Source organism: Triticum aestivum, chromosome 7A (genome assembly GCF_018294505.1).
Source record: "Triticum aestivum cultivar Chinese Spring chromosome 7A, IWGSC CS RefSeq v2.1, whole genome shotgun sequence".
Taxonomy (NCBI): Eukaryota; Viridiplantae; Streptophyta; class Magnoliopsida; order Poales; family Poaceae; genus Triticum; species Triticum aestivum.
The window spans coordinates 119,740,621-119,812,172 of record NC_057812.1 but is presented as its reverse complement, the minus strand read 5'-3'; the positions used below and the strand labels follow the sequence as shown (position 1 = coordinate 119,812,172).

Genomic DNA, 71,552 nt, shown 5'->3' with positions numbered 1-71,552 from the left:
GTTGGGCACCAAGCCACCCACCTAACCGGCCTCCTTTGCCCTACCAATGAGAATTGCTAACATGTCAACCACAATGTTGAACAAAATCGGGGACATTGGATCACCTTGCCTCAGGCCTTTGTGTGTCTGGAAATAATGCCCTATATCATCATTTACTTTAATTCCAACACTTCCTTTTTGTGTAAAGGATTCTACTGGCGTTGCCAAGCCTCATCAAAACCCTTCATACGTAAGGCCTGTTGAAGGAATGGCCATTTGACTTTGTCATACGCTTTTTCGAAATCCACTTTGAAAACAACCCCATCCAGCTTTTTCATGTGGATTTCATGGAGCATTTCATGAAGGACTACTACCCCCTCAAGGATATTCCTGTCCGGCATGAAAGCAGTTTGGGTAGGCTGCACAACAGCATGCGTGATCTGTGTGAGCCTATTGGTCCCGACATTGGTGAAATTTTTGAAACTAACATTAAGAAGGCAGATTGGCCTGAATTGCTCAATTCTCACAGCCTCTGTTTTCTTAGGAAGAAGGGTGATCGTTCCAAAATTTAGCTGAAAAAGATGAAGCTGTCCAGCAAACAAATCATTGAACAAAGGCAACAAATCCCCTTTAATGATATGCCAACATTTCTTATAAAACTCCGCTGGAAATCCATCGGGGCCCGGCGCCTTGTTATTTTTCATTTGCGAAATGGCCTCAAGTACCTCTTTCTCGGAGAAAGGAGCCGTAAGAATATCATTCTCCACTGCTGTGAGCTGAGGAACATCCTCAACCCTGGACTCATCCAGAGACACACAGTTCGTTTCTGGAGGACCAAACAGTTGCTTATAGTACTCAGTAATGTATAATTTTAGGTTTTCCTGTCCTACAATTGTACCCTCATCTTGCTCAAGCTGAAAGATCCTCTTTTTTCGATGCTTACCATTAGCGATCATGTGAAAGAATTGAGTGTTCGCTCCCCCCTGGACTACTCGCCGGACCTTGGCCCGCAACGCCCACTTCAACTCTTCTTCCCTAAGAAGTTCTTTCAGCCTCAATTCCGCGTCAAGCTTGGCATGAAGCTCCATGGCCGGCAGTATCGTGGTTTCTGCTTTTACATCCAGGGACTGAATAAGGGATAGGAGCCTTTCCTTTTCGACCTTATAAATCCCGCTAAGATGCTTAGCCCATCCACGCAAGAAATCCTCAAATGCCTAATCTTGTTCTGCCAGCGTTGAAGCGCAGTCTTTCCTCCTGAATCCTTAGCCCACTCTCTAGCCACGAGATCAAGGAAGCCTTCACGTTCAAACCAAGCCATCTCAAAGGAGAACACATTCTTGTTCCTCGGGTGGGAGGGATCACCAGAGTCCACAAATAAGGGCGTGTGGTCAGAAATACCACGGGACAGGGCCTGGACTGTTACCAGAGGGAACTTTTGTTCCCAATCGACACTTGCCAACACTCGATCCAACTTCTCATACGTCGGATTTGGCAGCGCGTTAGCCCAAGTAAATTTTCTACCCGAGAGCTCAATTTCTCTCAGGTTCAAACTTTCAATGATAGTATTGAACATGAACGACCATCTGCCGTCAAAGTTATCATTGTTCTTATCCTCACGCCTTCTAATTATATTGAAATCACCCCCCACCAAGATAGGCAACTGCTCGGAACCACAAATCCGGACGAGATCAGCCAAGAACTCGGGCTTGAGCTCGGGCTGCGCAGCCCCATATACCGCAACTAGCGCCCAATTAAACCCATCTTCCTTCGACCGCACCCGGAACTTGACTGCAAAGTCCCCCATAACAACACTGCGAACCTCAAGCATTTCGCACCTAACGCCGAGTAAGATTCCACCCGATCTCCCTCTCGGCGGCAAGCAATGCCAATCAAAATCAATACCCCCGACAAAGTATTTAGAAATTGAGGCGCAAAATTATCTCTACCCGTCTCCGATAGAGCGATAAAGTCTAAACGATGCTCGACAGACGCCTCAGCAAAAAACCTTCTTTTAGCCAAGTCCTTTAGACCTCTGCTATTCCAAAAGATTCCTTTCATAGTTCATCATGGAATTTTTTTTGCCGTACGAATCCTAGTACTCCTACGCGCTGCGGACACCGGGTACACCTTCCGTTTCCACTTGCGCTTGGGGACAGTTTGACGCTGCAACTGGTCCTCACAACCAGTCCTAGAGGGGATAGCCAAAAGTATCTGAGTAGAATCATCCTCTAGATCCCCCTCAGTAATAGGTTGCATAAGATCCGCACAAAAATTGTCGAGCACCCTGACCCTGAGCGCATCAGCCTCAGAATCACTCATGGGTTTAATAGCCGCAATATTACGAATCATCTCTAAGGCTTGCTCAGCCTCTAGATCAAGCAAATCATTAACCGAATTAGAGATTTCAGTGTCATTACTACCCAGCGAAACTCCTAGTTGATTTGCATTTTCAACAATCTCATCATTTGAAAAATGTAGAATGCAATTAGAAATATTGACCGGCATACCAGTAGTGAACTCGACGTCACGAAGCTTGGCCGCCCTCATGGCGCACCGCTGCTGAATGTCGTACACGTCTGGCTGTGTCTAGAGACGGCCACTCACCCGGTGCCCCTCAGACATCGGATCCTGAATCCCTCCAAACGCAATGACCTCCTCCCGAGAGATCGCGGTCGAGGTCAGGCCTCCTGCCTCACCCCAACCAGAAGGCCGATCCATCTGCACGGGATCACCCACAGCCTCGCCAGAGAGTGGACCGGCACTCACCAAGATCTCAGACTCCTGCCCTGCCCCGCAGGACGGGGCCGGCATGAAAGGTGGTGGAGGCAGTACAAGGGCCGCCTGCCCTCGCACCCCCCAGCACCGGAGAAGCCTCCCCCACAGGCGTCGAAGGAGAAGGCTCCGAGGCCACCTGCCCCGAGCCCTCTCCCGTAGGCGCCACGAGCCGAATGGTAGACGCGGAGGGAGAGGAGGTGTCCGAGGCCTCCTGCCCCAGACCCCCTCCCAACGAAGAAAAGGACACGAGAGCCACCTGCCCCGAGTCCCCTTCCTCAACAGTAGGGGAGCAACCCGAGGCCGCCTGCCCCAGGGCTCCCCCTGACGAGCCGGGCATGACAAGTTGCGTCACTTCCTGAGGAGGTGCCGAGTGCTGAGCGCGAGGGGGAGTGGCCACCTGCCGACTCACCTCCTCATTCCCACAGATCGAGATCGAAGAACCCCCAAGATCCCCAGGAATGGTATCCACAGTACCCTCAACCCCCAAAACAGGCAACTCGAGCTCAAAAGCCTCCTCAGACTCGAACCAACCACTCCACAGTCTCGGAGGTGCCCAAGAGGGCTCGAAAGACCCAAATCTCAGAGTCGTCGAAGGCACCGAAGAGGGTGGGGCTGCTCCATCCCCGGTCGTCGCGGTTTCGGACCCCGGCCCCTTGGACAACAGTCGTCCAGAGTCCTCGACCGGCGGCTCTTGCGCTCCCGCGCTGCCATCACCCTCGTGCATATCCACGTCAGACTCATGAGTCGGCGCAACCAGAAGGCTCTCATCCTCAAACTCAATAACCAGATTATAAATCCTGTCTCGATAAGCCCACTTAACCACTTCCAGCACATACTCAATGTTCAGAATACTAACCAGAACCCGAGCAATCCCGTGAGCTCTGGTGAACTCCATGTCCACACGCTCAGGCTTCCCTACTAAAATGCCCATGCTGGCCACAACCCGAGCATCCTGCAGTGGCTTAGATGGAGCCCTGGAAAATCGCAACCACGCCTGAGTAAGTGGCACGCCCTGAGGCTCAGTATGCTTCCACTCCTGAAACTCAAGGATGTCATTCGTTCCCGGCACCTTACACATCCCAAAACTCAACAACCTCTGCAAATCCTCCATGGAAGGACACTCAACTCTGAACATCTTATCAGCAAGACTGACAAGGTCCCACTAGAAATCCCCAGGGGCCAACTCTCTGAGCCTCTGCACGATCTGTGACTCAGACACCTCCCCTCCGGTGACCTTGACAATCCCCGTGGTCATACTCGTGGACTCATCAGACACCTCTCGCTCATTCGGAGACTCGAAAAAAGTTAGCTCAGCACAGTAAACTCCATACATCATGAGTGACGGTGCCAGATCTCGCAGTAATGGACACTCCCCAGAGTCATGTGCCAGTTTACCACAGGTATCACATAAGAGAGCCACACACTCCGCAATGAAGTGGCCCTTGTCGCTGCAACAATAACAAAGCATCTTTTCCTTCCTGCGCGCCCACTTGGACGCCCTATCAGCCTCAGCCATATCTGTCAACTCCGCAGACACATCGGTCATAACCTCGTTCTCAGGAACCTGAACCGTAGCAAGAGCCGTCACTACCTCTATTGCGCGACCGGTGAGTACAGGCTCCTCGGCAGTCCCATCAACTGACATCTAGTCGACAGCAACCGGTGGTGGCGGAGGACGTGGACGGTACCGGGCCCCCCGACCGCCCCGACCACCACGATGGCCTCGGAAACCTCCTCGCTGCCGAAGACCCGGATCAGCAGTCCCCTCAACGAAGCCGCCTGAAGGACCCAAGAAAGGCCTCTCTGCCGAACCATCACTTTGCCACGCATAGCCCCGACCACCACCCGTGGATGAAGAGCCACGGTTTTGGCCAACCCCATAGGCATCGTAACCGTCATCCCCCCATTGACCTCGGGGCACAGCCACAACACCGATGGTCTGCGACGGCATGGTCGGTCGAGTAACTACGTGGGGAGGAGGGACCGGCGCCCTTGGTGGCGCAGCTCCCCGGCCCGCAGATGCAACCTGCGCACCGCCCGGAACGACCGGCCGAGGACCGGAGGCATGTCCTCCTCGCACAACCGGAGCCGGCGGCCGCCCCACAGCTGCCCCGACAGGCAAGTTAGCCGCAGCCTGACCCCCAGACCCGCGCCCCGCCGCAGCCCTAGGAAGCTGCCCACCAGCTCGGTCGACGGCCGAAGCCGGCGCCGGCAGGACGCCCCTGCCACTCCCTTGGGCCAGCGGCAGCGATCCCCGGCCAACGCCCTGGCCAGGCGGCGGCGTGCCCCGGCCATTGCCCTGGCCAGGCGATGGCGCCCTGGAGGTTCGGCCAGCCCCGCTGGGCGTAAGCGGCCTCTTCCCAGGAGGAGGAGCTCCATCCGACCCCGCCATCGCGCCAAGGGGAGGGATGCGGCACGCTCGGCCAGGTCCGGCGGAGCGAAGGTGCGGCAGACGACGTCGCGCAACCCTAGGACGCGGCGGTGGAAAAGACGATGACGAACGTATCGTGCATGCGTCTCGGAATTCTGTATCGATTGGATCCACTACTGGCTGGGCCTCATACCCATCAGTTTTAGGCCCAAAAGAACCAGCCGGCCCAACAACGCTCGGCTCAGCTCGGCCCAGGAGTCGTTTCAAACGCTCCTGGCGAGCGGCACGGATCTGGGTCGCCGTGGCCGCCGGCGACGAAGCCGCGGCCACCTCCGGCGCCGATCGTGCACAATTCCGGCGATCATTCTTACGTCTCTTTACCAACGTCCAAGAATCCGGTCGAATCATGTCAAAAAGCGTTAACAATATAGGAAGAACACGTGGAGCTACATGCAATGTAGCTTCAATAACAAGTGTGTAGTCCAAAAGCGACATCTTGCTCGATATGATCAAGCATTTATACAAACTTCTCTGGATGGTTACTAATTAAATCGTGTGGAGTTGCATTTTGGGGTGTTGGTCCCTGCTCCCCAGTAGATGAAGCAAACTAACGACGCGTTTGGTTGATGATTTTTCCGCCGTCTTCCGATTACACCGGCTTAAGAATACGTTACCTGTGTTTGTTTGAGTCAGACCGGTTTCGAATCCCCTGTAATCGGAAAAGGTTCTTCGTAAAAGCAAAAACAGTAGATACCCTGTGGTATGGAATAACGCCGTTCGTCCGATATCGATCCCCTCTCTCTATTCTCTGCTTGCGCGATCTTTTCTTCACCACGAACACCGATCGAGTAGCAGCCTGCAGGACCGGAGATTTTCCTCCCCTTCAAAAACAACACCGGATCTCCATTCGCCGCCGTGAGTCGTCGCCGTAAGCAGCGCGCCAGCGATCTCCCTCTGCCGTGAGCAGCGCCGCTGATATCCGCCACGGGCAGCAGCGTGGCCGATTTCCTTTCTCTACCGTGAGCAGTGGCGCCACCATGAACAGCTAGCGCTCTCTGATTTGGCCGCAAGTCATCCCCAGCAGCCGAGCATCTTCTACAAGACCGCCGGGGGCAGACCACGGTTTCCTTTTCCGTTGCTTGAACCAAACACATCGTATAATCGCTCAGTTTGTGATCTAATACAGCGTATTCTCATTACAGTATTGAATACGTTACCTGCGTCCAACCAAACGCGTCGTAAAGTTCACTCCAGCGCAAAAAAAAAAGTTCACTCAAACAGCAAAGGGCAGCAGGTTACGCCACGTGGTCACAAAACCCCCCGTTCCGACCTCATCCTGATATCCCCTCGCCACGAACTAACCATCCATCACACGAGGCTCCCGCTTCCTCGAGAGAAACCAGGAAGCAGAGGAGCGGCTGAGGCGAGCCCTTCACCTCGATCCAGCCAAGATGGCATTCGCCGCCTCCACGGCCTGCTGCAAGCCGTCCGCCCTGCTGGCCCCTCGCGCCTCGTCGTCGTCGCCGCCGTCCCAGGCGCGCCTCTGCAGGCCCTCCACCTCGGCCGCGTTCCACGGCCTCAGGGCGCCGGCGTCGGCGTTCGCACTCGCGCCTGCGCCGCGCCGCCGCGCGGCGTCCACGGGCATCGTCTGCGGCAAGGTGCGTATGCAAACCTCGCTAACCATCTCGCGCTCGTGGGGAACTCATGCGTGGTGAATGAACTGGTGACTGAAGTGGGTTGGATTTTGGTGGTGGCTGCAGGTGAGCAAGGGCAGCGTGCCGCCCAACTTCACGCTCAAGGACCAGGACGGCAAGACGGTGTCGCTCTCCAAGTTCAAGGGCAAGCCCGTCGTCCTCTACTTCTACCCCGCCGATGAGACGCCGGGCTGCACCAAACAGGTCAGTCATCTTTCTGCGACAGTTTCGTGCATCGATTGATTGGTCCACCGGAAAACTAATAGGGACAATTTACCACTTTGTCCGTCAGCATGCCAATCTATGCCGTCACTGACTATAAGCATATCCCTTCTTTTTAGAATGTATTGTTTTTCTCTTCTAAAAGTCAAATTTCGACTTTTAGAAAATGACACTTTTTCACACAGAAAAATACACCTTATAATACATCAGCATGTACTAGGCGGTTTAATATAGACTTGGGACCTCACGTGAGGTGGGCCGTGGGGGGCACTGAAGTTTCCTGTCATATGGAGTGCATTTCAGAAGTTGGCACCAAGACGTCAAATATCGAGCCACCAAGGTCAGATATGGAGGGTGCTACATAAATTATGACGATTCTAACATATATGGCGACTCTGTTAGGGTGCCTTTTTTGTGCTAGAATCGTCATATTGATAATTATTATGGCGACTTTGCTAGAGTTGTTCTAAGCCTCGGGAGGAGTATATACTGTCCATCTACTCGCTTATAGGGTGTTCATCATTGCGTTCTCCTCGCTCTTCCTTCTCCTTCACAATCCTCTCCTTCTCTAGGTAGATACGTCACACAAAAAGGCATCAACGTGGATGTTCATGCGAAAAATTATGAGATCAACTATATATCAGTCGTCTTGGATTGTAATACAACAGTTGGCGTCCGTCTTCTTCCTCCTACCACTCATCCTCTTTCTCCTCCTCCGCTCAAACAACAGCCGGCCAACCTGCCACCGCCACGCATTGTCGATGGCATCGGCTCGCCGCCATACGCCCATACCCTTCCCAAGCCGCCACCTTCTCTAGTATGCTGTTGCTCCCGGTCATCGCTCTAACCGTGCCATCTTCTTGAGCTCGGGTGAGCCCCCTAACCAGAACTGCACCCGAACCACTCGAACTCGGACACCCCTTCCCACCTCCACCGACGACACCATGCCGTTTCAACCCTAGATCCGGTTGCTTCCCGCTTGGCCTCTTCGACGACCTTGTGTCTCGCTACTGCACACTGCAGGGCCCACATCTCCGCCTCCTTCTCTTCCTAAATCAACCGACCCTAATTGTATTTCCAGGCAACTTACATACATATCCCCTGGAAAAAAAAAGCAACTTACATACGACAAACGTGAAAATTGGTCATTCATTTTTTGCCTCGTGCAGAGGATTATATATTAGTTGGATCGAGCCAGAGATTAATTCTATTATGATTTAAATACAGTAGTAGCTCTATTTATTTGCCACTTGTTAATATATCAAATTTCGTCCAAATCAGATCATTCGCCAGAAGACATTCAATCCTCTTGGTTCTGCCGGAGCTAGCTCACCACTTGGGTCTCCCTTCCTTTCCAAACGCCATGGCTCCACCACCGTCCGAGCTGGCCTCTCCTCCCCTAACCCCACTCCACAACACCACCGGGTCGCCATGACCATACCGTCTGAAGAAATCATGGAAGCAGCGACGCCGAGGAGGCAGCAGCCCATCGAAGAGGAGGCCGTCGCCAACGGAGGAGGGCGGACGTGCGAGCTGCCGACGTGGGCGCTGATCGGCGGCATCACGGTGGGCGTGGCGCTGGCGCTGGCGCTGTCGGTGGACGCGGGCCCGGCGATGGCGCTGGGGCCGGAGGGGCCGCTGCTGGAGGAGTTCTGGGACAACATGCGGCGGTACGGGCTGTACGCGCTGACGGTGAGCACGGGGTTCGCGTGGGCGCTGGTGCAGCCCATCTACGAGCTGCTGCGCAACCCCATCACCGCCGTGCTCATCATCGTGGTCATGGCCGGCGGCGCCGTGCTGACGGTCCAGGTCATCAACGCCATGGCCGGCAACTCCGACTTCGTCTACATGTACGAGCAGTAGCTCTAAATAGCTAGTTAATTAGGGTATTTGTACGTAGTATGTCTGGCTGATCTTGGACGAAACATGCATGATTTTGAAGCAATAATAAAAAGGTGACACATATTAGATCATTGTTCTTTGGATGATGAACTGTGTGTATCTGCATGTGATAGTGATTATTGTCCGTTGGATTGGATCCAATGATCTGAACGTGTAGGCGTGCGCGTTCCGGGACTCGTACGAGAAGTACAAGAAGGCGGGGGCGGAGGTGATCGGGATCAGCGGGGACGACGCGGCGTCGCACAAGGCGTTCGCCAAGAAGTACCGGCTGCCCTTCACGCTGCTGAGCGACGAGGGGAACAAGGTGCGCAAGGAGTGGGGGGTGCCGTCGGACCTCTTCGGGACGCTCCCCGGGCGGCAGACCTACGTGCTGGACAAGAAGGGCGTGGTGCAGTACATCTACAACAACCAGTTCCAGCCCGAGAAGCACATCGGCGAGACCCTCAAGATCATCCAGAACCTCTGAATCTGAACAACTTTCTCTCAAAGATTCTTTTCCCGTCGATCGATCGGTCTCTGCCGATGTAATCGTATGATATGATATACTCCTGGACATGATCCATGCGTAGAGCTGTTTTGATGTGTAATCCAGTGTACATGTATTGAATATGTTCAGTTCGCCAGCAGTGCGCACCTTCTTACAGTTAAATACAGAACGGAACGGGGGAGTACGTAGGTAGGTAACTACTTTTAATCCTCGTTTCTCACCGTGAGCGACACCGAGCCATGCATTGACTTGTGCGACAGCCTTCGACGCGGCGCCTGTAAATTTACCAGAACCTACTGCAATGCAGCTTGTGTACAACTCTCTACTGGATAGGCCCGGGTAAAAATGCAACGCTGGCGTCGCCAGCAGGAACGCGCGCAGCCGGTATCGTGCACGGCACGGGGATCTTACGGAGCCACGCCCGCCACGAATCAACCTGAACCTTCTTTTTTAACCCAAACTGCACTGCACAAATGGATGATAAGCTAATGACAAACCCTCGTGAACCAGGTGGCCGGCCATGCGCCCGGCGCTCACTGGTCAGCGGGCGGCAACCGGATGTGCGGCTCATCCTATCACCAGGCCGAAAGCCCCACCACCGTCCCGACCGGACCGGCTCGATCGCATGGGCGGCGATACCGCTAAAGCGCACCACGGGCCCACGCACACGATTCGTTTCACTCTGCCTTCGACTCTGGCTACAACTTGTGAGGGTCAGTTTTAGAGGTAATCCATAGCTGATCATGGGCACAGATGCTTCGAATGAACAGCAACGTAGACATAAGAGCAACAAAAAAAAAACGAATCTGGAAATTTTGCACATCAAAGACGAACAAGTTCTCTAAAGGCGTGCAAATTTCATGGCGATTTGACATCGGAGAAGCTTGGGACAGGAAAAAACAAAATCACTGCCCAAAATAGAAAACCGTGAACCTTTCTCAAAATGCCGATTTTCATTTTGACCAAAGATATTGAAAAAAAAGGATTCAGTGGTGAATAGTGGTGTTATTGTTTGGCAATATGCAATGCTGTTATTTTTTCATGGCTCACATCCCATGATGTGTTTGAACTTGGAGTTTCGCATGGCAATAGAACATCACCCTATTAATATCTCGTATTTTTATTAAAAGAATGCTTGATTATCTGGATATGAATACATTGTGCCGCTTTAAAATTTCAGTTTACCTGATAAACACGAGTGCAGGTGCATCGTCGATCAAAGAAATCATAACAGATAATTGTCCGACTCATTTGGGAAAACAAATTTGCCCGCTAACGTATATGCATCTCCTCGGTTGTGGGCTCTTGGGCCCTCCGTCTGCCACTTTGGTGTGTGTGTGTGGGGGGGGGGGGGGGAGGATCTTGACAATTTTGCTCTGATGAGTAGATAGGATAGGCTTAGTCCATAGAGGTGTTTAATCGACAATGGGATTGACACTGCGTCATAATAAGATGGCTCTACTTCTCTCTGCTCATGATGCCAATCAAATCAGCAGTGTCAAGGAATAGATACCCACCGTGTCTCGTTGGGCTATGTTCGAGTGATGTTAGGATGTGGTGGACGATGTTCGACATCCTCCTGGCCTCCTGGGCGACAACATAGCTTGTGAAGAGTGTGTGGTTGTTTTGGAGTGTGGCGTGCAAATGGTGTCTGGTTGCAGTGATTGTCTTTTCTGACCATGTTGGATGAAGATGGCGGCACCAGGATCTGGCGGACTTGGGGACGATCCCTGACTGGCGTGTCACAAAGACTCGGCTATGTCGCGTGCAACAAGTCGTTTAACCAGCTCAATAGGTAGCATACCTTGCAACAGAGCTCTTTCGGTGTGGCGGTTGCTCGCGCACCTTCTCCGATGGTGCACATCGGCGGCGGAGCCCAATGATGGGCGACTAGTAGGTTTGGGCACAGGGACCTCCGAGGTCTCTTGGAGTGACCCGTGTACACAATGTAATTTGTTTGTTTTAACACATAGAGACGCTCATACATACGCCCATTAACCCTTCTGAGCGCACATGTACACACCCTACCCCTATGAGAACCTACGAGAGACTAAGCCAACACATCATCTTAAGATTTACGAAGTCATTATAGGCGCCTCCGTAGCCAACCGAAACGTCTCCTCACAATGAACGGGCATCACCGGAAAGCCTGAAATAAATTCAGAAAATTGCGGGCATCAATGCCAAGCCTAGGACTTAAACTTTGGGGGACTGGTTTCCACCATAAAAACCTAACCATCTAAGCTAGGATTAGTTCGCCACATTGTAATTTGTTTGCTAAACAAACATGTGGTAGTTCTTTAAGAAAACCGAAAGAAAAACATGAAAGACATATGAATCAACGAGACCCTTGGTGCACGTAGCATACACCTCCAGGGGCCCACCCCACCTTGCAACTGCAGTAGGAGGAACGGTAATAACACAACCAAATTATTAAGAAAGAAAATAATAAGATGGAAAATCCGGCATCCGGCGCGGCATCTCCCCTAATCCCTCCCCGCCGATCCCCAGCATCTTCCGCCGATCCGCACCTTGGCCTCACCATCCAGCGGCCCAGATTTAATCACCCGCACTCCGCCTCCCCACCCGCCATTAAATACCTCCCTCTGCTCTCCACCTTCCTGCCCACCCCGCTCACTCGCTCCTCCCCTCCCCGAGACGCAAACAGAGGCACAGCCAAGTGACGAAACCAAGAAACGCCGGCGATCGAGGATTCGAGATGGACATCCTGGAGCAGCCGCTGGAGGCCGTCGCCTTCCGCATCCACTCCCTCCCCGAGCCCGCCGCGGCGTGGACCTGCCTCGCCGCCGTCCTCGCCGCGGCCGCCGCTGCCGGCGTCTGGCGCCTGCGCTCCTCCACGCCGTCGTCCACCGTTATAACCGAAGGATCTTCGAAGCCTTTGGTGGACCTGGATACGTCCCCGTTGTTGGTGCCAGCGGAGACGGAGAGGTCGCTCGGGAGCTGGAGATCGTGTGAGGCGACGTCGTCGTCGTCGCTGCCGGCGCTGTCGCCGAGGGAGAGGTACACGGCGTACTACCACGACAGCGGCTGCGTCGGATGCTGCGACGTGGAAAGCGACGACGAGGAGGCGGAGGAGGATCGGGATCCGGAAGATGACTACGGCGTGTACGGGCCGGCGGAGATGGATCCTTTCGAATGGGAGGTCGTGAGGCCTCTGGTGCCTCTCATGCCGGCGACGGCTGCAGAGACCGGCCGGTACCTGAGCCCGAGGGCGCTCAGCGGCAGCGTGGTGCGGCTGTGGGATCAAGGCGCCGACAGGAGCTTCATGACGGCGGCGGCCAGCCGGAGACGGATGGGCAGAGCTGGCACCGTCTCGAGCTTCTGATCTGCCTCATTTTTAGATGAAAAAATTGGCAATAAATTGTAATCTTTTTAGGTGGAAGCAAAATGTTTCCGTAGCTTAATCAGGTAGCCCATGTAACCTGCACTGCACATACAATGTTTTCGTCCATGCAATCGGTTACTGCCTGCCTGCAACTCGAGCTCCTCCGCTGAACGTTGACGACGCCTTGCGATGCGATTTCCAACACCTGTTGCCTTGCAAATGCTAGTTACCATTGGCAGTAACAGAATGGCTACGTACCAGTGTAGCCAAAAGCTTATTATTTTTCTCCATAGCTGCAGCTGATTTCATGTTGACAAAATGGTTTGGACGTGACGTTTCTTGCCAATCACACGGGACGACACGCAAGTTTACTATACATCATGTGATGATGTGCCTCACCTACCTCTGCGCCCTTCCAGAAGGAAGGCCCTATCTTTCTCGGCACTCTCCCTCCACTAGCACTAGCAAAGCAGCAGCAGCAGCCAGACAGAGTGATCAATCAAGCAACCAGCCAGAGCCAGTCACCAACAAATTCACCACACGACACCGTGCCAGGACAGGACTCCGTGAACGAACCCCACATGCCTCGCTCTCCGATCGTCAAGCTGATGGTGGTAATGGCAGCAGTAGCTGAGCCGCCACCGGACATTCAGACGCACGGTCCGTATGCCCGTTGCACCTACCGCGGCGCCCTGCAGTTAACGTTGCCACGGTTGGTGCAGGGGGCACCCGGTTGGGTGCGACATTACTGCACACGCACGCACGTACTCCCTTCTTTCCGGTTTATAAGGCTTAACTTAAAAATCTCACCAACCAAGATAGATGGTGAGTGGTGGAATACTTTTTGTAGTTTGCAAAAACATTCAATTAATGCTCTTATTTTCCTCAAAAAAGTATGTTTACCAATGCATTAATTGCAATCCATGCATGCATAAATTACATGCATTGGTCAATTTTCTCTTAATACTTGCATGCAATGATTTAATGCATCTTGAAATCTGAACATGTGATGGAAAATAACCACATTAAATCTTATAAAATGGAAAAACTAAAATTTTGAGATAAGCCTTATAAACCGGAAAGGAAGGAGTATGCCTCAAGCTTGAAGCGAGCCTTCCGTCACGGGCTGGAATGACTGATAGTAACTTGTGTGGCCCGCCGGACACCGGCGGCGGCATTCGTTGGCCCGTTCGGGCGGCGGCTTGTCCTGGCTCGGCTCGGGGACGGTCGGGCGCCTTTCTTTTAAACCCTGCGTGAATGGCCCAGGACGGACGGTTGGTGGTCGGATCTCGTCTCGCGGCCTGTGTAGTGTAGCGTAGGTCGGTCTTGTGGCTCTGCTGCAGTGGCGTAGTGGTTGTGGTCGGTGCTTGGCAGCACATAATCATGGCTCTTCTTTGTCTGAACAGTACTCCTCAACAGGTAGACTCGACAGTCGTAATTTATCCAACAGGATTCTCTCCACAAAAAACCTACACCTTCCCAATTATAAGTTGTTTTATGTATTTCAATATGAACTGCATACAGACTGAAATAAATGAACGAACACACAAAAACACGTCTATACACATCCGATTCAGAAGAAAGCTACTCCCTCCGATCCATATCAATTGTCGCTGATTTAGTACAGCTTTGTTGCGAACAGAGGGGGTAACTAACACTAAACACAACAACGCAGTAGAAACAAGACAAGATCCACTCACCAATAATAGAACCTCTATGGAGCAAGCTTTTATTTCCTCTCCTCCAAATAATATCGCCCACGGGGTGTCACAAACATTACTTGTTTATTCAGTATTCACCCACTGCCAGTTGTACTACACACTGATGATCTTGCACTGACCAAGGAGCTCATAAAATGAGGACAGATCCAAGTCCGAGGGCACGGGGGCTCTCAGAGACGATACAGTAGCGAAGTTACATGATGATGCTAAGGTACAAAACTGATGGCTGTCTTCAGTGTGGCTTTGGCACGAACCCATCTACCGCGAAGTTTCGTGTAGCGGCAGGTAACGCTAGCCGGACGCCGTCGAGTTCGGGCTTCGCTATTACTTGGCAGCCAAGACGAGACCTGAAAAAGGTTAATTTAACAAATTATTCTTGGTCGAAACATTTAAAATAAAACAATTAACAATTTTCTTTTAGGAAGTAATACTGTAGTACAAAGCTACAATGGCGTTTATACATCTACAGCCTACCTGTATGGCCATGTGGGATAACATAATTTGCTATTCTATCAGTTAGTTCTATCTGATGCCCGTTCATGGCTAATAGCCTAATACAAGGCCTCATTCGGTTTGAAGGATTCTCATAGGCAAAACATAGGAACAGGGATTCCAGAGGAAAACTTTCATTAAATGCATTGGGTTTGAAGGAAAGGGGTACAATATTCCTTAGGAATAATATTAATTTCCTGTGTTTTTGGAGGAAACTACACATCCCCTCAAAGCTATTTTTTGCGTAGGAATGAGGCAATGCAATTCCCGAGGATGGCAAGTGCTATCCTATCACACTCCTGTACTACTTTTGAGTCCTACACTTTGGTTTCCTCCAAACCCTGAACCTCCTGGTTGACACTGTAGCACGACTTATGGTTCCTAAAGGTTGCATATATAGATGCTGGAAGGATTTTTTTCACAATGGCACAATGTATAAGTATTCCCTCCGTCCCATAATATAAGATATTTCTATATGCTTATTTGCATGACACATAGATATTTCTATATGCTTGTTTGCATGAAACATAGATATTTCTATATGCTTGTTTGCATGACACATAGATACTACTAAACTTGAGGGATTCATAAAAGATGGATAAACAAAAAAGAATCCTTTAGCAGCTAGATATCCACTTACGTTTCTGTCAGCCCAAATGCAAGGTCAAGCATATCATTTTCTTCATCTGTTGGATCCTCTAGCTTGTTATAGTCCTTTACATCCTGGATAAGTTTCAATTTGCTAGTCAGAAGAACTTTCAGCTTCTATAACTGAAGAGAAAAAAAACAGCATGGGTTATATCTACAACATACCATAACTATGACATGACAAGTGGAACATGCGAGCGACCCTTCACATGCTCCTGCAGTAACCAAAATAGTAGGCGAGGTTATTATCTAAAACTGAAATCAGCTGACAAGATCGTAAAAGGGCACATTAATATGCCCATTTAAAAAGTGAAAGACGACAACGTGATGTAACAGACAGTGCATGTGATGGGGTGTGAGGTGAATAAACACAGGTAGTTTAAAAACCTTCAAGTTCTATGTCATTTTCATGAGCAGCTTCTAACATGGACATTCCGACAGGAACACTTATCGTCTTCTCAGTGCCATCCTTGTTCACAAATGTTACAGAGATTCTGTACAGGGCAGGGAAAATTCAGAAGACCAGTTCTTTAACCCAAATTAAACAATTGCTTAAAGCTGAATACTAACACTCAGTAAAACCGATCAAGCTATTGTTCAAGGCCGCTATTTCCTCAAGATGTGGAAGGAGAAGCCCATCAAAAGGTGATAAAATGTTTAACAAAGAAAATAGCATTAGGAAATGGTCTGGACTAATATACTGCTTACTCCAAAGCTACAAAGATGGCTAGGTGTTTAAATTTCATGCTGCATAAAAAATGGAAGAAGACAAACACACTCACTTCTCCTTGTCCTCACCGCCTTCATCATGATGACTACTTGTTGCGGTGGAGAAGAGGATGCTCTTCTGAAAAATAAAGACCAGTGCAAATGATAAATCATCACTTCCGTACATACAAACAGATTTCAACAGAAGGCAATGCTTTTCTTTTATTGAACACACAGAAGGCAATGTTTACTTGCACATATAAGTAGAGTAGGTGGCAAAATGATACAGGTAGAGAAAATATAATCTCTACTTTTTTGAACAAACTTCAAAATGAATCTGAAACACGAAGAAGAAATGTGTGCATCATGTATAGAAAAAAACAATTCTATTGCTGCTTTGGTTATATTCTCGATCACAGCAGGAACACAAGGCAATAAGGCATAACCATGTTCTATACTAGCAACGATTATAACAGTACAAAAGGACTAACCGCTGGGGCTGAATGCCGGCTGACTTGACCTTGGTAGTTATTGCCACTATTGGTTGTCAAGTTTCCTGCTGCAAAAAGTCAACAAGTTGAGAATGCAGAACAAAATAAATACCTTCACTAAACTAGGCATGCGTAAACCCGGAAGGTTTCTCAAAATAAGTAATCAAGAAACATGACGAGACAGTTTTAGTAGGCTGAAAACCAGGATCAAACATCAAAGGAGGGTTCATTGAACTGCTTGGGAAAACCTCACTAAGCCAAAAGTTCAAGGAGGTGTTGGATTCAGAGACTCAATGATTTTCAACCAGGTTTTGCTCACTAGACAAGCCTGGCGTCTTCTCATTTTCCCAAACAGTATATGTGCAAGACTCCTCGAGGCCATATACTACCCAAGAGGGAACCTTGTTGATACAGTTTTCAGAAATGATGCCTCGCCTGGCCGGAGGGGTGTTGACTGTTGAGCGCCTCGACCTTCTTAAAAAGGGGATTATCTGCACTTCTGGAGGATTAGGGATCGAAGTAAAGTTTGTATTTGGAGAGACAATTGTCTGCCAAGGAATTATAACCTAAAGATCAGTTCAGAAAGGGGAAGTTTAAGATTATCTCGAGTCAGACAACTATTGATCCCAGGAAGAAAAGAGTGGAACACTCAACTGATTGCAAGAAGTTTCCTCCTGCACGATGCTGATCAAATCCTGAATATTCGCCTCCCGAGTATAATTTTAAAGATCTCATAGCCTGGAACTATGAGACAAATGGTATGTTCTCGTTCAGAAGTGCTTATAAACTGGCTTATAACCTCACGGTTGAGAGTCCTGTGCAAGAGGCTGCGAGTAGAGCAGGTGACTGTTCTAGACCTATCTGGCGTAATATTTGGTCTGCCCCTGTGCCTAATAAAAGTTCGTGTTTTCCCCTGGCGCCTAGCTGCTGATAACTTGGCTACTAAAGAGAAACAAATGGAAACCCATGCTCTATACGGGGTGTTGCAGAAGAAGATAATTTTCATGCAGTGGTTAACTGGTACAAAGGCAAGAGCTCTTCGTATGGAAGTTAGGAAGGGGTGGGATATTCCTGAAGAATCGCAGTTTGCTTATACAGGGAAAGATTGGCTGCTGATCTTGATTGCAAATCTAAGCAAGGAGACAAGGGGGCTGGTCCTTCTTTTGTGTAGAGTGTGGTACCTAAGAAACAATGTAATCCACAATAAAGGAGAAGCTCGCAAAAAAGATTCAGTTATTTTCCTCCAAAACTGTGCAGCTAGTCTCAATATGTGCAACTTAAAGCTGGGTGACTATAAACGCAAACACCCAATGTTTGAGCCTGGAATTAGTACACTGGCACCAGCAGAGGACGTGTACAGCTGAAATGAACCTGGTGAGACGCTGTGTTGGTTGGCGCCATTGTCTGGCTGGACGAAAACTAATCTAGACAGACCATTCTCTCCAGCGACAGGCGAAGCTAGTATTGGTGTTGTGGCTAGAAGGTCTGACTGTTATGTTCTCTTTTGTGCAGCTCGTTCTGTTACTTGCTCGGATACAGAAGAAGCTGAGCTGTTAGCTACCAAAGAAGGAATTGTACTTGCTAATTCTTCGTGCCAGGTCTCCTTTTCCATTGAAACTGATTGTGCCTATGTGATACAAGTTAGGAATGCTAAAGGGAGTGACAGTCAGGTCCAGCGAATGTGGGCTTATCAACGAAATCAAAAGTCTTCAGAGTCATGTTGCAGATATCAAGTTTGCGAAAGTGAAGAGGGAGAGAGAGTTCAATAGAGTTGCCCGGCTAGAATCAGTGGTTTGGTAGGGTTCTGAAGAGCTTAATTCTACTCCTGACCAATGCCGGGCTTTGGTTTCTGAAGATTGTAAGAACCTTATATAGCTTTAATGAAACAAAGCCCTCTCTTCAGTGTCAAAAATAAAATAAAAAACATGACTCCCAACTCAGGAATTGGCTAACATCAACGATGACTATCTCATTACAATGGTAGCCACAAAATGTGAAGCATTTGGTCCAAGCACAGCATACTTCACATATGCATCACATTTATACAAATTGACGTTCTTGAGCCATTCCTAATTAGGTCCAAGCACAACCATTTTCTCCTAATTCCTAATGTAACAGACAGTGTAGCAGGAAGAAGGGTGGAGAGGAGATACCAACCAGCTCTGGTCTCGCGCAGGAGCCGCGCCCCGAGCTGAGAGATCCTGGAGAGCATGGCAGCAGCGGAGCCTACTGCCTCCGAACCCTAGAAGAACAATTCAAGAAACCACGAATCAGCACCACGAACGCCGGGCTGCAGGCCCAAAGAATCACCACGCAGAAGCAAGAGAGACAGTCTAGCAGCGGGAGCGATGGATCAAGAAAAAGCTAGAGAGGCGAGGAGACGAGCCTACCGGAAGCGGTGGGGGCCAGCCGCCGGTCTCCTTCCACGGCGGCGGGAAGGGGGGAGGTAGGCGGCGAGTGTGGTGGAGGAGGCTGGCTGAGCCGTGGTGGGGCCGTGTGGTCTCGAACCACCGCCGCCGCCTCCAGTACCGTGGGCCGGGGGTAAGTGGGCTGGAGAATGACCGTTAGATGGGCCGCGAGGAAAGCCCGTTAGCTAGGACATAAGATCCCGGAGGAAACCCTTCCCTAAACCCTCCTCTTTCCTCCTCCCCACTCCGTCCGCCGCCGGACGCCTGCCGCCTCCACCGAGGCGAAGCTCCGTCCCGCCACCGCCGCCGCCTCACGCCGTAAGTAGCCCCCAACTTCCCCCTCCGCTCTCCGCTCGCGTCCCTGCGTGCCGACCGTCTCGCATAGCCGTGTGCCCGTGATGATCCTCGCGGATGTCTGCGGCTGTGGACTCGTGCTTGTGTAGATTTGTGGCTTGGTTCAACCTGCCCATGCTCATCCCTGGTTGAATCTCTCAAGAGTTTGCGGACAGAGCAACTGCTTCATCTGTTTCGCGCTATGTCTCTCGTATCTGACTGTAGGATTTGTGACAAGCGGCTCAATAAGGGTTCGCTGATTTGATGCGGAAGATAGGCGATGGTCGGCTAATAGTTTTCTAATTTGATGTTTTTCTGATTGATTCAAGGCTGCCCGGCTAGTTTAGTTGCAGCCGATTTAGACACCTGGCGTGGTATTTTGTCAGAAGTTGGAACTACTTCTGCTGTCTTCCTACTTTTATTTATGCTAGTTTTGTAGTACAATCCATCGAGTATTTGACGCGATGAGAATGAAAAGCATGCATGTGTTGCTGTTGCACTTCCTCCTATGAGAGGATGTTGCTACCATGTAAGAATGGTGCGAGTGTTTCAGATCCTGAGTTAGTGTTCTGGTCTGATGCAACTGGGCACACTTGTGGTTCAATTCAACTATTTTTAGCTGCCAACAAAGAAACTGGGGCTTGACTTGCTGGTATCTAGGTGTGTAGATGTTTCTTTTTTCCTTTCGTATAAGAACGGTGTGCATGTTTAAGGCCCTGACTTGGTCTCCTGGTTGTGACCCCAACTGTTTATTCTTGTGCTTGAAGCCTTGCACTATGTTGAACCATCAACGAAGAAACTGGGGCTTGACTTGCTGGTATCTAGGTGTATAGATGTTTTTTTTTTCATATAAGAACGATGTGCATGTTTAAGGTCCTGACTTAGCCTCCTGGTTGTGACCCCTACTGTTTATACTTGTGCTTGAAGCCTTGAACTATGTTGAACCATCAACAAAGAAACTGCGGTTAGCCGGCCCTTTTGTCTTATGTATTTATTATAAATCAAAGGTTTCCTTGTGTGTAACTACTAACTAGGATGCACTGATAATGATGGGCATGAATCTAGAGTCTTCACATGATTACAGATAGGTATTTTTTATGCAGTGCTTGCTAGATTTCTCCCTGGCTATGATTTTTGGAAATTGTGATTTCTTGCATTTGCGTGTAGACTTTTTTCTGCATTAGTTTTTTCACCTGTTTATCTGCATTGGATTGACATGACATTTTGTTTGTATCACAAGAGTAAGTAGCCAAGCTTACATCGGCAAGATGGTGCAGTATAATTTCAAGAAGATCACTGTTGTCCCTCCTGGGAAGGACTTCATCGACATAATCTTGTCCCGCACTCAGAGGCAAACACCAACTGTTGTCCACAAGGGCTATGCTATCAACCGCATTCGCCAGTTCTATATGCGCAAGGTTCGCTATACCCAGCAGAACTTCTATGAAAAGCTGTCCACCATCATCGATGAGTTCCCCAGACTGGATGACATCCACCCTTTCTATGGCGATCTCCTTCATGTGCTCTACAACAAGGATCATTACAAACTCGCCTTGGGTCAGATCAATACAGCTAGAAATATCATTGCAAAGATCTCCAAGGACTATCTGAGGCTGCTCAAGTATGGAGACACCCTGTACCGGTGCAAGTGCCTGAAGGTAGCTGCTCTCGGTCGCATGTGTACTGTTCTAAAGCGTATCAGTCCTAGTTTGGCATACCTGGAGCAGATCAGGCAGCACATGGCCAGGCTTCCATCAATTGACCCAAACACCCGTACTATCTTGATTTGTGGGTATCCAAATGTTGGGAAGAGCTCTTTCATGAACAAGGTTACAAGGGCTGATGTGGACGTACAGCCTTATGCTTTCACAACAAAATCCCTTTTTGTTGGCCATGCAGATTACAAGTATCTGCGGTACCAAGTGATTGACACTCCTGGGATCCTTGATCGGCCTTTTGAGGACAGGAACATCATAGAAATGTGCAGTATCACCGCTCTCGCCCACTTGAGGGCTGCTGTGCTGTTCTTCTTGGACATCTCTGGTTCTTGTGGGTACACTATTGCTCAGCAAGCTGCACTCTTCCACAGTATAAAATCCTTGTTCATGAATAAGCCTCTGGTCATTGTGTGCAACAAGACTGATTTGCAGCCGCTTGATGGGCTTTCTGAAGATGACATGAAGCTAGTAATGGAGATGAAGTCAGAGGCTATGAAGACTATACCTCAAGGTGGAGATCCTAGTGAAGAGGGTGTTTTGTTGACTATGAGTGCTTTAACAGATGAGGGTGTGATGGCTGTTAAAAATGCTGCATGTGAGAGGCTTCTTGAGCAGAGGGTGGAGATCAAGATGAAATCAAAGAAGATCAATGACTGCTTAAACAGGTTTCATGTTGCTATGCCCAAGCCTCGTGACAACAGAGATAGGCCTACTTGCATTCCTCAGGCTGTTCTTGAAGCTCAAGCGATTGCTGCTGCAAAGGAAAAGAAGAAACTTGAGAGGGACCTTGAGAATGAGAATGGAGGTGCTGGTGTCTATTCCGCCAGTCTCAAAAAGCATTACTTGTTGGCTGATGATGAATGGAAGGAAGATATTCTCCCTGAGATATTGGATGGGCATAATGTTGCTGATTTCCTGGATCCGGATATCTTGGAAAGGTGTGAGGAGCTGGAAAGGGAGGAGGGTCTTCGTCTTGAAGAAGAAGCTGCTCAGGATGCTTTCATGATTGATGGCCATGATGAGTTAACTGAAGAACAGCGTGAGATATTGGGTAAGATTAGGAAGAAGAAGGCAATGCTCATCCAAGAGCATAGGATGAAAAAGAGTACTGCAGAGAGCCGTCCTATTGTTCCAAGGAAGCATGACAAGGATAGGAAATTCACAACCAAGAGACTGGGCAGGCAACTCACATCCATGGGTGTTGATCCTACTGCCGCTGTGAACCGACTTCGCAGCCAGTCAAGAGGCCGTAAGCGTGAGAGGTCACTGAGCAGAGCTGATGGTGACGACGCTATGGACGTTGATGGCCAGCACTCCGACAAGAAGCTGCGTACGAGGTCGAGGTCTAGGTCCAAATCACGACCAATTGAAGAGGTTGTACCAGGTGACGGGATCCGGGACGTTGCTCAAAAGAAGAAGGCCATCAAGAAATCGAGGGACTCTGTCAAGAACAGGAACAAGGAGGCTCGCCGTGGAGAGGCGGATCGCGTCATCCCCACCTTGAAACCGAAGCATCTCTTCTCTGGAAAACGAGGAGTTGGAAAGACCCAGAGGCGATAAACCAGTCAATGTGGACATTGCTGCTTGCGATCACTCATTCAGGTGTGTAAACTGTGCTTTCACTTGGTTATTCTTCCACCTAGTTAACGAATCTTTCTCCCGTATGATCATAAAACTACTCTGTTTTCCCCATAAGGATAGGGTTATTAATCCTTAAATTATGCTGATTTTGTAAATCGAATGCAAATGTTAGAACCAGCACTGATCTTGTAGTCAATTGGTTGCAGTGTAGTTAGCTGCGAGTTCTGTTTACGGATTATACTGTCAAATTGGATTAGTAATTTTCTCAATAGATATAGATATGTAAAAGCATCGTCATCATAAACTTGTGATTGGTGATGCAAGCACCCAGGATCTTATAGAAAAGTTTGTAAAGTATTGCTCGAGCTACATCCACATGTTTATTGTAAGGTTGAAGCTCAGCCCTTTGATTTTCTCCTTGTGCAGGAACTACAGGATCACTGCCATTTTCCGTGCTGGGCATTGCGGGAGGCTTCAGCACCAACCTGGCAGGAGGAGATACTATCTACTGCATTTTTACTTGTGTCTGGCCTTTGCTTTCTGTTACGACGCTTGGTCCTCCTTTGTTAGACTATATCGTTGCTGAACTACATGGTTGTACCTTCGGTTTACTCTGCACTTGTGTGGAGCGGAGTCAAATTTTGTTTGATGGTGTTATTAATGTATTTGAACGGGCCGCTTGTTTTCCTTTTCGTGAAATGTTTTGATACTGTGATATTGCACCTCGGTCTGGAACCTGTGAGTTTCAGTAATTTCAACGGGCACCCCCTTAGTTGCGCGTAGCATTGTCAGGCCCCAGTGCTTGCGGTTGGTAAATGGCAAGTGCTTGCAGACTTGTGATTTTTCCAGGCAGAGTAGCTGTTTCTCAAGAGGAACTTAATCATACTTGGTGAGTTATCTAGTCTGGTGAAATAACTTGTAGGATTTTGACCCCTCTTGTTTCCTTTTGCAACTGAAGATTTTCTTGTTGTTTTAAAACTTAACAACTCTGCATGTTCTACTGCGAGTTATAACTTTATTGTTTCTATACTCACATGGATACAAGGCATACAACGGTGCATGTAAGGTTTGGCATTAAAAATCATGGCAACAGCTGCGATGGAGATGAGTTTTAGGACAAAGTTCCCAGTCTAGACAAAGTTCTTAGTTTGGACAAAAACATCAGTCTAGCATGGGAGTCATGCGTGGCTGATTGTACAAACTTCCAGACTCCAGAACATCTAGCATCCCTCGCGCACTATAAAAAGAGGAGGGCTGAGCGCTGTGAGAAGACACAGACGAGACGGAGTTCAGAGCTTCGAGCTAGAAGAGCCTCCAGCGCACTCTGACCTTACTAGTAGTATCACCACCACTTATAGAATAGCCACCATATCAAAGGTGCTGTAATCTCCAAGAATAATAAGGTATTTTTTTTATCTTGTGTAATCCCTTCGTGACCTCCCGGAAAGGAAAATGGAAATGAAGTTTCGTACTTCACTTGTATTTTTTTATGAATTTATGTCCGTTTGAATGAGAACCTTATGATTGTAGAGTTCTTTTCGGATGAAACTATCTGGGAAGATGTAAGTTTGTATTTAAAAACATCAAGTGAATGAACCCTAGCTACATCTGATACAACATAATAATAAAAAATATAATAAGTACTGAGTAGGATATCATACCACTGTGTGCACACCATCGATTATTCTGTTGGCCTCACCAGCCCCTAATAGATCGTATAATAGATATAACTAGCTTAATAAAGAATAGACTGTGCAAACAGTAATAAAGAATTAAATATTGGAGAGTGAGTAGAATATTAGTCTAATCGCCTAGAGTTTGAACGAGAGAAAGAATACTATCTAGCAGGGTTAGAAACTCATAAAATAGAATAAATAAACTAGAAGCAAGAGCGAGAAAAACTAAAAGATGAGTTAGAGAATAGTAAAGAGCGAGAAGATAATGTTGCTAAAAGCATGTAGATGAAAGAACAAATGGTAACGGTAAGAGGTAAAAATGGGGACAGATTAATACAATTAAAAGATGCAATAACTAGTTTTGGAAACAAATATATCGTTCGATTACCATTCAATGAAGTGCTAGGGATAAGGATCCCAGTTAGAATAGTTCTAAGGCAAAATATTTCCTATAAAATATTGGCATTATTAGATACGGGTTACACAAAGAACATAATCCATGATAAATATTTTGTGAGATGTCCCAAACTAGTCGAAACCATAGATGATAATAAAGCCAAAGTATCTACTGATATGTCTGGAATAAAGAAAATCCATAACCAATTGGCATATGATATTGAAGCTTACAGAAATGGCATGAAATATACAATAGATGAAGTTATAATAATAGATTTGTTAGTAATAAATGATGATATGATAATAGGGTTAAGATTTTTACAACAATCTTTATAAACCATGATTTTACATGAAGAAGGGGTTACATTTATTCCATATCAAGATAATGTTCCATAAATATCCGAAGTATAGAAACAAAAAAGGATTTACAAAATGTAGAAATATCTAATTTAGATGATGAATATAACACAAGTTCAGATCCCCTTGATTTCTGTAAAGAAGAAGAACTTAGTGAGACCATAGAAGAATATCATATAGAAAATACATATACAAAATGTATAGGGTTACAATCATTCTCTTCAAGTTGGTATAGAGATATAAAATCCAAAAAAGATATAGACAAGATTGTGCGAAGACTGGAAAATATACAAATTATTGAGAAAATACCAATGTAACATTGTGATAAGAACTCTATAGTTTGCAATATTAATATCATAAACCCGGATTATATAATTAAGTTAGGACCAATAGAATCCACTCCTAAAGATTTTGAAGAGTTCAAACTGCATATTGATGATTTACTAAAATTAAAAGCGATTAGAGAAAGCAGAAGCACTCATCGGTCTACTGCTTTTACAGTTAGTAATCATGCTAAAGTTGTAAGAGGTAAATCGATAATGGTAATTAATTTGAAAAGGCTTAATGATAGTACGATAGAAGACACATTCAATATACCTAATAAGAGGGACTAGATTAACAAAATACAAGGAAGCAAATATTTCTCTAAATTTTATTTAAAAGCGGGATTTTGGCAAGTAAAATGGCTAAAGAATTTATCCCTTGGACTGTTGGGGAACGTAGTATTTCAAAAAATTTCCTACGATCATGCAAGATCTATGTAGGAGATGCATAGCAACGAGAGGGGAGAGTGTGTCCACGTACCCTCGTAGACCGAAAGCGGAAGCGTTAAGTAACACGGTTGATGTAGTCGAACATCTTCGCGATCCAACCGATCAAGTACCGAACGCATGGCACCTCCGCGATCTGCACACGTTCAGCTCGGTGACGTCCCTCCTACTCTTGATCTAGTTAAGGACGAGGGAGAGTTTCTTCAGCACGACGGCGTGATGACGGTGTTGATGAAGTTACCGACGCAGGGCTTCGCCTAAGCACTACATCGATATGACCGAAGTGGAAATCTGTGGAGGGGGCACACACACACAGCTAAGACAACTGTCAACTTGTGTGTCTATGGGGTGCCCCTCTCCCTCGTATATAAAGGAGTGGAGGAGGGGAGGGCCGACCCTCATAGGGCGCGCCCAAGGGGGGGGGGTCCTACTCCCAGTAGGAGTAGGTTTCCCCCCTTCCCTAGTTGGAGTAGGAGAAGAAGGAAGAGGGAGAAGGAAGGGGGGCAGCCCCCACCCCAATTCGGATTGGGCTTGGGGGGGGGGGAGCGCCCTCCACCTGGCCTCCTCCTCCTCTCTTCCACTAAGGCCCAATAAGGCCCATTGACTCCCCGGAGGGTTCCAGTAACCTCCCGGTACTCCGGAAAATGCCCGAACTCTTCCGGAACCATTCCGGTGTCCAAACATAGCCTTCCAATATATCGATCTTTATGTCTTGACCATTTCGAGATTCCTCGTCATGTCCGTGATCACATCCAGGACTCCAAAAAACCTTAGGTACATCAAAACACATAAACTCATTGTCGGTGTCAAAACCGGCGGATCTCGGGTAGGGGGTCCCGAACTGTGCATCTAGGCGGATGGTAACAGGAGGCAGGGGACACGAAGTTTTACCCAGGTTCGGGCCCTCTTGATGGAGGTAAAACCCTATGTACTGCTTGATTAATATTGATGATATGGGTAGTACAAGAGTAGATCTACCACGAGATCAGAGTAGATCTACCACGAGATCAGAGAGGCTAAACCGTAGAAGCTAGCCTATGGTATGATTGTATGTTATTGTTGTGTCCTACGGACTAAAACCCTCCGGTTTATATAGACACCGAAGGGGGCTAGGGTTACACAAGGTTGGTTACAAAGGAGGAGATATGCATATCCGTATTGCCTAGCTTGCCTTCCACACCAAGTAGAGTCCCATCCGGACACGAGACGAAGTCTTCAATTTAGTATCTTCATAGTCCAGCAGTCCGGCCAAATATTATAGTTCGGCTGTCCGGAGACCCCCTAATCCAGGACTCCCTCAGTAGCCCCTGAACCAGGCTTCAATGGCGATGAGTCCGGCGCGCAGTATTGTCTTCGGCATTGCAAGGCGGGTTCCTCCTCCGAATACATCACGGAAGAATTTGAATACAAGGATAGTGTCCAACCCTGCAAAATAAGTTCCACATACCACCGTAGAGAGAATAATACTTCCACAAATCTAATCTGCTGACACGTCTTGGCAACACGACATTATGTCATGGCCCAGTGATTATTCGAACCGTTTCCTTTAACTAGCTCCACACATAACGCGAGGCAGTTTTTTGACACGTCTTGTCAAAGCAGAGATCGTGTTCCCCTAATTACGGGATTCTCATCAATACGGTCGTGGGTAACCCAACCGTATCTAGGACTCCTAGATCATAGGCAAGTCCCAAACGGCTATGGAGAGGACGCTTGATATTCACCCTCTTTATAAAGGGACAAGGCTTTTACTCTTTCCCTCCCGTGCTCAATCGAATCCTTCCCCCGCCTCGAGTTCTAACACCCAAAGCCCAGGTCAGGTGCTCCGGACCTTCAATCATGTCCGGATCTAGCCTTCAAGGCCGGTGGATGCCCTCCTCCGTTACAGAAGAAGATATCAAGAAGTTGAGGGAGGCCAGATACCTGACCGCCGAGGTTTCGCATCGGCTGCCTGCCCGAGGGCAGGTCGTCCCTACTCCTGAACCCAACGAAGACGTCGTGTTCATCTCCCACTTCCTCCGAGGTCTAGGCCTCACTCTGGATCCCTTCGTTAGGGGGCTGATGTTTTATTACGGGCTAGATTTCCACGATCTAGCCCCGGACTCCTTTCTCCACATCTCATCATTTATTGTTGTATGTGAGGCTTTCCTCCGCATTACCCCTCACTTCGGCCTATGGCTCAAGACCTTTGACGTGAAGCCGAAGATGGTCGAGGGGCAGCATGTAGCGTGCGGAGGCGCATTAATAAGCAGGATCGCCGGAGCTCCATGGCCAAAGGGTTCTATTCCAGAGGTGTCCGGATTATGGCAACGGGAGTGGTTTTACATCACAGCTCCCAGAAGTGCCAAGTGGGCGGCTGCCCCTGCTTTCCGCTCAGGCCCTCCACCACAACTGATGTCATGGATTAGCAGAGGGCTGAGCTGGGGTCCCGCCAAGGACGTGCCTGTACTGCAAAGCCGCATTCAAAATCTCTTCGAAGGAGATTTCAGTTTGATTATGGTAATGCAAGTCATGCTGGTTCGACGAATCCAGCCATGCAAACGCCGGCCTCTTCGCATGTGGGAGTTCAACCCAGAAGGACCGCGCGCTATTCAGAATTTCCTCGGCCTGACGCACGAGGAGATGTATAGATCATTCTTCGGACCCCAGATAGAGTGTCCGGATACTACCGAGGACGTGGGCCTGAGCAGCAACCGCACCGCCGACCAAGTAAGTTATCCTCTAGCCGAACACACCGTCTTTCATTTATCATGACGTTATTCTGAGAAATCGCTCTTTGACCAGGACTGGATAACAAAGGCGAAGATGATTCGGTGTTCGGCCCCCCTTCCTGAGGGTTTGGAAAATCCGGTACTGGAAAAGATGCTCGAGCTAGCACCTTGCCCGGAGCCCTCAAAGGAAGACAAAGGGGGGAATAATGAGGGCGAAAGCGGGCCTCCACCGCTACCTATTCCGACCGAGGGAACGAGCGCCTCCGTGAGGGAGGATAACCGAGGGGAGGAATCTGACATTCTCTCACCCCGGGGAAGGAAGAGGACTACCTCTGAAGATCCGGAAACCAAGGTTTCCAAGCGGGAGAAGAAATCTCCACCAGAGGGTCCTGCCTTGGAGGGTGCTCTTGCCGCACAAAGTCCGCGCGGGGATCAGCCCTCTAACGAGCTGTAAGTAATTAAAAAGTACTTTAATAGTGAAGATATATTACCTTACCTCTGAGGAAAATAACCGAAGTATTTATCTTGCAGTTCGGATCTTAGCCCTTCTCAGCAGAGCTCGTCTTCGGGGGATCTTCTTCCGGAGATGATGGAGAGCGAAACGCCTCCCCCGGACTCCTCCGCTCAAGAAGCGGGCGACCTTGAAGTGTCGTCACGGAGGGCCTCTCCGGATCCGGTGAGGCCAGAAGATAATCCTATAGTCACCCGAAGTCCCCAGCGTCCGGCTCTCGAAGAGAGCAAACAGAAGAGTCCGGCACCGTCTGGTTTGCGGTCGGACGTACTGAGAGAGCTATTGGAACGGGCGGCCATCTCAGAAGAACACCGTCCATTGATGGGTACGGTGACGGAAAGGATTTCATCCGCCGAAAGCGGGTTGCATGATGCCTTTATGAGTCTACTGACGGGCTTTGAGGTACGTAAAATGATGTACATTTGTGATGGTACCGCACATTTTTAGGTGTGCCCTGTGTAGATAGTAGCCCCTGAGACTCTGGTTGTCGCCGAGAATGGCGGCAAACAGAGGATCGTAGTCCCAGGCAATAACCATACCGCTTTAATGTGCAGGTAGTGGGAGCTCTGGTGGCTAGCCGGACTCATGAGTTTGCCGAACTGAAGCGGCAACTGGATGCGGCGGATGCCGACATCGAGCTTGTTAACAAGAGGCTTGACGAGGCACAGGGTAAGTGGTATTTTCTGGTGAATGCCACATAGTAAGAGTAGCATGATGCCAGTATCTTTAATATGTTGTGACTGCAGATGGAGCTGCCACCGTGGAAACCCTGCGGGCGGAACTTGCCCGAGCCAAAGAACAAGCAAGGATTAGTAATGCGGCCGCTTTGAAGGCGGCCGAAGAGTTGAAAGCCGAGAAGGCCGCGCATTGCGAGAGCAAAGAGAAGACGGCCAAGATGGCCGTAAAGTTAAAAGACACTACCGACCGTTGCCAGTTCCTTGAAAAAGAAAACCGAGCGAAGGCTACGGACCTTGAAAAGGCCACAATGGCGAACAAAGACACCCGCTCTGCTATGAGAGCGAAGAAGAAGGAGCTGCGTGAAGCCGGGGATATTGCGGCTGGGAAGCCCTTTATGCTGCGGAGGAAGTTCGGAGATCCGCGGTATGCCCCTCTGGATCGGCTGTGGAGTTCGGCAGACGCATATATGGACTTGGCGGCGAGCGCTGTCGATCCGGCCAAATACTTCCGCGATCAAACAGATCGTGAAGTGGACAAGCTGTTCTGGTCGCAATTTAATGTTCCAGAGCATCCGCTTCCGTTGACTGATCAGCTAGCCGAATGGGCTGAACTCAATAGGTTGTCCGGACTCGCCATGAGGTCTGTCGTGGATCAGCTGTGGCCGGAAAAGCTGAAGCCGAACATCTATTTCAGCTTAGTGCAGCAGTTCCTTGGTGCGGTGCCGCGCATCAATGCGATGAAGAGGTCGACGTGCATAGAGGGCTCGCGGATGGCCCTTGCCCGTGTTAAAGCATACTGGGCAGAGATGGATGCTACCACTGTTGCGGCCCAGGGTTCGGCCATAGGCCGAGTGGCTGCCAAGCACTATTTCGAAGAGGTTCTCGAGGGTGCTCGTTTGATAGAGGCCTAGTGCTCGAAGAATATTATGTTTGAGTGACATGTATTCCCATTGTAAACACAATGTTTTTATGAAATTTATTAAGGCTGTGTTTATACTTTTGCCTGAAAGTAATATGATGCCTCCTGTGCGGCCGTTTATGTATACATGTGTATAACCGGAAAGATTGCAGTCGTCGACTTCAGCCCCCACGCATATAATGCCGAGGTGTTCGCAGAAGACGCGTGTTCACACTTAACCCAACGTCTTGGTCCTATTAAGGAGGTGATAGCACAGCGAACAAGGCAACTGGACTATAATGCTTTAACACTTTCACTTAGCCATAGGAGTTTGACGGTGGGGCTACTATATAGCCCCTGGTGGCTCTGCACTCTCCCGAATTCGGGGTGCGTACATGCCTGGCCGGGAAACGGCCCTTCGTTAAGGCGGAGGAATTCTAACATTCCGATAGGTCATCGAGTGGTTGACCAGTCTCACGATATACCATGACAGTCAGTTTTCGGCTTTCTCTACTGAGGTGCTCGTCCAGATGACCCAGGGCACAATCGCAGTAGTTCTCCTAGTGCTACCTTAGCCGATAGAGCGGAATTTAAGGTACCAAAACATAGGAGCCGGGCAAACCCAACATTTGACCAAAGACATGATTCGGAGCTGATGCATATAGGGCCAAACTCGCGACGCCGAACACTCCCTAAGGTATTCGGTCTTTATGGTATGAACCGGGCCTAATCAGTGCCCTTTGTAAGAAGCCCATGGTGTTCAGGTACGTGCATTATTCTGACGTGGCCACATGCCAAGACGCCAGCATCCTTCTCAATTGTACTGAGAATCCGAGGGATGTGTATCAACAAGAGACAGTAAAAAAGGTTGACGCATGGTCTTAATCTAAAAAGAATCCTTGGAAAGGGTCCCTGCTGCACGTCTGCGCCTGTGTCTCCATTGTGTCGTATCCTGTACGGGTGTAGCACGGTGGTCATCTGTAAAAGAGAGGAACTTAAGTGAAAATTTGTCGTGCAAAAAGGTAGGTTTTTTGAAAAAACCATGTACAATTCAAGATGAGTAAAAATTGCCACTTGTCTGCGCGCGTTGAGCCCCTTGTATTTGTGATAGGGGTGTGGCCATCAAACCTGTATGAATTACATACAGCTGCGCTAGACTTGTCTAACCATGTCCGTGGTCTTGACGACCTATCAAATGCTTTGGTTGGTGAGGCCGTTTTAGTGTGCGGCTGCCCAGGCAGCCGCATTCTCTTCAGCGCGCAGGGATCGCTCCATATTTCCATTTACTGTAATGATGCCACGTGGACCGGGCATCTTAAGCGTGAGGGAAGCGTAGTGCGGTATTGCGTTAAAGCGAGCGAAAGCTTCGCGTCCAAGTAGTGCTTGATAGCCACTTTGGAACGGAGCAATGTGGAGGGTTAAATTTTCGCTACGGAAGTTATCGGGGAAGCCGAATATAACTTCTAGTAGTAGGGAGCCCGTGCAGTGAGCCCTTGGGCCTGGCATTACTCCTTTAAAGGTAGTATTGTTGTGGCAAATTTTCGTTGGGTCTATCCCCATTTTGCGGATTGTGTCCTGATATATCAGGTTTAGACTGTTGCCACCGTCCATCAGGACTCATGTGAAATGGTATCCGTCAATTATTGGGTCTAATACCAAGGCAACCCATCCTGCATGCCGGATATTTGCTAAGTAATCTCGATGGTAGAAAGTGATCGGTTGAGCCGACCAGTGGCAGGACTCCGCGGTGATAGGCCCTTGGGCATATTTCTCTGAGAGTGCCGCTTTATTTCTCCCCTTGATCACGTGTAACACGTTTACTATTTTGACTTCTGGTGGAAATTTCTTTTGTTCCCCAGTGTCTTGCTTGAGAGGCTCATCCTCGTCTTCGCTTGGTGTATCCTCCCCCTTGTGTACGGCGTTCAGCTTGCCGGACTACTTGAAGACCCAACATTCTCTGTGGGTATGATTAGCGGGTTTACCACGGGTGCTATGGATCTGACATATTTGGTCCAGAGTTTTGTTCAGGCTGTACAGTTCATCTCTGGCGCCTTTAGGGGGAGGGCTTTGGCTGACCTGGCCGAGAGCTTCTGAATCTAGCATTTACTGCCGTGCTCTTCGGGCTGTCTTCTTTATTTCGGCGCTTATTATTTTTGCTGCGTCGTGATTTCCCGTTTTCATCTCTAACTTCGGATGTACTTGGGTCGCTGGTGCTGCATCTGGCTAGCCAGCTGTCCTCACCCGCGCAAAAGCGGGTCATGAGGCTTGTTAATGCTGCCATTGTTCTCAGCTTTTCTTGGCCGAGGTGTCTGGCAAGCCATTCGCCGCGGACACTATGCTTAAAAGCTGCCAAGGCTTCGGCGTCCGGACAGTCGACTACTTGGTTCTTTTTAGTAAGAAACCTATTCCAAAGCTTTCGGGCTGACTCTCCGGGCTGTTGAGTTATATGACTCAAATCATCTGCATCCGGAGGTCGGACATAAGTCCCTTGAAAATTTGCCCGAAAAGCATCTTCGAGCTCTTCCCAGCTTCCAATGGAGTTTTCGGGGAGGCTTTTAAGCCAGTGCCGAGCTGGCCCTTTGAGCTTGAGGGGTAAGTACTTGATGGCGTGGAGATCATCTCCTCGAGCCATATGGATATGGAGGATGTAGTCCTCGGTCTGTTGTTCCGTCGTATGCCTCTATGTTTACGGGTTTGAATCCCTCTGGAAATTCATGGTCCAGCACCTCATCGGTGAAACATAGGGGGCGTCTAGCACCCCTGTATCTGGGTTTACCGTGTTGTTTAGATGTTTGTTGTGTTGCATCGTATGCTGGAGCGTGCTTGCGTGGTCCATAGATGGATCTGGTTGCGCCGCCCTTTTGATGCGAGCCCTCGTGTGGATCGCGTATTGGCTTATGTGCGGCGTTGTTTGCCGCTCTATGTTGGCCGTGAGGTCGTCTATCCGGCCAGGTGGCCGTTTTAATTTTTGGTTGCGGGGGATCTAAGGCCTCCTCATCGAATTCAGGTAGCAACTTCCGCTTCGGGTAGCTCTTGGTGGGGCAATTACCACCGTACTTCGCTGCCGTATTGAGTACATTACTCCATCTGATTTTAAGTGTGTCTTGCGCAGCCTTGAGCCTTTGCTTCTGCTTTTTTAGACTCCTTGCGGTGGCAACGAGCCTTTGACGGGCATTCTGTTTCTCCGGGTGTCTGTCCGGTGTGATGTCATCCGGACTGTTATCTTTGACAGAATCGTGTTGTTCAGTTTGATTCTCCGTGTTGCCGTGGTCCGGCGATGGTTCACCCTGCTCTAACGCTGGGTCTGTATGATCGTTGTTTCTGCCGAGGCAGGATTTGGAGTGGTGCTTACGCCGCCGCTTTGACTGCTTCTTGAGGGGAAAACACTTCATTGCGTCCTTCTGTTCCTCGTGGTCGTTTTCTTTTGGTTTGTCCACCATGTATATGTCATGTGATGAAGTGGGCGTCCAGTGCCCTGTGGGCAGTGGTTCCTGTTCGTCTCCTGCATCATTGTCCATACCATCGATGTCTTCGGAGTTGAAGTCGAGCATGTCGGTTAGGTCATAGACAATGGCTACTAAGTGGGTGGTGGGTGGGCGGTGAATTTTGACGCCATCCGCATCCCAATCCTGCCGGACATAGTTCGGCCAGGATTCTCCTGACAAGGAGAGAGACCTTAATGAGTTCAGTATGTCGCCAAGGGGCGAGTGCTGAAAAATATCCGCGGAGGTAAACTCCATGATCGGCACCCAATTGGATTCGCTAGGAACGGGCGCAAGCGGTTCGGAGTCCGTGGCCGGAGAGAGATCCGGCAGTTTGTCAACATGGCTCTCGTGCAGAGTAAGGTCGATGTTCGGCTCGATCGCCGATGGGGGTAAGGCCTCCGTGGCGGGGTCCATCCACCCGTCCATGGATGGCGCAACTGGCTCCAAATTGAGGGTCGGAGCGGCTGCCGGTGCGATCTCCTGAACACTGTCGGATGGTAGAGCTAAATCATAATCATCATGACCGCATGACACACAAGGCAGAGGCTCGAATCCGTCGAAGATCAAGTCTCCGCGGATATCGGCCGTGTAGCTTAAGCTTCCAAATCTGACCTGATGGCCAGGGGCGTAGCTTTCAATCTGCTCCAGATGGCCAAGCGGATTGGCCCGCAGTGCAAAGCCGTCGAATACAAAAATCTGTCTGGGGAGAAAAGTCTCACCCTGTTTGGCATGGCTATCGATGATAGAAGCAGCCATCAAGCATAACGGCGACGACACAGAGGAACTCTCAATGAAAGCACCAATGTCGGTGTCAAAACCGGCGGATCTCGGGGAGGGGGTCCCGAACTGTGCGTTTAGGCGGATGGTAATAGGAGGCAGGGGACACGAAGTTTTACCCAGGTTCGGGCCCTCTTGATGGAGGTAAAACCCTACGTCCTGCTTGATTAATATTGATGATATGGGTAGTACAAGAGTAGATCTACCACGAGATTAGAGAGGCTAAACCCTAGAAGCTAGCCTATGGTATGATTGTATGTTATTGTTGTGTCCTATGGACTAAAACCCTCCGCTTAATATAGACACCGAAGGGGGCTAGGGTTACACAAGGTCGGTTACAAAGGAGGAGATATGCATATCCGCATTGCCTAGCTTGCCTTCCACGCCAAGTAGAGTCCCATCCGGACACGAGACGAAGTTTTCAATTTAGTATCTTCATAACCCAACAGTCCGGCCAAAGGTTATAGTCCGGCTGTCCGGAGACCCCCTAATCCAGGACTCCCTCACTCATAATACAGATCGTCATCGAACGCTAAGCGTGCGGACCCTACGGGTTAGAGAACTATGTAGACATGACCGAGACTCACTTCCGATCAGTAACCAATAGCGGAACCTGGATGCTCATATTGGTTCCTACATATTCTACGAAGATCTTTATCGGTCAAACCGCATAACAACATACGTTGTTCCCTTTGTCATCGGTATGTTACTTGCCCGAGATTCGATCGTCGGTATCATCATACCTAGTTCAATCTCGTTACCAGCAAGTCTCTTTACTCGTTCCGTAATGCAACATCCCGCAACTAACTCAGTAGTCACAGTGCTTGCAACGCTTATAATCATGTGCATTACCAAGAGGGCCCAGAGATACCTCTCCGACAATCGGAGTGACAAATCCTAATCTCGATCTATGCCAACTCACCAAACACTATTGGAGACACCCGTAGAGCATATTTATAGTCACCCAGTTACGTTGTGACGTTTGATAGCACACTAAGTGTTCCTCCGGTATTCAGGAGTTGCATAATCTCATAGTCATGGGAACATGTATAAGTTATGAAGAAAGCAATAACAACAAACTAAACAATCATAGTGCTAAGCTAACGGATGGGTCAAGTCAATCACATCATTCTCTAATGATGTTATCCCATTCATCAAATGGCAACTCATGTCTATGGTTAGGAAACTTAACCATCTTTGATTAACGAGCTAGTCAAGTAGAGGCATACTAGTGACACTCTGTTTGTCTATGTATTCACACATGTAGTAAGTTTCAGTTAATACAATTCTAACATGAATAATAAACATTTATCATGATGTAAGGAAATATAAATAACAACATTATTATCGCCTCTAGGGCATATTTCCTTCAGTCTCCCACTTGCACTAGAGTCAATAATCTAGATTACATTGTAATGATTCTAACACCCATGGAGTCTTGGTGCTAATCATGTTTTGCTCGTGAGAGAGGCTTAGTCAACGGGTCTGCAACATTCAGATCCGTATGTATCTTGCAAATCTCCATGTCTCCCTCCTTCACTTGATCGTGGATGGAATTGAAGCGTCTCTTGATGTGCTTCGTTCTTTTGTGAAATCTGGATTCCTTTGCCAAGGCAATTGCACTGGTATTGTCACAAAAGATTTTCATTGGACCCGATGCACTAGGTATGACACCTAGATCTGATATGAACTCCTTCATCCAGACTCCTTCATTTGCTGCTTCTGAAGCAGCTATGTATTCCGCTTCACACGTAGATCCCGCCACCACGCTCTGCTTGGAATTGCACCAACTGACAGCTCCGCCATTCAATAAAAATATGTATCCGGTTTGTGACTTAGAGTCATCTGGATCAGTGTCAAAGCTTGCATCGACGTAACCGTTTACGACGAGCTCTTTGTCACCTCCATAAAAGAGGAACATATCCTTAGTCCTTTTCAAGTATTTCAGGATGTTCTTGACCGCTGTCCAGTGATCCACTCCTGGATTACTTTGGTACCTCCCCGCTAAACTAATAGCAAGGCACACATCAGGCCTGGTACACATAATTGCATACATGATAGAACCTATGGCTGAAGCATAGGGAATGACTTTCATTTTCCCTCTATCTTCTGCAGTGGTCGGGCATTGAGTCTGACTCAACTTCACACCTTGTAACACAGGCAAGAGCCCTTTCTTTGCTTGATCCATTTTGAACTTCTTCAAAACTTTATCAAGGTATGTGCTTTGTGAAAGTCCAATTAAGCGTCTTGATCTATCTCTATAGATCTTAATGCCCAATATATAAGCAGCTTCACCAAGGTCTTTCATTGAAAAATTCTTATTCAAGCATCCTTTTATGCTATTCAGAAATTTTGTATCATTTCCGATCAATAATATGTCATCTACATATAATATCAGAAATGCTACAGAGCTCCCACTCACTTTCTTGTAAATACATGCTTCTCCAAAAGTCTGTATAAAACCATATGCTTTGATCACATTATCAAAGCGTATATTCCAACTCCGAGAGGCTTGCACCAATCCATAAATGGATCGCTGGAGCTTGCACACTTTGTTAGCACCTTTTGGACCGACAAAACTTTCTGGTTGCATCATATGCAACTCTTCTTTAAGATATCCATTAAGGAATGCAGTTTTGACATCCATTTGCCAAATTTCACAATCATAAAATGCGGCAATTGCTAACATGATTCAGACAGACTTAAGCATCGCTACGGGTGAGAAGGTCTCATCATAGTCAACTCCTTGAACTTGTTGAAAACCTTTCGCAACAAGTCGAGCTTTGTAGACAGTAATATTACCGTCAGCGTCAGTATTCTTCTTGAAGATCCATTTATTATCTATGGCTTGCCGATCATCGGGCAAGTCAACCAAAGTCCATATTTTGTTCTCATACATGGATCCGATCTCAGATTTCATGGCCTCAAGCCATTTCGTGGAATCTGGGATCATCATCGCTTCCTCATAGTTCGTAGGTTTGTCATGGTCAAGTAACATGACCTCCAGAACAGGATTACCGTACCACTCTAGTGTGGATCTTACTCTGGTTGACCTACGAGGCTCGGTAGTAACTTGATTAGAAGTTTCATGATCATCATCATTAGCTTCCTCACTTACTGATATAGGAATCACTGGAACTGATTTCTATGATGAACTACTTTCCAATAAGGGAGCAGGTACAATTACCTCATCAAGTTCTACTTTCCTCCCACTCACTTCTTTTGAGAGAAACCCCTTCTCTAGAAAGGATCCATTCTTAGCAACGAATATCTTGCCTTTGGATCTGTGATAGAAGGTGTACCCAACAGTCTCCTTTGGGTATCCTATGAAGACACATTTCTCCGATTTAGGTTCGAGCTTATCAGGTTGAAGATTTTTCACATAAGCATCACAGCCCCAAACTTTAAGAAACGACAACTTGGGTTTCTTGCCAAACCACAGTTCATATGGTGTCATCCCAACGGATTTAGATGGTGCCCTATTTAACGTGAATGCAGTCGTCTCTAAAGCATAACCCCAAAACGATATAGGTAAATCGGTAAGAGACATCATAGATCGTACCATATCTAATAAAGTACGATTACGACATTCGGACACACCATTATGCTGTGGTGTTCTGGGTGGCGTGAGTTGCGAAACTATTCCGCATTGTTTCAAATGAAGACCAAACTCGTAACTCAAATATTGTCCTCCACGATCAGATCATAGAAACTTTATTTTCCTGTTACGATGATTTTCCACTTCACTCTAAAATTATTTGAACTTTTCAAATGTTTCGGACTTATGTTTCATCAAGTAGATATACCCATATCTGCTCAAATCATCTGTGAAGGTCAGAAAATAACGATACCTGCCGCGAGCATCAACACTCGTCGGACCACATACATCAGTATGTATTATTTCCAATAAGTCTGTTGCTCGCTCCATTGTTTCGGAGAACGGAGTCTTAGTCATCTTGCCCATGAGACATGGTACGCAAGCATCAAGTGATTCACAATCAAGTGATTCCAAAAGCCCATCAACATGGAGTTTCTTCATGCGCTTTACACCAATATGACCTAAACGGCAGTGCCACAAATAAGTTGCACTATCATTATTAAACTTATATCTTTTGGCATCAATACTATGAATATGTGTATCACTACTATCAAGATTTAGTAAAAATAGACCACTCATCAATGGTGCATGACCATAAAAGATATTACTCATATAAATAGAACAACCATTATTCTCATATTTAAATGAATAACCGTCTTGCATCAAACAATATCCAGATATAATGTTCATGCTTAACGCTGGCACCAAATAACAATTATTCAGGTCTAAAACTAATCCTGAAGGTAGATGTAGAGGTAGCGTTCCGATGGTGATCACATTGACTTTGAAACCATTTCGCACACACATCGTCACCTCATCATTAGCCAATCTTTGCTTAATCCGTAGCCCTTGTTTCGAGTAGCAAATATTAGCAACAGAATCAGCATCAAATACCCAGGCGCTACTGCGAGCATTAGTAAGGTACATATCAATAACATGTATATCAAATATACCTTTCACTTTGCCATCCTTCTTCTCCGGCAAATACTTGGGGCAGTTCCGCTTCCAGTGACCAGTCCCTTTGCAGTAGAAGCACTCAGTCTTAGGCTTAGGTCCAGACTTGGGCTTCTTCACTTGAGCTGGAACTTGCTTGCCGTTCTTCTTGAAGTTCCCCTTCTTCCCTTTGCCCTTTTTCTTGAAACTGGTGGTCTTGTTGACCATCAACACTTGATGCTCCTTCTTGATTTCTACCTCCGCAGCCTTTAGCATTACGAAGAGCTCGGGAATTGTCTTATCCATCCCTCGCATATTATAGTTCATCACGAAGTTTTTCTAGCTTGATGGCAGTGATTGAAGAACTCTGTCAATGACACTATCAACTGGAAGATTAATTCTCAGCTGAGTGAAGTGATTGTGGTACCCAGACATTCTGAGTATATGCTCACTAACAGAACTATTCTCCTCCATCTTGCAGCTGTGGAACTTATTGGAGACTTCATATCTCTCAATCCGGGCATTTGCTTGAAATATTAACTTCAACTCTTGGAACATCTAATATATATATGCTCCATGACGTTCAAAACATCGTTGAAGTCCCGGTTCTAAGCCGTAAACCATGGCACACTGAACTATTGAGTAGTCATCAACTTTGCTTTGCCAGGTGTTCATAACATCTGGTGTTGCTCCTACAACAGTTTTGGCACCTAGCAGTGCTTCCAGGACGTAATTCTTCTGTGCAGCAATGAGGATAATCCTCAAGTTACGGACCCAGTCCGTGTAGTTGCTACCACCATCTTTCAACTTAGCTTTCTCTAGGAACGCATTAAAATTCAACGGAACAACAGCACGAGCTATTTATCTACAACAACATAGACATGCAAAATACTATCAGGTACTAAGTTCATGATAAATTAAAGTTCAATTAATCATATTACTTAAGAACTCCCACTTAGATAGACATCCCTCTAATCATCTAAGTGATCACGTGATCCATATCAACTAAACCATTGTCCGATCATCACGTGAGATGGAGTAGTTTTCAATGGTGAACATCACTATGTTGATCATATATACTATATGATTCACGCTCGACCTTTCGGTCTCAGTGTTCCGAGGCCATATCTACATATGCTAGGCTCGTCAAGTTTAACCCGAGTATTCTGCGTGTGCAAAACTGGCTTGCACCCGTTGTATGTGAACGTAGAGCTTATCACACCCGATCATCACGTGGTGTCTCGGCACGACGAACTGTAGCAACGGTGCATACCCAGGGAGAACACTTGTACCTTCAAATTTAGTGAGAGATCATCTTATAATGCTACCACCGTACTAAGCAAAATAAGATGCATAAAGGATAAACATCACATGCAATCAATATAAGTGATATGATATGGTCATCATCATCTTGTGCCTTTGATCTCCATCTTCAAAGCACCGTCATGATCACCATCGTCACCGGCTTGACACCTTGATCTCCATCGAAGCATCGTTGTCGTCTCGCCAACTATTTCTACTATGACTATTGCTACCGCTTATCATAAAGTAAAGCAATTACATGGCGATTGCATTTCATACAATAAAGCGACAACCATATGGCTCCTGCTAGTTGCCGATAACTGTGTTACAAAACATGATCATCTCATACAACAATTTATATATATCATCACGTCTTGACCATATTACATCACAACATGCCCTGCAAAAACAAGTTAGACGTCCTCTACTTTGTTGTTGCAAGTTTTACGTGGATGCTACAGGCTTAGCAAGAACCGTTCTTACCTACGCATCAAAAACCACAATGATTCTTCGTCAAGTTTGCTATTTTAACCTTCAACAAGGACCGGGCGTAGTCACACTCGATTCAACTAAAGTTGGAGAAATAGACAACCACTAGCAACCTGTGTGTGAAGCACGTCGGTAGAACCAGTCTCGCGTAAGCGTACATGTAATGTCGGTCTGAGCCGTTTCATCCAACAATACCACCGAATCAAAGTATGACATGCTGGTAAGCAGTATGACTATAATCGCCCACAATTCTTTGTGTTCTACTCATGCATATAACATCTACGCATAGACCTGGCTCGGATACCACTATTGGGGAACACAGTATTTCAAAAAAATTCCTACGATCACGCAAGATCTATCTAGGAGATGCATAGCAACGAGAGGGGAGAGTGTTTCCATGTACCCTCGTAGACTCAAAGCGGAAGCGTTAAGTAACGCGGTTGATGTAGTCGAACGTCTTCGTGATCCAACCGATCAAGTACCGAACGCACGGCACCTCCGCGATCTGCACACGTTTAGCTCAGTGACGTCCTTCGTACTCTTGATCCAGTTGAGGCAGAGGGAGAGTTTCGTCAACACGACCGCGTGATGATGGAAGTTACCGACGCAGGGCTTCGCCTAAGCACTACAACGATATGTCCGAGGTGGAAATATGTGGAGGGGGGCACCAAACACGACTAACATAACTGTCAACTTGTGTGTCTATGGGGTGCCCCCCCGTATATAAAGGAGTGGAGGAGGGAAGGGCCGGCCCTCATAGGGCGCACCCAAGGGGGGGGGGAGTCCTACTCCCAGTAGGAGTAGGTTTCCCCCCTTCCCTAGTTGGAGTAGGAGAAGAAGGGGGAGAAGGAGAAAGGAAAGGGGGGCCCGCCCCCACCCCAATTCGGATTGGGCTTGGGGGGGGGGGGGGGCGCCCTCCACCTGGCCACCTCCTCCTCGCTTCCACTAAGGCCCAATAAGGCCCATTGACTCCCCGGGGGGTTTCGGTAACCTCCCGGTACTCCGGAAAATGCCCGAACACATCCGGAACCATTCTGGTTCCAAACATAGCCTTCCAATATGTCGATATTTATGTCTCGACCATTTCGAGACTCCTCGTCATGTCCGGGATCACATCCGGGACTCCAAACAACCTTCGGTACATCAAAACACATAAACTTATAATACCAACCGTCATCGAATGTTAAGCGTGCAGACCCTACGTGTTCGAGAACTATGTAGACATGACCGAGACTCACTTCCGGTCAATAACCAATAGCGGAACCTGGATGCTCATATTGGTTCCAACATATTCTACGAAGATCTTTATCGGTCAAATCGCATAACAACATACGTTATTTCCTTTGTCATCGGTATGTTACTTTCCCGAGATTCAATCGTCGGTATCATCATACCTAGTTCAATCTCGTTACCGGCGAGTCTCTTTACTCGTTCTGTAATGCAACATCCCGCAACTAACTCATTAGTCACATTGCTTGCAAGGCTTATAGTGATGTGCATTACTGAGAGGGCCAAGAGATACCTCTTCGACAATCGGAGTGACAAATCCTAATCTCGACCTATGCCAACTCAACAAACACCATCGGAGACACCTGTAGAACATCTTTATAGTCACCCAGTTACATTGTGACGTTTGATAGCACACTAAGTGTTCCTCCGGTATTTGGGAGTTGCATAATCTCATAGTCATAGGAACATGTATAAGTTACGAAGAAAGCAATAGCAACAAACTAAACGATCATAGTGCTAAGCTAACGGATGGGTCAAGTCAATCACATCATTCTCTAATGATGTGATTCTGTTCATCAAATGACAACTCGTGTCTATGGTTAGGAAACTTAACCATCTTTGATTAACGAGCTAGCCAAGTAGAGGCATACTAGTGACACTCTGTTTGTCTATGTATTCACACATGTAGTAAGTTTCCGGTTAATACATGTGACGCCCGGGTAATTAAGCTACAGTAATCCCCGCTAATGATGCCACGTCACCTCGGTTACTGTGGATAAACTCGCATTAGTTCGGAACCTAGTTCGAATTTCAAATTCAAAATTGAGCAAACAATAAAAGTTTTCAAATATTAAAATTTAAATGTTCGGAGTGAACCAAATAATACATAGGTAATTATGGTGGAGAAACCAAACTTTGATAAAATGTTTAAAGGCCCTAAGACAATTAAAACAATAGTGAAAACAATTAAACAAATGCCTATTGAATTTATAAAATGCTAACACTATTTTATTATGGGTTAAGAATTAATCTCGTAGTAGTTTATTGGTAAATACAAATTAGGCACTAGTGGTAATTTTATAAAACTGAAAATAAAAAGAAACTACAAAATAAATAAAAGAAAGAAAATACAAAAGAGAAACAAAAAAAAACAAAAGGAGGAGAAGCCCCCCCCTGCTGGACCGCGGCCCAGCTGGCCATCGGGCCAACCAGGCCGGCCCAGGTCGGCCCCCACTCCTCTCCCTTATCCACTCCTCCTCCCCACTCGTCCCACTGACACCCCCCACTCCACCCACTCGCCCCCCTCCTCTCTCCCGATCTAGATCGGGATCCAGAGGAGACCATCGCCGCCAGGCCTCGTCGCCGCCGAACGCCGTCCCCGTCCTCCTCCTCGCCGGTCCTCCCCGACCGCCATCAAGCCCACTGCCCCGTCCCCTACTCCCCCCGTGAGCTCCCCCTTCGCCCCCCTCTCCCCCTAGGTCGCCTCGGTCGTCGCCCTCCCCGCCCGCGGTCGACGCGCTCCGGCGCCACCGTCGCCCGCGCCCTGCCGTGCCGGACCGTCCTGCCCCGCCTCTCCTTTCCCCGACCAGCTCTACCACCGGGCCCCGACGAGCTTCACCGCGCCCGGGCACGCGCTCGCTGCGCCCGCGACCTCCCGTGACCGCACCCCGGCCTCCTCTCCCTCCGGCGACGCTGGCCCCGTGCTCCCCCGCCTCGGCCACGCGCCCCGGCCACCGGCCTCCCTCGCTGCGCCTCCGTCCCCCTGCTTCCCCGCCGGCGCTCGCCCCTGCGCCCCCGCATCCTCCGCACACGGCCGCGGCCATGGCCGATGGCGCCGGCCCCCAGCGCTCCTCCGCGCGGCCGCCTTTCCACAGGCCACGGCCGGCGCGCCCCGCTTCGGCCCTGGCCTCGCCGTGGCCACCGCCCCCTGCTCCGGCGCCTTGCCGGGTCCGCCTGCACCTGGGCGTGCGCCCGCTCAGGCCGCGTCCTGCGCCCGCGCCTGCTAGGCGGTGCCCGATAGGCCCCTGAGCCTATGGCACGCGGGGCCCGCCCTGGAACGTTTAAAAAAAAGAGAAAATAATAGAAATAAAAATATATATTAAATAATAATAATAATAATAATAATGTATAATAGATAAATAATTAATATTAAAATTAATTAATTAATTAATTAATTAACTTAATTAATCTTGTTTAGTTGAACTAATTAAACTTGATTAACCTAATCACTTAGGTTATTTAATTAATCTGTTAGGTTAATTAGCACCCAATAACAGCTGGGACCCACATGTCAGGTTGACCAAGTCAACTCTGTTGACTGCTGATGTCAGCATGACATCATGCTAATGTCATTAATCTGTTTTCCGAATTAATTAAATAATTAACTAAATTCTAGAAATTAATAAAATCTTTAGAAAATCATATCTTTTAGTCCGTAACTCGGATTAAAATATTTTCAACATGAAAGTTGCTCAGAACGACGAGACGATTCCGGATGCGCAACCCGTTCGTCCGCCACACCCCCCTAACCTATCGAACTCGCAACTTTCCCCCTTCGGCTCCTCTGCCCGAAAACACGGAACCTCGGGAATACTTCCCGGATGCTTCCCCCTTCACCGGTATCACCTCATACCACGTTAGGGCACGCCTAGCATCGTTACTTGTCTTGTCATGCATTGATATGCATCTGTTTACATGGTATTCATTGTTTCTTCCCCCTCTTCTCTCCGGTAGACTACGAGACCGACACTGCTGCTGCCCAGTTCGACTACGGAGTTGACGACCTCTCTCTCTTGCCAGAGCAACCAGAAAAGCCCCTCCCCTTGATCACCAGATATCGCCTATTCTACTCTATACTGCTTGCATTAGAGTAGTGTAGCATGTTACTGCTTTCTGTTATACCTATCCTGATGCATAGCCTGTCCTTGATACTACTGTTGTTACCTTTACCTGCAATCCTATATGCTTAGTATAGGATGCTAGTATATTCATCTGTGGCCCTACATTCTTGTCCGTCAGCCGTGCTATACTATCGGGCCGTGATCACTCGGGAGGTGATCACGGGTATATACTATATACTTTATACATGATACATGTGGAGACTAAAGTCGGGTCGGCTGGTGGAGCACCCGCGAGTGGATCTTTGTGGCGGAGCGACAGGGCAGGTTGAGACCGCCTAGGAGAGAGGTGGGCCTGGCCCTGTTCGACGTTCGCGGATACTTAACACGCTTAACGAGATCTTGGTATTTGATCTGAGTTGGCTACGAGCCTATACACACTAACCAACTACGTGGGAAAGATATGGGCACTCGGCGTCGTGGTATCAGCCGAAGCACTTCGTGACGCCAGCGACTGAGCGGCGCGCGCCGGATTGGACTGGAACGCCACTAGGCTAGGTCTGCTTCCAGCCGCGTACACAACGTGCAGGTGTGCTCAGGGCGATGGGCCCAGACCCCTGCGCGCTTAGGTTTAGACCGGCGTGCTGGCCTCTCTGTTGAGCCTAGGTGGGGCTGCGACGTGTTGATCTTCCGAGGCCGGGCATGACCCAGGAAAGTGTGTCCGACCAAATGGGATCGAGCATGTTGGGTAAGTTGGTGCACCCCTGTAGGGAAGTTAATCTATTCGAATAGCCGTGATCTTCAGTAACAGGACGACTTGGAGTTGTACCTTGACCTTATGACAACTAGAATCAGATACTTAATAAAACACACCCTTCCAAGTTCCACAGACAACCCGGTGATCGCTTTTCTACAGGGCGACGAGGAGAGGATCGCCGGGTAGGATTATGCTATGCGATGCTACTTGGAGATCCTACTTGGAGATGCTACTTGGAGGACTTCAATCTACTCTCTTCTACGTGCTGCGAGACGGAGGCTGCCAGAAGCGTAGTCTTCGATAGGACTAGCTATCCCCCTCTTATTCTGGCATTCTGCAGTTCAGTCCACCGATATGGCCTCTTTACACATATACCCATGCATATGTAGTGTAGTTCCTTGCTTGCGAGTACTTTGGATGAGTACTCATAGTTGCTTTCTCCCTCCTTTTTTCCCCTTTCCTTTCTTTCTGGTTGTCGCAACCCGATTCTGGAGCCCTGGAGCCAGACGCCACCGTCGACGATGACTCCTACTACACCGGAGGTGCCTATTACTACGTGCAGCCCGCTGACGACGACCAGGAGTAGTTTAGGAGGATCCCAGGCAGGAGGCCTGCGCCTCTTTCGATCTGTATCCCAGTTTGTGCTAGCCTTCTTAAGGCAAACTTGTTTAACTTATGTCTATACTCAGATATTGTTGCTTCTGCTGACTCGTCTATGATCGAGCACTTGTATTCGAGCCCTCGAGGCCCCTGGCTTGTATTATGATGCTTGTATGACTTATTTTATTTTAGAGTTGTGTTGTGATATCTTCCCGTGAGTCCCTGATCTTGATCGTACACGTTTGCATGCATGATTAGTGTACGATTGAATCGGGGGCGTCACAAGTTGGTATCAGAGCCGACTGCCTGTAGGAATCCCCCTTCCAACTCCTTGGACGAAGTCGAGTCTAGACATTGCAAAACTTTTACTAACATGGCCGTGTGTCTTATGGGCACACGTCGCCATTGGGTGGTAGTAGGATCTTTTACTCCTCGACCTTTACTCTGGGACTCTGATCTCTCCTCTATTCGGGTTAAATGAAGTTTACTAAATCTAACAATAGGATCTCGTTATCACTTTCACCCGGAGAGCCCCTTGTTACTGATGATCATCTGCTGCACCAGAAGACCCTAAAGATACTCTCCGCTGTTAACCCGAGAACTTGTGTTCATCGCGTTTGCAATTCCCCTTCCACCGCAAACCCTTATGGATAACTACTTGTAGTTGTTATTCTTACATTCATCCCCAGTTGGTCTTGTTATTACAAGATAACCTGAAAAACCCGTCGTTGTTTCGATAATCCTTTGAGCTTACTGCCTTGCTGTTCTTTGTCACCTGAATACCCCTACGGTTAATTATTGCACTTATCGAGTATCCGCTCATCCCCAGTTGTTCATGAGTATCACAAAAGTCTTCAAAATACTATTCGATCTTCCGAAAATCCTCTGGAGCCTTTGGCTCTTGAAATTCTTGCTTGCTCGCATTATGGTTAATCCCATAAGTCTCGTAGTCTTATTGACATTCCTTGTCATTATAATTTTGGGTCTATTGACTCAATATGTTTGCGAATACGCGCAATCATCACTGATCTAAATTACCTTTCCGGCTGAGCTGCCATTCTTTTAACTGGAATTGGTTCTCGACCAGTCCAATTGTCGTTGATTGTATCCCTAATTCTATTCAGCTTATCCATTCTTGATCATAGCATTTTCTCCTGATCCCTTGATTTGAAAATCATAATTACTTTGCTAATTAAGCGTTGAACTATTCAGCTGTTCTATGAACCGATGCATTTGCAATCTTTCTTCCTCTAATTGGGTGTCGATACTCATATCAGCCCCATTGTGGATCACCATATCCACTGTTGGATTATTATCCGACAGTGTCCTTCACATTTGATCACTTTGTGAGTTCTTCCCCTGATACCTAATGCCTTTGTTAAGTTGTATCCTCCGCTTGGCCAACCATACTCTGCTTTCAGGCTTGTGTTATTTACTCTTGAAACTTGTGGTATATGTTTCTAAGAAGCCACTAAGGGTTGAACATATGCTTTCTCTAGACCGTGTGAACCCGAAAGTTTTCACGAGTCATACTCTTCTGGTGCTTCGCCAGATAAAATTTCAACACTGCAACTTAATCGAACGTGAGAAGTGGATGAAAGGTTATGCATGGGAGAAGTGGGAGTCGACCTTGAACTTTGTGTTCATGCCCATGGACCCGATGTACATCTTCTCATCGAAGCTTCTTTTAAAATTAATTATTCCCTTGATATAAGTTCATCTTATATCTGGGGTATGGCCTTTTACAATCGTGGTTCCGACCATGTTCTCCTTTAAATACCATTTTCGATGCAAGTCTAAGCACTTGTCTTCTGTGGATCAATACCCCAGTACAACCTCTACTTTGATCTGTCGTCGAGTATTACCCCATGGTATCTCGAGATTATCTTGGAACTGCATAACTTCCTATGAGTTCTTCATCAAGTACTACATACTCACTGATTACAATTTTTCATGGGCTCTGAGTTATTAAACACTCAAAGACACCGATAACTGAACCGAGTCCGCATTACGGTTCAACAACTCTTACTAATATTCTTTACTTACGAGTTTGTACCCGATCATGTCATTCCTAGCCTGATCGGCCATATCATTACCATGCTAAATTTTAACTGTGCTACCTGGTCCTTAATCCCGGAGCACAACTTTTGACAATGAGCTAAGCTTACGTCGATCTTCCTCGTCATATCAGTTCGCCTTGAACAACAATCTTGATTTCAAGTTTGTGTCGTACCTATGGTTCCAATAACCTCTTGCTTCATCATTCTTTTGACTTGATGTGATCGCGGATCGATTACATCTTCGTGGAATCTCTCGACAAATGTGTCATGATCACCATCTACATTCTGATGCTCTTCCAGGATATCAATTGAATTAGTGATGAGAAATACCATCCTTGCCCTCGATGATTTGTGTTGTCATCGACCTCTTTATTGCGTTCCCTCCAACAAAAACTTGTTTGTGTTCTGTGTTATACCTCGAGTTCCTTGCTACCTAGCATTTGTTCTTCTTTACCATGGAGTATTACCATCTTTTATGTCAAGAAGGTCGTGAGGATTACTCCACCTCTTAAGACTTCTTGGTATGGTGATACTTCTCACCCTCACCATTCTTTCTTGGTACCCGTGTTGTTTCTAACCAGAATACCGACAATTTAACTATGAGGTGTGAATTCAAAACTTCTAGCAACCCTATTGCTTTGAAGTAATGGTCGAGTTTCATTCTAATTCTTTTGTTCGTCAAGTCACCATTCTAACATTGATCGTGCAACCCAACCCATATTTGGGTGCACCTTTCAACCAATGTTTAATTGAGTATGTTTCCTCGAGCATACATCATTATACCATTTGATCTGACAAATGTTATCTCCTTGTTCACATAATTGTGGAAATCCATCTTGTCGGAAATCTCGATGGATTATCGCCGAGCCCATCAGCCACCTCCTCCTCTCATTGGTTTAATGATGAACTATTGTTTCAGGAACCCACTCCCATAGTTCATTTCCTGAGAATCCTGAAATGTCATTTCGTCTATTTGTGTTGCACCTTTTATTCTCGGACATCCTGAGTCTGAGGTATCATTACACCAATCGGATCTGAATCACGGTCAGATATGATGGTTGGGACAACTTTCCAAGAGTTATGTTGTTGGCCCTTTGATGACCTGGTAACAGGATGTCATGCCTAGCACCCCCCTGGCTGGAGGACCTATCATTATGGTTTATTTGCAAGGATAACCATTCTTCTTGGAGGAAATTGTAAGACCTGTGTTATAAACTGTTCCTGATGGATCCATTGAGTATCTAAAAACCGGCCTTTGCTTGAAGACCATGTCAATGCTATCTCGAAGCATGTCTGTGATACTCTGATTTTCAACAAGAACATTTGAAGCCCAATGCTAAATGTTTCTTGCTCAATTATCCAAACACCGTTGTATGGGTAATGTCATGAAATTTCTCTCCCCTACCTAAGTAGTTTTCTACATAATATCCTGTCATGGATATCTTGCTCTGCTTGTCCTTGGGAAGGATATACCCCTGATATACATGTTTAAGCACATTTTCCTTCCCGTTGTTTTGTTCAAACTTTCTTGTAAACTACTTAACCGAGCAGTGGTAATCCCCTGCTTAGGTAAACACCTCGGTGTACCTTCCTGTCTGGTGTAACCCTGTTTCTACTGTTGATGACTTCCGGTAACCGCCAATGGACGAGAACTTTGCCTATTGGTCCGCCTCGTTCAACGAGCAGGAAGGTGGTTCTCTTTGTCCCTCGCCCTTGGTACCAACGTTGTTGCCGACATAACGGACATGGTACTCTCTGACATGCCTTGCTATCATGACCGTGAAAGATGTCACTGCTCCTATTAAATAATAATAATAATAATAAAAAACCACATGGTGGGCCCATAACCCACAGTTCCACAGGATCGAAACCTGACTGTCCTGTACACCCCCTATTCCCAAAGTTATTCCTCGCGCGTGGACTCGTATGTAATTCACGGGCCACAGTCCTAGTGATCTATTCTGGTATCAGACGCAATACTTACTCTCGCTACTCTGAACCCCTTTCTCACTCTGGTTCAGGCTTCGAGCAACTATCTATCCGCTTGGAGCCTCTTATGGTACCTTCGTACCTTACTCTCGAGGTATTTCATATGTTCAACTCATGAGATAATCTTATACTAATTCATGGGTTAACCCCAGATTGTTTCCTTCAAAAGCATTATGTCGTAGTGAGCTGCCCCTTATCCTTTCGTAAGTACGATGGAGTTCCCGAAGAAATGATGACAAGTTTATCATGATGCATCAGAATAAAGAATTGAAGACATCAACGAAAGGGATTAACTTCTTCGAGAAGATCCGTTAGAATATCGTAACCTAGTCTTTCCCCTTACTCCCCTCTTAAATCTCGGGACGAGATTTCTTGTAGTGGAGGAGAATTGTGACGCCCGGGTAATTAAGCTACAGTAATCCCCGCTAATGATGCCATGTCACCTCGGTTACTGTGGATAAACTCGCGTTAGTTCGGAACCTAGTTCGAATTTCAAATTCAAAATCGAGCAAACAATAAAAGTTTTCAAATATTAAAATTTAAATGTTCGGAGTGAACCAAATAATACATAGGTAATTATGGTGGAGAAACCAAACTTTGATAAAATGTTTAAAGGCCCTAAGACAATTAAAACAATAGTGAACACAATTAAACAAATGCCTATTGAATTTATAAAATGCTAACACTATTTTATTATTGGTTAAGAATTAATCTCGTAGTAGTTTATTGGTAAATACAAATTAGGCACTAGTGGTAATCTTATAAAACTGAAAATAAAAAGAAACTACAAAATAAATAAAAGAAAGAAAATACAAAAGAGAAACAAAAAAACAAAAGGAGGAGAAGCCCCCCCCCCTGCTGGACCGCGGCCCAGCTGGCCATCGGGCCAACCAGGCCGGCCCAGGTCGGCCCCCCACTCCTCTCCCTTATCCACTCCTCCTCCCCACTCGTCCCACCGACACCCCCCACTCCACCCACTCGCCCCCTCCTCTCTCCCGATCTGGATCGAGATCCAGAGGAGACCGTCGCCGCCAGGCCTCGTCGCCGCCGAACGCCGTCCCCGTCCTCCTCCTCGCCGGTCCTCCCCGACCGCCGTCAAGCCCACTGCCCCGTCCCCTACTCCCCCCGTGAGCTCCCCCTTCGCCCCCCCTCTCCCCCTAGGTCGCCTCGGTTGTCGCCCTCCCCGCCCGCGGTCAACGCGCTCCGGCGCCACCGTCGCCCGCGCCCTGCCGTGCCGGACCGTCCCGCCCCCGCCTCTCCTTTCCCCGACCGGCTCCACCACCGGGCCCCGACGAGCTTCACCGCGCCCGGGCACGCGCTCGCCGCGCCCGCGACCTCCCGTGACCGCACCCCGGCCTCCTCTCCCTCCGGCGATGCTGGCCCCGTGCTCCCCCGCCTCGGCCACGCGCCCCAACCACCGGCCTCCCTCGCTGCGCCTCCATCCCCCTGCTTCCCCGCCGGCGCTCGCCCCTGCGCCCCCGCATCCTCCGCACACGGCCGCGGCCATGGTCGATGGCGCCGGGCCCCAACGCTCCTCCGTGCGGCCGCCTTTCCACAGGCCACGACCGGCGCGCCCCGCTTCGGCCCTGGCCTCGCCGTGGCCACCGCCCCCTGCTCCGGCGCCTTGCCGGGTCCGCCCGCACCTGGGCGTGCGCCCGCTCGGGCCGCGTCCTGCGCCCGGACCCGCTAGGCGGCGCCCGATAGGCCCCTGAGCCTATGGCACGTGGGGCCCGCCCTGGAACGTTTTAAAAAAGAAAAAGAAAATAATAGAAATAAAAAAATATTAAATAAATAATAATAATAATAGTAATAATATATAATAGATAAATAATTAATATTAAAATTAATCAATTAATTAAATAATTAACTTAATTAATCTTGTTTAGTTGAACTAATTAAACTTGATTAACCTAATCACTTAGGTTATTTAATTAATCTGTTAGGTTAATTAGCACCCAATAATAGCTGGGACCCACATGTCAGGTTGACCAAGTCAACTCTGTTGACTGCTGATGTCAGCATGACATCATGCTGATGTCATTAATCTGTTTTCCGAATTAATTAAATAATTAACTAAATTCTAGAAATTAATAAAATCTTTAGAAAATCATATCTTTTAGTCCGTAACTCGGATTAAAATATTTTCAACATGAAAGTTGCTCAGAACGACGAGACAATTCCGGATACGCAACCCGTTCGTCCGCCACACCCCCCTAACCTATCGAACTCGCAACTTTCCCCCTCCGGCTCCTCTGCCCGAAAACATTGTTTCTTGTCTTGTCATGCATTGATATGCATCTGTTTACATGGTATTCATTGTTTCTTCCCCCTCTTCTCTCCGGTAGACTACGAGACCGACACTGCTGCTGCCCAGTTCGACTACGGAGTTGACGACCTCTCTCTCTTGCCAGAGCAACCAGGCAAGCCCCCCCCCTTGATCACGAGATATCGCCTATTCTACTCTATACTGCTTGCAGTAGAGTAGTGTAGCATGTTACTGCTTTCTGTTATACCTATCCTGATGCATAGCCTGTCCTTGATACTACTGTTGTTACCTTTACCTGCAATCCTATATGCTTAGTATAGGATGCTAGTATATTCATCTGTGGCCCTACATTCTTGTCCGTCAGCCGTGCTATACTATCGGGACGTGATCACTCGGGAGGTGATCACGGGTATATACTATATACTTTATACATGATACATGTGGAGACTAAAGTCGGGTCGACTGGTGGAGCACCCGCGAGTGGATCTTTGTGGCGGAGCGACAGGGCAGGTTGAGACCGCCTAGGAGAGAGGTGGGCCTGGCCCTGTTCGGCGTTCGCGGATACTTAACACGCTTAACGAGATCTTGGTATTTGATCTGAGTTGGCTACGAGCCTATACGCACTAACCAACTACGTGGGAAAGATATGGGCACTCGGCGTCGTGGTATCAGCCGAAGCACTTCGTGATGCCAGCGACTGAGCGGCGCGCGCCGGATTGGACTGGAACGCCACTAGGCTAGGTCTGCTTCCGGCCGCATACGCAACGTGCAGGTGTGCTCAGGGCGATGGGCCCAGACCCCTGCACGCTTAGGTTTAGACCGGCGTGCTGGCCTCTCTGTTGAGCCTAGGTGGGGCTCCGACGTGTTGATCTTCCGAGGCCGGGCATGACCCAAGAAAGTGTGTCCGACCAAATGGGATCGAGCGTGTTGTGTAAGTTGGTGCACCCCTGTAGGGAAGTTAATCTATTCGAATAGCCATGATCTTCGGTAACAGGACGACTTGGAGTTGTACCTTGACCTTATGACAACTAGAATCGGATACTTAATAAAACACACCCTTCCAAGTTCCACAGACAACCCGGTGATCGCTTTTCTATAGGGCGACAAGGAGAGGATCGCCGGGTAGGATTATGCTATGCGATGCTACTTGGAGATGCTACTTGGAGGACTTCAATCTACTCTCTTCTACGTGCTGCGAGACGGAGGCTGCCAGAAGCGTAGTCTTCGATAGGACTAGCTATCCCCCTCTTATTCTGGCATTCTGCAGTTCAGTCCACCGATATGGCCTCTTTACACATATACCCATGCATATGTAGTGTAGTTCCTTGCTTGCGAGTACTTTGGATGAGTACTCACGGTTGCTTTCTCCCCCCTTTTTTTCCCCTTTCCTTTCTTTCTGGTTGTCGCAACCAGATTCTGGAGCCCTGGAGCCAGACGCCACCATCAACGATGACTCCTACTACACCGGAGGTGCCTATTACTACGTGTAGCCCGCTGACGACGACCAGGAGTAGTTTAGGAGGATCCCAGGCAGGAGGCCTGCGCCTCTTTCGATCTGTATCCCAGTTTGTGCTAGCCTTCTTAAGGCAAACTTGTTTAACTTATGTGTACTCAGATATTGTTGCTTCCGCTGACTCGTCTATGATCGAGCACTTGTATTCGAGCCCTCGAGGCCCTTGGCTTGTATTATGATGCTTGTATGACTTATTTTATTTTAGAGTTGTGTTGTGATATCTTCCCATGAGTCCCTGATCTTGATCATACACGTTTGCGTGCATGATTAGTGTACGATTGAATCGGGGGCGTCACAATACAATTCTAGCATGAATAATAAACATTTATCCTGATATAAGGAAATATAAATAACGACTTTATTATTTCCTCTAGGGCATATTTCCTTCATGGACAACATTTACTTGTCCACAAGGCCATTGTCAATGGCTAGTGATGCCATTGGGCCTAACGAATACTTCTTCACTACTACAAAGGAAAATGAAAAATATATTTGATGAGAATCAAGCATTTATATTGGTATATGTAGATGATTTATTAGTATCTCAAAGTCATACAAAGAGCATACATCCCATCTTGAATTATTCTTTCGGAAGTTAGAACAAAATGGGTTCATATTATCCGAAACGAAGATGGAAATTTGCAAGGAAAATAAATAAATTTCCTTGGTCATGAAATAGGAAAAGAAAAAATATATTTACAAGAACATATTGCAAAGAAAATATTAGAGTCTCCTGAAAATATGAGTGATAAGAAGATTTTACAACAATTCTTAGGAAAAAGTATGCAAGAAAAATTATAGATAACTTAGCAAAGATAGCAGAACCTTTATATCCTAAATTAAGAAAAAATGATCAAAGATATTTCAGTTCTAAAGATATAAAACTAGTAAAGGCCATCATGGAAAAAGTCAGGAATTTAAAACCCCTAGAACTTCCTTTAGAAAACAACTACTTTATAATTGAAATAGGTGCATATAAGGTGGGATGGGGACCTATACTAAAACAAACTATTAAATATTCCCCAAAAGCAGAAGAAAATGACGCGTATATGCTCGAGGAAGTTATAAATTAAAAAATAGTAAATAATATTGATAGGGAGATCCTCGCAGTAGTAAATGCAATAAATGACAGGCTATATCTAGTATTCAGTGAATTCACAGTAAGGACAAACTGTGAAGCTATATGTCGATATTACAATAAAATTAATAGTAAGAAAAACTCGACAAGAAGATGGGTCTTATTTGAAGATACTATTGTTGGGAATGAATATAAATTAATATTTGACCATATTGAGGGAAAAGATAATAGTTTACCTGACATATTTTCTCGTTCACAAATTTTACAGAAATGAAGAAAGGAACACTCGGCGGTGGAAGTGAATGCTTTATATTTGGAGATGATAATAAATTGAAAATATTTCCACTAAATACATTCAATATCAAACCGAAGAGTCATAGCCGTATTGATGAGATCCAAGGATGCTTATATGATAATCTTTGGTACCAATACACAATGAATAGAGAAGAGAAAGGATACATGTTGTCTAATATCAGTAGTCTCACAGAATATTTTAATGTGTTGAAAAAATATTCCAAGATCAACAAAATTTAAGTACAAAGAGAAGAACCTTTATATATTATGTTTGATGGAAGTAAACCAAGAATACACACACACACACACACACACACACACACACACATATATATATATATATATCATGGGAAGAAGTTCAAATAGAGAAGTTTGCAACAAAGTGAAGAAACAAAGAGCTAACATTCAATAGATGTGATAATATCAATGATGCCTTGAAATGGGCAAGGGGCATATAGGACAAGATTATTACATTGGCCCAAAGGATAAAGAATATATCCAGAAGAGAAGAGGCATAGATAAAAATATATTGGACAAGATAATTATATTGACCCAAAGGTTAAAGAATATATATCCAGAAGCAAAGAGGCATAGATAAAAACATACCCACTTTAGCAACTCGTACAGGGAGAAAGCATCAAGCTCGAAGAATAGAAAGAAGGAAGAATCCCCAAAATATCATACATATCAAGAATGCCTTCTAAAGGGAATTAACCCTCTAGGTAGTGAATACATAGATCACGAATTGTACAAGAGATTTGAAGAATTATAAAAAATAATAAATAAAGAATTGAAAGAGGAAATCTTAAAAGAATTAAGACAAGAAATAGATGAAGATGTGAAGAAATAAAGAAAGAATGTGACAACAAATACGATTTCCATCTGTCTAATGACGATCAAGTGTACATAGCTAGGCATGGGTAGCGCGTTGAATAGAAGTCCATATACCTGAATTGATATTGCTATCAATTATTTGGGCGTGAAGGACCTATACTCAAATATTGATAAAGTATATTATCAATAATATGGTCGTGGTAGGTCCATACAAAAAAACTACATCATGCATATTTCTGCAAGAAGCAAGCATCATCTGCATCAGGAAAGGTTAAGGAGAGGAGTTAAGCTAAACTCCTCAATTAGGACAAGGGCCTTCATCCAAGTTAAAATATTGAGCCATGCATGGATGCCTTATATTATACTGCAAGGCATACAATGGTGCATGCAAGGCTTGGCATTAAAAATCGTGCCGAGAGCTGCGACGGAGATAAAAGATTTAGTTTGGACAAAGTTCTCAGTCTAGACAAAGAATTAAATATTAGAGAGTGAGTAGAATATTAGCCTAATTGCGTATTAGCCTAAAATAATATAGGTATATTTAAATTCATAAATGTTATATCCGATTTTAATTAGGTTAATATACGATTAGACCAAGAACTTTGTCTAGACTGAGAACTTTGTCCAAACCGAACCTCTTCTCTCCATCGCAGCTCTCGCCATGATTTTTAATGCCAGGCCTTGCATGCACCATTGTATGCCTTATAGTATAATATAAGGCATCAATGCATGGCTCAATATTTGAACTTGCATGAAGGCACTTGTGTTAATTGAGGAATTAAGTTTAACTCCTCTCCTTAACCTTTCGTGATGCGAATCATGCTTTGCTTCTTGCAGAAATATTTGTGATGTAGTTTTTTTGTATGCGCCTACCCCACCCATATTATTGATAATACTTTATCAATATTCTTGTTTATCAATATTTGGGTATAGGTCCTTCACACCGAAATAATTGATAATATCAATTTAGGTATATGGATTTCTATTCAATAGGCTGCCTATGCCCAAATATGTCCATGCGATCTTCATCAGACAGATGGAAATTATATTTTCTATCACGTTCTTTCTTTATTTCTTCAAAATTTGCATCTATTTCTTGTCTTAATTCTTATAGGATTTCCTCTTTTAATTCTTTCTTTATTATTTTTGACAATTCTTCAATTCTTTTATCCAATTTTTGATCTATGTATTCACTACCTAGAGGGTCAATTCCTTTTGGAAGGCATTCTTGATATGTATGATATTTTGGGGATTCTTCCTTCTTTATATTTTTCGAGATTGATGCTTCTCCCTTTGTAGGAGTTGCTGAAGCGGGTATATTTTTTATCTATGCCTCTTTGCTTCCGGATATATTCTTTAGCCTTCAGGTCAATATAATAATCTTGTCATATTATGTACGTTGCCCATTTCAAGGGATCATTGATATTATCATATCTTAGAATGCTAGCTCTTCGTTTCTTCATTCTGCTGCAAACTTCTCTATTTGAACTTCTTCCCATGACACATATATTCCTGGTTTACTTCCATCAAACATAATACATAAAGGTTCTTCGTTCCGTACTTCAATTTTTCCTGACTTTGGAATATTTTGAGACTATTGAGATGAGATAACATGTATCCTTTCTCTTCTCTATTCACTATGTATCGATACCAAAGATTATCCAATAAGCATCATTGGATCTCATCAATACGGATATGGCTCTTCGGTTTGATATTGAATGTATTTGGTGGAAATAGTTTCAATTTATTATCATCTTAAAATATAAAGACATTCACTTCACCGCCGAGTGTCCCTTTCTTTATTTTTGTAAAACCTATGAACGAGAAAATATGTTAGGTAAACTATGATCTTTACATTTAATATGCTCAAATATTATGTTATATCCATTCTCGGCTATAGTATCTCCAAATAAGACCCGTCTTCTTATTGTGCTTTTCTTACTATTAATTTCATTGTAATATCGACATATAGCTTCGTAGTTTGTCCTTACTGTGAATTCTTTGAATCCTAGAAATAGCCTAAAGGCATTTATTGCATTTACTACTGCAAGGATTTCCCTATCAATATTATTTAATGTCTCTAATTTATAACTTCCTGAAGCATATCTTCATATTTTTTCTTTTTCTTTTGGAGAATATTTATTAGGCTTTTGTTTTAGTATAGCTCCCCATCCTACCTTGGATGCATCTGTTTCAACTATAAAGTATTTCTTTTCTAAAGGAAGTTCTATTGGGTTTAAAATTCTTGAATTTTTCCTCGATGGCTTTTATTAGTTTTATATCTTCAGAATTGAAATATCTTTGACCATTTTTTTCTTAATTTAGCATATAAAGGTCCGGCTATCTTTGCTAAGTTATCTATATAGTTTCTTGCATAGTTTACAGTTCCTTCTAATTGTTGTAAAATCTTTTTATCACTCATATTATCAGGAAACAACAATATTTTCTTTGCAATATGTTCTTGTAAATGTATTTTTCTTCTCCTATTTCATGACCAAGGAAATTTATTTCTTCCTTCCAAATTTCCATCTTCTTTTTGGATAATATAAGCCCATTTTGTTCTACCTTCCGAAAGAACAATTCAAGATGGGCTATATGCCATTTGTATGACTTTGAGAATACTAATAAATCATCTACATATACAAATATAAATGCTTAATTATCTTTAAATATATTTTGCATTTTCCTTTGAAATAGCACACGAGCATTCTTTAGGCAAAATGGCATCACTAGACATTCATAATGACCTTGTGGACAGGTAAATGTTCTCCAAGGGATAGATTCTTCGGCCATTTTTTACTTTCCAAAATCCCACTTTTAAATCAAATTTAGAGAAACATTTGCTTCCTTGTATTCTTTTAGTCCATTCCTGCTTATTAGGTATTTGAATGCATCTTCTATCATATTATCATTAAGCCTTTTAAATTTAATTACCATTCTGGATTTACCTCTTACCTCTTCAGCATGATTTCTAACTATAATAGCAGTAGACCGATGAGGAATTTTACTTTCTCTAATTGCTTTTAATTTTAGCAACACTTCAATATGCATTCCGAACTCTTCAAACTCTTTAGGAGTAGCTTCTATTGGTCCTGAATTAATTATATAATCCGGGTTTATGATATTAATTTTGCAAACTATAGAGTTCTTTTCCCAATATTTCATTGGTATTTCCCCAATAATTTGTATATTATCTAGTCTTTGTACAATCTTGTCTATATATTTTTTGGATTTTATATCTCTATGCCAATTTGGCGAGAATGATTGTAACCCTATACATTATGTACATGTATTTTCTATATGATATTCTTCTATGGTCTCACTAAGTTCTTCTTCTTTACAGAAATCAAGGGGGTCTTAATTGTGCTATATTCATCATCTAAATTCGATACTTGTACATTTTGTAAAGCCTTTCTTTGTTTCCATACTTCGGATATGTCTGGAACATTATCTTGATATGGAATAAATGTAACCCCTTGTCCATGTATAATTATGAGTTTTGAAGATTGTTGTAGAAATCTTAACCCTATTACCATATCACCATTTATCACTGATAAATCTGTTATTGTAATATTATCTATTATATATTTCGTGCCATTTATGTAATCTTCAATATTATTTGCCAATTGGTTATGGATTTTCTTTATTCCAGACATATCAGTAGATACTTCGGCTTTATTATCATCTATGGTTTCAATTATTTAGGGACATCTCACAAAATATTTATCATGGATGATGTTCTTTGTGCAACCCGTATCTAATAGCACCAATATTCTATAGGAAATATTTGGCCTCAAAACTATTCTAACTGGGATCCTTATCCCTAGCACTTCTTTGAATGGTAACCAAACGATATATTTACTTCCAAAACTAGTTATTGCATCTTTTAATGGTATTAATTTCTCTCCATTTTTATCTCTTGTTGTTACCCTTTGTTATTTAATCTTCGTGCTTTTAGCAACATTATCTTCTCGCTCTTTACTATTCTCTAACCCATCTTCTAGTTTTTCTAGCTCTACTTCTTGTTTGTTTATTCTATTTTCTAAGTTTCTAATCCTACTAGATAGTATTCTTTCTTCTGGTTGAAACTCTACTTCCTGTCTCCACTTCTGATTAGTGGCTCTTAGATAGGAGGTACAAGCTTGTTTTAAGCATAAGCTACATGTGAACTTATTATCCATGCTTAGATAATATATGCAGAAAGCACATTTTATATTATAATCGGATTTCTTCATAGATCTTTGAGCTTGAATACTTGTATGTACCTTTCTTAATTGTTTAAAAGTAAATGTTATGGCTAGGAATATATTTACCACATTTCCTGCTGTATCTTTTTATATTCCTCAAATATTATGGACCCTAGGGGATCGGGCAACTTATTAAAATCTTTGGTAAGTACAAATTTTAGTAAACTCATGACATTAACCCTGTGATGAAAACTACTCCGAGTGAGAGAATCACTTTGAGATGAAACTTGTTGTGAATGAATAAGGAATTGAGCTTGGTTTGCAGAAACTTAAGTGTAGGCAGCTGAAGCATATGAAACCATTGATAGTATTCTTAGGCTATTACAATGCAATGCAAGTTCAGTCCTTCATTTTGTACTAGAATTTGAATTAAAACCACGACGAGAATTATGAACGCAAAGAGTATTTGTTTTCATCCTTTAACTCCAGTTGTGAAAGTTGGTTTGTCTTGTTCCACCGCTGTCATGAGCAGAATACAATATCATTCCATGTGCTTCAAATGTGACATAGAGAAAGTACGTACATACGATGAAAGTTGGAAGTTTTGAATAACAGGGCATATGTTGGGTTAAAAAATATAGATTTGATGTTGGTCCCAGATTCACGAGTAGTGTGGCAATACTCTATACTAGAAATGATTCACAGTTTCCCTCAAAAGAAAAAAACTGATTCACATTTACACAGTCTCTAGTTTCCTACAGGAGCATTAGATCGTCATTTCTTGGCACCGGCAGGTCCCAAAATAAGCCGTTTAATATTCATAAAACGAAGTTGACAGGGGTTTGGTGCTATCTAACCTATAAACCATGCTATGCCACCCGCTCACCTGGGGCATTTGTGTCACACAAGTGATCTGGCTCGCTCAATTCACCTTGTTGTAAAGTTTTTGGTCCTTTTATACTCTCTGTTAAACATTTGAACATCTATTTTACTTCACATCATGGTTTTTGGTTTGAGCGGATGATGGCTGGGCCATCCTTCCTCACGGACCTGCGTTGAAATGTGGGTTCGAGTCCAAAAGAGTGTCCTATGCAAAATTGCGGTTGTGGTGAAACCTAGCCCAATCCCCTCTCATCCTGTCCCAGAGGCCCAATCGCCTACCTTCTTTGAGCCCCGCGTCACCGCGACCATCATACCCTCAGGCGTCGTTGCCTCGTCTCCCTCAATTCTCTGCATGCCACCGCCCTTTCATTCATCCATCCCGCCCCCTACCGTGAGCCTCTCCTCTTCCTCGTCCAGCCGGCCTCATCATCTGCTGCTCTAGGTCACAGAGGATGATCTGCAGCCAGATCTGCGCAGTTGAGGTGAGGAACAGAGGTGGGGGAAGGAGCAGCAATGGTGGTGACCAGTCAGGGGACGGAGGTGAGGGAAGGAGCAGTAAGGCTGGTGATGGGGACGGAGGTGAGGGAAGGAGCAACAAGGCTGTTGATGGGCCAGCTGCCACTAGAGGAGGGGGAAGGGGGACGACGTCGTGCTTCTCGCCACTTCCAAGTCCTTGTCGTCCCATAGTCCGCTCCTCCTCGTCGGAGGCGTCGCAACTCCAGCAACAACAGTTCGTCCCCACGGTCCTCCTCTTTCCTTCCATACTAATCAGCTCATTGTTCTTGTTCATACCCGTTGGCCATACATGCTCATTTTTCTGTTTTGTACTTTTCTTGTTTATACCAGCAGGAATTTTTTTGGTGGTGATGATTAATCTAAGTATCATGATTGGTTGTATGGAAATAGGGCTTCACTTCTGGAGATGTGGATAGTGGTCTTTGATGTCTACTACACAACCTTCTTCTTGTAGACGTTGTTGGGTCTCCAAGTGCAGAGGTTTGTAGGACAGTAGCAAATTTCCCTCAAGTGGATGACCTAAGGTTTATCAATCCATGGGAGGCATTGGATGAAGATGGTCTCTCTCAAACAACCCTGCAACCAAATAACAAACAATCTCTTGTGTCCCCAACACAACCAATACAATGGTAAATTGTATAGGTGCACTAGTTCGGTGAAGTGATGGTGATACGAGTGCAATATGGATGGTAGATACATGTTTTTGTAATCTGAAAATATAAAAACACCAAGGTAACTAATGATAAAAGTGAGCAAAAACGGTATAACAATGCGTTGAAACAATGCCTAGGGTTCATACTTTCACTAGTGCAAGTTCTCTCAACAATAATAACATAATTGGATCATATAACTATCCCTCAACATGCAACAAAGAGTCACTCCAAAGTCACTAATAGCGGAGAACAAACGAAGAGATTATTGTAGGGTACGAAACCACCTCAAAGTTATTCTTTCCGATCAATCCATTGGGCTATTCCTATAAATGTCACAAACAACCCTAGAGTCAGTAGTAAAATAACACCTTAAGACACAAATCAACCAAAACCCTAATGTCACCTAGATACTCCAATGTCACCTCAAGTATCCGTGAGTTTGATTATACGAAATGCATCACACAATCTCAAATTCATCTATTCAACCAGCCAACACAATCGAAAACGTGTGCCAACCCCTATGCATAAGTTCACAAGGGCACACAACTCGCAAGTTGATCACCAAAACATACATCAAGTGGATCACGTGAATATCCCATTGTCACCACAGATAAGCACATGCAAGACATACATCAAGTGTTCTCAAATCCTTAAAGACTCAATCCGATAAGATAACTTCAAAGGGAAAACTCAATTCATCACAAGGAGATAGAGGGGGAGAAACATCATAAGATCCAACTAGAATAGCAAACCTTGCGATACATCAAGATCGTGCCATATCAAGAAAACGAGAGAGAGAGAGAGAGATCAAACACATAGCTACTGGTACATACCCTCAGCCCCGAGGGTGAACTACTCCCTCCTTGTCATGGAGAGCGCTGGGATGATGAAGATGGCCACCGGTGATGGAACCCCCCTCCGGCAGTGTGCCGGAATAGGGTCCCGATTGGTTTTTGGTGGCTACAGAGGCTTGCGGCGGTGGAACTCCCGATCTAGGTTAAGTTCTGGAAGTTTGGGGATTTATAGGAGAGGTTGGCGTTGAGAACAAGTCTGGGGCCCCACAGGGAGTCCACGAGGTAGGGGGCGCACCCTCCACCCTCTAGGGGCCCACGGGACTCCCCTTCGGTAACTCTCCATTCCAGTATTTTTTATATTTTCCAAAAAAAAATCTCTGTTGATTTTCGGCGCATTCCGAGAACTTCTATTTCTACACAAAAACAACTCCACGGTAGTTCGCCGAAAACAGCGTTAGTCCGGGTTAGTTCTAACCAAATCATACCAAAATCATGTAAAAATATTATAAAATGGCATGAATGCATCAAAATTATAGATACGTTGGAGATGTCTCAGCATCCCCAAGCTTAATTCCTACTCGTCCTCGCGTAGATAAATGATAAAAATAGAATTTTTGATGTGGAATGCTACTTAACATATTTATAAATGTAATCTTATCTATTGTGGCAAGAATATTCAGATCCATAAGATTCAAAACAAAAATTTAATATTGACATGAAAACAGTAATACTTCAAGCATACTAACAAAGTAATCATGTCTTCTCAAAATAACATGGCCAAAGAAAGTTATCCTTACAAAATCATATAGTCTGGCTATGTTCTATCTTCATCACACAAAACATTTAAATCATGCACAACCCCAATGACAAGCCAAGCAATTGTTTCATACTTTTGATGTTCTCAATTTTTTCAATCTTCGCCCAATACATGAGCGTGAGCCCTGGACATGTAACATCCCAATTTTCAATTTAGATGTTATACATAGGACATCATATACATATCGTATATTTATTTGCATTTGGTTGTGATCCTAGAAATATTAAGCAACTCAAGGACCAAAGGAGAGAGTTGGAGGTTTCACAAATTTTCCTATTTGAATTTATTTCCAAATTTGAAAAGAGGATCAATTTGATTTTATAATTTCTCTCCAATTATTTCCAATAACAAAAATAAATGAGAGAAGATAAAATGACTTCTTCAACAACAGAGAAATATTGGAGAAGATTTTTTTTCAAAAAAATCAAATTATTATTTTATTCGTATTTTATGGCTATTTTATTTGATTAGAGAAAACATGCATTTTTGAAAATTGCATTTTCGTCCAGAAAAATGTTCATCTTGTCCTAAATATTAGGTCTGGACGGTGAAAATTGTTTCTGGTATTTTTAGATTTTTTTATATTTTATTAATATTTTCTTTCGCGAAGATTTTTTAAAAAAAAAACTCCGTCGGACCGAACTGGGCCAGAGGCCCAGCCGAGCACCGCCGCTTCCCGCTCGAGAGTCCCGACCGCCGCCGCCATGGAGTCCGGCTCGGACTCCACCTCGCCGCCTCCTCCTCCCGCAAGCAAGGCCCCCCTCGTGCCCTATATAAGGCCAGCCACCCCGCCTCCTCATCGCCTCACCGCTGCCGCCTGCTGCTGCCGCTCGCCGCCGCCAGCCACCGCAGTCGCCGCGGAGCCCCGCCTCGCCTCACCGTCGTCGGATTTCGCCACCTCGCCGTTGACCTCGCCGCCGCGGTTGACCGGTACAAAAACCATTCAGTTTTCTTCGGTTTTTGTTCGTTTTTCTTTTTAATTTAGATGAGATCGGTTTTTTTATTTTTTTATTAGGTTAATTAGCCATCGCTCACCCGTTACTCTCAGTTAGCGAACATATTCGTTCGTTAGCCTCTATTTACAAACGTTCGTTCGTTAGGTTTTTCTTTTTAGTTTTATTTTCGGCAAGGGACCTATCCGCAAATACTTTTCTTACAGATTAGTCCCTGATCTTCAAACCCTTGTTACTTTTTGTTCATTTATCCAAATCCTATGAGACCAACGCCAAAGTCTTCATCTTGTTCCCCTCTTTCCATATAATCAACTTGAACATGGTTTTGACAATTTAAAATTTGGTTTCAAGCAGATTTGAATTTGAACTTATTTTGATTGTAGTTTGAGTTTCGTAACTCCGATTCGATTTATTCTTTTTGTAAATCGAAGCTCTTCACTAGTACTTTTAGTTTGGATCTTTTCTTTTGAGTTTTACACTTGCATATTATGCTTGAGTGCTTATGTATGCTATTGTTTGTTCATGATATAGTTTTCGGAGTGCGAGGCTTGCTACTAAGAATCTCTAGGGTTTTCCGATCGTTAGCAAGGCAAGTAACACTTTGATCATACCCCTTTAATACCCAGTTTTATGCATTAGTTTCAACCCTCAAACATTGCATGAGTAGGATTTGATAACATGTGGGTATTGGGAAGTAGTTGATGAGGTAGAACCTATTAACTTACATCAAACCCTGGGGAGCTACTACGTTATGCTTATATTGCTATGCTATGCTCGTAGATGTGGTTTGGTTTTGAGAGAATTCATGAAAGATGTGAGTTATTGTTAACTAAGGTTTAACTTAAGGTGGCTACTTTAATACACATCTGGGTGGATTGGTGTGTGGGCACCTGGGGAATCCAGTGTTGTCCAAGGAGATCCCGGGGTACCCGTGTGATCATCCTATGGTTCGCACCCAGGCTCAAAGGGATCATAAGATTATTCATGCTAGAAACTTCCGTGTGCAGCCACATGCCATTATGGGCTCTCGCATAGTTGAGTAAGTTGTGGGAATCCTTTCCATGATGGGCTAGCAGATGTAGGGGATTGTAGGTGTACCGGCCTATCTATCGGTTAAGGGGACCTCTTCGGAAAGAATGTGTCTCGGTCATCCGTTTCTCAAACACCTTGCAGTGCGAGAAATACCACGGAGGAGATCGAGTCTTGTGGGGAAAAGTGCTCAAACCTTTGCAGAGTGTACGTACAAACTAATCATGATTAGTCGTGTCCCCGGTTATGGACATCTCGAGTATCTGGTACTTGAATTATTATGTTGATCTCATCACTCTACTTAATTAACTTGTGGGGTTGTTATCTTTTAACTAGGATTGAGTTGGGGTTACCTTCTCAATGTTTTCAACCAACTTTGTAGTTAAATAAAACATATTCCTTTGTTGTAGGGAAAAATAGCTTTATGCAAAAATTTAACCATAGAGCCTCCTCCAGCCAAAATATGCATGTAGTGATAGTTGTTACTTGTTCATTGCTCCATAGTGTTATCTTGGCAGCATATTCCATGTGCTGACCTACATAGGCTGCGACATATTATGTTGCAGAGTTTTTAGACGACCAGTAAGCTGCGCCAGGTCGTTGTCATGCACTCAGTTTTGCCGTGGAGTTGGATGGACTCTTCTACCTTCAAAGCTTCCGCTGTTATCTTATTTAGATGGCCTTCAGCCATATTATTGTAATAAGTTCTCTTTTGAGACATTCGATGTAATAAGTGTGTGATTGAACTCTGTTATAAATCCTCGAGTACTGTGTGTGTCAGCAATACTGATACGTCTCCAACATATCTATAATTTTTGATTGTTCCATGCTATTATATTATCTGTTTTGGATGTTTAATGGGCTTTAATATACCTTTTTATATCATTTTTGAGACTAACCTACTAAGCAAAGGCCCAGTGCAAATTGCTATTTTTTTGCCTATTTCAGTGTTTTGCAGAAAAGGAATATCAAACGGAATCCAAACGGAATGAAATATTTGCGAGAGTGATTTTTGGAACAAACGCAATCCAGGAGACTTGGAGTGGACGTCAATGAAGCATCGAGGAGGCCACCTGGCAGGGAGGCGTTCCCAGGGGGTCAGGCGCGCCCCCACCCTCGTGGGCCCCTCGTGGCTCCCCTGATCGACTTCTTTCGCCTATATATACTCACATACCCCGAAAACATCCGAGAGCACCACAAAACCCTATTTCCACCGCCGCAACCTTCTGTACCCAAGAGATCCCATCTTGGGGCCTTTTCCGGAGCTTCACTGGAGGGGGAGTCGATCACGGAGGGCTTCTACATCAACACCATAGTCTCTTCGATGATGTGTGAGTAGTTTACCACAGACCTTCAAGTCCATAGTTATTAGCTAGATGGCTTCTTCTCTCTCTTTGGATCTAAATACAAAGTTCTCCTTGATCTTCTTGGAGATCTATTCGATGTAATTATTTTTGCGGTGTGTTTGTCGAAATCTGATAAATTGTGGGTTTATGATCAAGATTATCTATGAACAATATTTGATTCTTCTTTGAAATCTTTGATGTATGATTTGTTATCTTTGTAAGTCTCTTAGAATTATCAGTTTGGTTTGGCCTACTAGTTTGATCTTTCTTGCAATGGGAGAAGTTCTTAGCTTTGGGTTCAATCTTGCAGTGTCCTTTCCCAGTGACAGCAGGGGTAGCAAGGCACGTGTTGTATTGTATTGTTGCCATCGAGGATAAAAAGATGGGGTTTATATCATATTGCTTGAGTTTATCCCTCTACATCATGTCATCTTGCCTAATGCGTTACTATGTTCTTACGAACTTAATACTCTAGATGCATGCTGGATAGCGGTCGATGTGTGGAGTAATAGTAGTAGATGCAGAACCGTTTCGGTCTACTTGTCGCGGACGTGATGCCTATACACATGATCATGCCTAAATATTATCATAATTATGCACTTTTCGATCAATTGCTCGACAGTAATTTGTTTACCCATCGTAATACTTATGCTATCTTGAGAGAAGCCACTAGTGAAACCTATGGCCCCCGGGTCTATTTTCCATCATATAAGTTTCCAATCTATTTTACTTTGCAATCTTTACTTTCAATGTATATCGTAAAAATACCAAAAATATTTATCTATTATCTCTATCAGATCTTACTTTTGCAACAACCGTGAAGGGATTGACAACCCCTTTATCGCGTTGGTTGCAAGGTTCTTATTTGTTTGTGTAGGTGCGAGGTGACTTACGTGTAGTCTCCTACTGGATTGATACCTTGGTTCTCAAAAACTAAGGGAAATACTTATGCTACTTTGCTGCATCACCCTTTCCTCTTCAAGGGAAAACCAACAGAGTGCTCAAGAGGTAGCAAGAAGGATTTCTGGCGCCGTTGCCGGGGAGGTTGCACCAAGTCAAGTCAAGATTTGATCTCCCGTCAACAAGCCATTTCTGGCGCCATTGCCGGGGAGATCTACGCACAAGTCAAGACATACCAAGTACCCATCACAAACTCTTATCCCTCGCATTACATTATTTGCCATTTGCCTCTCATTTTCCTCTCCCCCACATCACCCTTGCCGTTTTATTCGCCCTCCTTTTCCGTTCGCCTCCTTTTTGCTTGCTTCTTGTGTCGCCGTGTGTCGTCATGGCTAATCCTTCTATCATTGTTAGTACTCCCGATCATGAAGTTCTTAATTTTAAACAAAGGGAGGGAGAAAATCTAAAAGATGCTTGGCATAGAATTTGCAATGCTCAGAATAGATCTACTAGGAAGCAATCCACTTCCGTTCTTCTTTGCAATTTTTATGTAGGCATCACTCCTTGGAACAGATATATTCTTGATACCATTACCGGAGGGAATTTCTTGGGTAGCCATACTTTTGATTCTTATAATGCTATGATAGATTTGTTTGGGCCACCACCTCTTTTGGTTAATGGAACTATTTTAACTTTGGAAAATGTGATGGAAAGGCTTGAAATTATTGAAAATAAATTTGCCTCTGTGGAGTTGATTGAAAATTTGGATAAAAAGATCGACAACCAAATCATCCAATATGGATCTAAGGTAGGAGTTACTCTAATTTTTTAAAGAAAAAGAACCTATAGTTAACGAAAGAATAGATCCAGATTCCACAAGAATTGGTAAACTTGAGCATATTATTACCAATTTAGGGTCTGCCTTTTCATCCGTGAAAAATACTCCAAATCCTCCTACTACCAAAATTGCCAAATTAATGTATGTTCCTAAAAATAAGGGTGAATCTTCTAGTAAGGAAAATGCGGATCTCAGATCAATAAGTGTTGACCCCAACTTCTTCGCTGTCATTAAGGAACCTTTTGCTTAAATGAATTTCTTGATTTCTTACCTAGGAGTTTGATCATTAATAAAAAGAAGGAAACTCCCAAGGGTTATAAGTGTTCTATTGAAGAATTGCCTACCAAAGATGATAATACCTAGATCCATTCTTGTTTTTATGCCTAGCTAGCACTACAAAAAAAGACACATCCGTGACATTTTGGGTCGAACGAATTTTTTTGTCATACATATGACACTTCTATGACGATAATTGTGACAAAACCCGGTATCATCATAGATGTGGTGGGCTCCTACTTCTATGACAAAAAATCATGACAGAAAATGGGCTTTTCGTCCTGGGCGGGCCAGAGACGCAGCTGCATGACATTCTTTGGGCCGTCCATGATGGAAAAAACCGTGGTAGAAGCAAGGGGAAGGAAAATTTCGGGGAGTTCCCGATTACGGTGGGAGGTCGGGGGCCGAGCGATGCGCGTTTCTCTGGTACACGTACGCGCGCGTGTGCGAGGCGTTGGCTCTAACTGAACCCGAGCAAGGCGTTGGGCTCTAACTGAACCCGAGCGATTGCACTGCAGGCTACGCGTTACTGAACCCGAGCGATCGACTGATGGTTGTTAACTGAACCCAATCGAGCGATTCCTTCACTACAGCTGCTAACTGAAGCCGATCGATGCTGCCTCTGGGATGAACAGTGAGCGTTGCAGGGGGGGGTGGATGAACAGTGAGCGGTGGCATTGCCTCTAGATGAACAGGACCCCGTGGTGTGGTGGAGGGCCGGATGAACCGTAGACGGTGGAGGCGTGCCCATGGAGGGGTGGTTGAACAGGACCCCATGGTGTGGAGGGCTGGATGAACAGTAGACGGTGGAGGGGTGGTTGAACAGTAGTCGGTGGAGTAGCGCGCGGTGGAGGATGGATGAATAGGAGCCCGTGGAGGCTGGAGGAGGTCGACGGTAGCCCGTGGATGCTAGAGGAGGTCGACGGTGGAGATGAACAGTATCTCGTGGAGTCCGTTTTGCGGTACGCCACACCACTCCCGATGAACAGGACCCCCGTTTCGACCGTAGCGCTCCAACACAAGTTCGTTTCGTCCGTTTTGCGGTACGCCACACCCCTCCCGATCAACAGGACCCCCGTTTCGACCGTAGGAGGTCCGTTTCCTCCGTTTTGCGGTACGCCAGACCCCTCCCGATCAACAGGACCCCGTTCCGAATGTAGGAGGTCCATTTCCTCCGTTGTGCGGTACGCCAGGCCTCGTTTCCATCGCCTGTTCCGTCCAAGCCCTCCCGATGAACACGACCACGCATTCCGTTCCAACCCAGCCGATTGGCTCCCATGCGTTCCGTTGCCTCCCGATAAACACGATGCATTCCGTTGCCTCCCTATGAACACGACGCATTTCGTTGCCTCCCCATGAACACGACGACGACGATGTTTCTCCGTTCCGACCGAGACATGTACACGAGCCCTGGCCGTACGTATGCGCGAGTAGGCGTTCGAGACCC

General features: G+C 45.8%; 4 protein-coding genes across 6 annotated transcripts; 3 read left to right on the top strand and 1 right to left on the bottom strand.

The window, feature by feature from the left end:
• Window positions 1-6,434: 6,434 nt before the first annotated feature.
• On the top strand, window positions 6,435-9,643 carry LOC606328 (peroxiredoxin Q, chloroplastic-like). 2 transcript variants are annotated; one of them, NM_001428008.1, is made up of 3 exons: window positions 6,435-6,783; window positions 6,886-7,023; window positions 8,323-9,003. In NM_001428008.1, exons 1-3 carry the CDS (start codon window positions 6,577-6,579, stop codon window positions 8,902-8,904), a joined length of 927 nt encoding a protein of 308 aa, NP_001414937.1. In that variant the 5' UTR covers window positions 6,435-6,576; the 3' UTR covers window positions 8,905-9,003. The 2 variants fall into 2 exon arrangements, with proteins under 2 accessions (NP_001414937.1, NP_001414936.1); NM_001428007.1 differs by lacking the exon at window positions 8,323-9,003 and adding an exon at window positions 9,101-9,643 and having other exon boundaries at window positions 6,479-6,783.
• Window positions 9,644-12,065: 2,422 nt separating this feature from the next.
• Window positions 12,066-12,923, top strand: LOC123150477 (uncharacterized). The gene has a single exon (XM_044570323.1). It carries the CDS (start codon window positions 12,150-12,152, stop codon window positions 12,774-12,776), a length of 627 nt encoding a protein of 208 aa, XP_044426258.1. The 5' UTR covers window positions 12,066-12,149; the 3' UTR covers window positions 12,777-12,923.
• Window positions 12,924-14,479: 1,556 nt separating this feature from the next.
• On the bottom strand, window positions 14,480-19,386 carry LOC123151611 (2Fe-2S ferredoxin). 2 transcript variants are annotated; one of them, XM_044571293.1, is made up of 8 exons: window positions 19,227-19,386; window positions 18,994-19,078; window positions 16,837-16,904; window positions 16,420-16,484; window positions 16,025-16,131; window positions 15,803-15,852; window positions 15,630-15,712; window positions 14,480-14,844 (listed from the first exon to the last, which is right to left on the bottom strand). In XM_044571293.1, exons 2-8 carry the CDS (start codon window positions 19,046-19,048, stop codon window positions 14,730-14,732), a joined length of 543 nt encoding a protein of 180 aa, XP_044427228.1. In that variant the 5' UTR covers window positions 19,049-19,078; window positions 19,227-19,386; the 3' UTR covers window positions 14,480-14,729. The 2 variants fall into 2 exon arrangements, with proteins under 2 accessions (XP_044427228.1, XP_044427229.1); XM_044571294.1 differs by having other exon boundaries at window positions 16,837-16,901; window positions 19,227-19,378.
• A 69-nt stretch (window positions 19,387-19,455) lies between these two features.
• On the top strand, window positions 19,456-23,568 carry LOC123151246 (nucleolar GTP-binding protein 1). The gene is made up of 3 exons (XM_044570992.1): window positions 19,456-19,562; window positions 20,818-22,897; window positions 23,303-23,568. Exon 2 carries the CDS (start codon window positions 20,846-20,848, stop codon window positions 22,853-22,855), a length of 2,010 nt encoding a protein of 669 aa, XP_044426927.1. The 5' UTR covers window positions 19,456-19,562; window positions 20,818-20,845; the 3' UTR covers window positions 22,856-22,897; window positions 23,303-23,568.
• The last annotated feature ends 47,984 nt before the right edge of the window (window positions 23,569-71,552 follow it).

Coding starts and splice junctions, on each gene's coding strand:
- LOC606328 (NM_001428008.1), top strand. CDS start 6,577: ATGGCATTCGCCGCCTCCACGGCCTGCTGCAAGCCGTCCGCCCTGCTG. Junction 6,784..6,885: donor CGGGCATCGTCTGCGGCAAG/GTGCGTATGCAA, acceptor TGGTGGCTGCAG/GTGAGCAAGGGCAGCGTGCC. Junction 7,024..8,322: donor CGCCGGGCTGCACCAAACAG/GTCAGTCATCTT, acceptor CGTCCAAATCAG/ATCATTCGCCAGAAGACATT.
- LOC123150477 (XM_044570323.1), top strand. CDS start 12,150: ATGGACATCCTGGAGCAGCCGCTGGAGGCCGTCGCCTTCCGCATCCAC.
- LOC123151611 (XM_044571293.1), bottom strand. CDS start 19,048: ATGCTCTCCAGGATCTCTCAGCTCGGGGCGCGGCTCCTGCGCGAGACC. Junction 16,905..18,993: donor CCTGCGCGAGACCAGAGCTG/GTTGGTATCTCC, acceptor GACTTTTTGCAG/CAGGAAACTTGACAACCAAT. Junction 16,485..16,836: donor GCCGGCATTCAGCCCCAGCG/GTTAGTCCTTTT, acceptor TTTATTTTTCAG/AAGAGCATCCTCTTCTCCAC.
- LOC123151246 (XM_044570992.1), top strand. CDS start 20,846: ATGGTGCAGTATAATTTCAAGAAGATCACTGTTGTCCCTCCTGGGAAG.